Raw genomic sequence first — 71065 nt, 5'->3', positions numbered from 1 at the left:
AACTTATATTTTTTTAAAAATAACAAAATATTGTCAAAAGAAATTAAAGACCTAAAATTTGGAAAAAATATCCCAAGATATTTTGAAAAATATCAGGAGACCTAATATTGTTTAGATGACAGTACTCCCTGTTATGGACTGAATGTGTCCTCCTGTCCTCCAATCCATATGTTGAAGCCCTAACCCTCAATGTGATAGCAATGGAGATAAGGCTTTTGGCAGTTCATTGAGGTTGGATGAGGTTATGAGGGTGGGGCCTGGTCTGGTGGGATTAGTGCCCTTATAAGAAGAGACGCCAAAGAGCTTGCTCTCTCTTGGTGAACACATGAAGAAGTCATGTGTGCACACAGAAACGGCAACCTTCTACAAACCAAGAGAAGAGGTCTCAGAATGAAACCTACCTTGACAGCACCTTAATCTTGGACTTCCCATCCTCCAGGACTATGAGAAATAAATTTCTGGTTTTTAAGCCACACAATCTATGATATCTTGTTATGGTAGCCTGAGCAGACTACTATACTCCCCAAACTGATCTACAGATTCAATGCAATCCCTATCAAAATCACAGTTGACTTCTTGGAAGAAGTTGAGAAGTTAATCCTAAAATTCATCTGGGAATTCCAATGAAAACAATCTTGAAAAAAAGAATAAAGTTGGAAGACTAACAAACTTCCTACTTTTTGTGCTATTACTGTTGTACATATTACATCTACTTTTACAGACTTCAAAACTGACTGTAGAACTAAATGAATTGAGATGGTGTGGTACTAGTATAAGGATAGACCTATAGATCAGTGGACTACAATGGGAGTCCAGATACAAACCCTTACATTTGTGGTAAATTGACTTTTGACAAGGCTGCCAATTCAATGTGGGGAAAGAATAGTCTTTTCAGAAAATGGTTCTGGAAATCATGCAAAAGAATGAAGTTTGATCTCTACTTCACACCATATATAAAAATTAACTCAAAATGAATCAAATACCTACACGTGAAAGCTAAAATTATAAAATTCTTAGAAGAGAGCAAAGGAGTGTATCTTTATGACCTTGGATTAGGCCGATTGTTCCTTATCTATGACACCAAATAAGCATCAGAAGAAAAAACAAATAAATTAGACATTATGAAAATGGAAAACTCTTATACCTCACAGGACACCACCAAGAAAGTGAAAAAACAACTCACAGAATAAGATAAAAATTATCCAGAATATATAAAGAACTCTTGCAACTCAATAATAAAAAGACAAATAGCCAAATCTAAAAATGAGCAAACAATATGAGTAGACATTTCTCCAACAAAAATATACAAATGGCTGATAAGTACATGATAAGGATATATTTTCCATATGAATAACCAGCTCTCCCAGCAACAAGTGAGGAATGGTAAGTAAGGTCTTTCTACTGATTTGCAAGCCATCTCTCTCATATACCAGTTTCCTTCCAGGCATGGATTTGTTCCTGGGCTGTTTGTTCTGTTGTATTTGGTCAATTTGTCTCTCTTTGTGCTAACATTTCCTTAATTAGTCATCAGGGGAATGTAGAGCAAAACCACAATGAGATACCACTTCAAACCACTAGGATGGCTATAATTAAACAAACAAACAAACAAAAAAACAAAAACCAGCCAATAACAGGTGTTGGTGGGATGTAGAGAAACTAGAACCCTTATATACTTCTGGTGGGAATGTAGAACAGTGCAGCCACTTTGGAAAACTGCCTGATAGTTCCTCAAAGGTAAATATAGAATTACCATAATTCCACTTCTAGGTCTCAAGATTAAAATATATGTCCACACAAAAACTTGTACATGAATTTACTTGTTCATAGCAGTAGTATTCATAATAGCCAAAAGTCAAAACTAAAAATTAGCCTGCTATCTTTGGTCAAACATTTAATTAACTCATCCCTAATGCTGTGGCAGGATCAGATCAAATTATTTCGAGGGCCTAATACGGCCTTCGAACCAGACATCCCCCTCCCCCGCCCCCTGATAAATGGAAAAAGACTCACAACTGAAAGGCTTTTAGAGGATTACGCTGACAAATGCAAATGAAGACTACATATAATCAAAACATAAAAATAAAAAAAAAGACTACATCATTTCTCTCCTATCCGATGGGCAAGCATTCTAAAGTTTGACTACACACTCTGCTGACTCTCATATACTGCTGGTGGGAGTGCAGAAGGGCACTACCTCTGTGGAATGGCGTTTGGTCCTACCTAACACAATTATAAATGCATTTGCCTCTTAACCCAACAATTTCATTTTTAGGAATTTATCCTGCACACTCTCATCAGCATATGAAAATAATATGCCTCTGACGACTCATTCTGGAATATTTTGTAAGTGCAAAATACCAGTGATAATCTGAACGTACACAGGTGGGGTGAAGACAAGAGACATCTCAGAGGTAAAATGGACAGCTGATTGGTTTGGGGAGTGTGGGAGAGGAGAAATACAAGAGGGTTCTGAGGTTCCTCTCTGAGTATTTAAAGTTTCATGATGTCACTGCAGATACAGGAGCCACTGGTTTTATGGGCAAGATACTGGATTTGGGTTTGGCATGCTGGCAGGTTGGAGGCTCACATGTGGCCAGAAATACTTCTTTAAACTGGAGAGAGGGTCGCAGATGGAGCTATGGATTCAGAATCCAACCAAGGGAAAGAGTATGGGAAAGAATGAGACAGGTCCACCTCGTGAAATATCTCCACCTCAGAGGTAGTGGGGAAAAGAAAATATGCTAATGGGGGGAGGTGGGGAAGAAGATGCTGCCAAGGATGTTGGCAAAGAATTAGAAGTGTGAATGACAGGGAAGGGGCCAGAATCCACAGGAGGTTGTGTTCAACAGCCAAGAGTGAGAACGGAATGAGAGCTGCCATCATTAAGATGCCACTGGACATGCCCTAGCCAGTTTGGCTCAATGGATAGAGCATTGGCCCATGGACTGAAAGGTCCTGGGTTCAATTCTGGTTAAGTGCATGTACCTCGGATGTAGGTTGTGGGAAGCAACCTATCAATGTGTCACTTTCACATCCATGTTTCTCTCTCTTTGTCTCTCCCCCTCCCTTCCACTCTCTCCAAAATTAATGGAAAAAATATCCTTGGATGAGGATTAACAAACAAACAAACAAACAAACAACACACAAAAAACAACCAAACAAAAAAGATGCTGGTGGATATACTCACATCTAGTATGCACTGGGGCCAACTCAGGTCTGCAGCAGGGGAGCAGAGAGGCCCCACCTCTCTACAAGGCCCCAAGACTCCATGGCTCCAGCTTTCCTTGCTCCCTTTCCATCTTTGATCTGGGGAGTGAGCGTGGGAACATGGAGGTGGGTGGTGTGTATGGAACCTGGTGGACAGGGAGAAAAACTCCAGCCACAAGCACCAACTGTGTCCTAGAAATTGTGCAGATGTCCCAAAAGATTGGATGGGATCCTGACCCCCAAGCAAATACCCTGGGATTGTTAGAGCCATTTATACCAATTCCAAATGTATATATTCCCTCTGCTCTCTGCACTTGGCACCATTGCAGTTTGGAAAGTTTTGTTTTTAGTGTGTTGTTTTTTTAATGAATACAAATACTCTCCAGCTTCACATGCTGTTTTTTCCTTTCCCTTTGTGGGGGGCATATGGATGGTTTCGTCTCTTTCCTTGGTGTCCCTGCTCAGGAGAGCGTGGGTACTTGGCCAAGATGAAGGCAATGAAGGTCACCCTCTGCACTGCAGTTTGGTTTCTATCATCAAGCACTGAGGAGTTTCTCAATGATCCCCAACCATTCACGCCCATCCTACCTGTCTAGACGCACCGCGCCCAGCAGATTTGTTCAAATGTTATTCCACTCACCTGTGAATGGCTCAGACCCAGTGGTAGCAAGGCCAACTTATGATTCAGAACCCCAAAGCAAGTTATTGTCCTCGTATATGATTGGCCCCTTTGCCCTGATTGCTTTATCTGAAATGGACTTCTAGATTCAGTTGTGAGCAGCTGGTCTCCACCAGACCCAGCAACTAGGCATTGGGTGATAAGCTGGCACTGAGGGAGGGCTGGGGCCAGGGACACCTGTCTTTCCATCCATGGGGCCAGAACAGGTGAACCTGCCTATAACCATATCCATCATCCTGGCCATAGCCATAATATTTCACCACCAGCAACTCCCACTACACTCATGCACAGGGCCAATCAGCTCACGAGGTGCTTTTTTATGGGTTCTCATTTGGGTTACACAACAGCCCTTGAGGCAGCCAGGCCAGGGTTTTTAAATCCCTATTTTACACAGAAAGAAGCCAAATGTTCATTGCAGCACTATTCAAAATAGTCAAAAGATGGAAACAACCCAAATATCTATCAAATTTTGAAGGAATAAAAAAAACGTGCTATATCTGTACAGTGGAATATTATTAAGCCTTCAAAAGGAATAAAATACAACATGGAGGGACCTCCAAAATCATGCTAAGTAAAAGAAAGCAGACACATATGTATGATTCTATTTATATGTATGATTCCATTTATATGAAATATTGGGAATAGGCCAATCCATGGAGACAGAGAGCAGATTACTGGTTACTGGGGCTGGAGTTGGGATGGGGATCAGAAGGGAATGGGGAGTGAGTGCTAATGGTATAGAGTTCCCTTTTGGGTGATAAAAATGTTTTGGGCTCTCTCTCTCTCTCTCTCTCTCACCCCTCCCCCCCAGGTTTTAATGAAAGATATTGCCACTCCCATACCAGCAGAAGAGGTGAAAAAAGTGGTCAGAAAATGTCTGGAGAAAGCCGCCTTGATCAATTACACTAGACTCACAGAATATGCCAAAATAGAAGGTCAGTGCAGTGAGCAATTGCCGAAGTGGCAGCGAGAGCCAACAATGCCTATTAACTGAATTTTCTGTGAGAAGCCCTTTATTTCTTAAAAAAAAAAAAATGTTTTGGTAGAGGTAATGGTTGCACAACATTGGGAATGTACAAAATGCCACTGAGTTGTACATTTCAAAATGATTAAAAGGATACATTTTATGTTATTAAACAAAAAGAAGCTCAGAGCCCTAACCGGTTTTGCTCAGTGGATAGAGCTTCGGCCTGTGGACTGAAGGGTCCTAGGTTCGATTCCGGTCAAGGGCACGTACCTTGGTTGCGGGCACATCCCCAGTAGGGAGTGTGCAGGAGGCAGCTGATCAATGTTTCTCTCTCATCGATGTTTCTAACTCTCCCTCTCCCTTCCTCTCTGTAAAAAATCAATAAAATATTTTTTTTAAAAAAAGAAACTCATAGAGACAGACAACAGAATAATAGTCACCAAAGGGGATGGGATGAGGGGGGCTACTTGGGTAAAGGAGGGTCAAATATACGATAATGGAAGGAAACTAGACTTTTGGTGGTAAGCATGCAATAGAGTATGCAGATATAGAATTATAATGTTGTACACCTGAAATTTATATAATATTACTATTCAATGTTTCCTCAGTAAAAAATAAAAAACTAGATGCTGTGGGACATTTATTCCTTTTAAACATTGAACCATGTGAATGCATTACTTATTCATATTACTTGTTTAATAATTAAACAAAAAAAAATCTTGCCGAAACCGGTTTAGCTCAGTGGATAGAGCGTTGGCCTGCGGACTCAAGGGTCCCAGGTTCGATTCCGGTCAAGGGCATGTACCTTGGTTGCAGGCACATCCCCAGTGGGGGGTGTGCAGGAGGCAGCTGATCGATGTTTCTCTCTCATGGATGTTTCTAACTCTCTATCCCTCTCCCTTCCTCTCTGTGAAAAATCAATAAAATATATATATATATTTAAATCTTGAGGGGAAAAAAAGAAGAGAAGCTGGTGTTCACCAGCTAAAGACACTTGCTAAGTCACCGGGTCAACGTTAGGACCCACAGTAGATTCAGGGCTTCTGACTCAAAAACCAATGCCTCACCACTGATAACCACAAATCTTACCTCTTTTTCTATGAGTTTGGGCATTTTCTTAGATTTCACTTATAAGTGAGATCAAGCAGCCAACAAACAAACAAAAATAAACAATAAATCCAGGGTTTGTCCTACAATGAACGAGGTACATATTCAATGGCACGAAGAAGAAAAAGATACATATTACCTTCAGATTTCCTAATATAGGTAAAGTATTTAGTGTTCAAAAGAGTGTTTAAAATGTAAGCCTATATGTATGTTTTCTGTGTGTGCATGTATGCTTGAGAAGAATTTGTGTTTCTACTTACTGGTATAATCATTAGTAAATATTTGTGTGCTAAGTGCTGGAGATTCAAACTAACACCAGAAACATCTCCTACCCTCAAGCATTTCCAGTCTAGTGAGGGAGTGAGGGTGACAGGACAAGGCACCGTATGCTGAGGGCAATAAATGCGATGTTATAGGCAATAAAAGAATCAGAGAAGACTGAGGTGGCCCTTGAACCTAGGGGTCAGGCCTGCCAGGCAGAGAGATACAAGGATCTTTTCATCGGAAGGAAAGAGGGGTGAGTTTGAAGAGGTAGTTAGGGTCTGCATCCCAGGTTCAATTTGGATCTCATCATTATTGCAGGAGAGAACCTCTGACAGTTTTGAACAGAGTGATGATATATGTTAAATTGAGTTTCAGTTCTTCCATGGTGTTGAAGACAGATGGAAAAAAGTGGAGCTGAAGGAAGAAACATCGTTAGGCCATTGCACTAGTCTAAGCATGAGGGGAACATCTGAATTAGAGAGTAGAATTTGATTTCAACAAATATGTGTTAAGCACTAACTATGTGTCAGAAGCTCTCTTTGCCTTACCAAGATATCAGGATTTATTATAAAGCTACTAGAGGCTCGGTGCACAAATTTGTGCACAGGTGGGGTTCCTTGGCCTGGCCAGCGTTCAGGGCCCATCAGGGCCATCTCACCCAGTCCTGATCATCTGATTGGGGCCGACTGGGGCCAGCTGGCTGGGGGAGGGACCCCGGGAGGTTGGCTATGGGAGTGCACTGACCACCAGGGTGCAGCTTCTGCATTGAGCATCTGCCCCCTGGTGGTCATTGTGCATCATAGCGACTGGTAAACCGGTTGTTTGGTTGACCGGTTGTAACAGTTGCTTAGGCTTTTATATATATAGACTAGAGGCCCGGTGCACGAAATTCATGCAAGGGTAGGTGTGTCCCTCAGCCCAGCCTGCACCCTCTCTAATCTGGGACCCCTCGAGGGATGTCCGATTGCCCATTTAGGCCCGATCCTACCAGGATCGGGCCTAAACGGGCAGTCAGACATCCCTCTCACAATCCAGGACTGCTGGCTCCCAACTGCTCGCCTGCCTGCCTGCCTGATTGCCCCTAACCACGTCTGCCTGCCAGCCTGATCACCCTCTAACCACTCCCCTGCCAGCCTGATTGATGCCTAACTGCTCCCCTGCCAGCCTGTTTGCCCCTAACTGCCCTCCCCTGAAGGCCTGGTCATCCCTAACTGCCCTCCCCTGCAGGCCTGGTCACCCCTTACTGCCCTCCCCTGCAGACCTGGTCCCCCCCCCAACTGCTCTCCCCTGAAGGCCTTGTTCCCCCCCAACTGCTCTTCCCTGCAGGCCTGGTCGCCCCCAACTTCCCTCCTCTGCTGGCCTGGTCACCCCTAACTGCCCTCCCCTGCAGGCTTGATCGCCCCCAACTGCCCTCCCTTGCAAGCCTGGTCCCTCCCAAATGCCCTCCCTTGCTGGCCATCTTGTGGTGGCCATCTTGTGTCCACATGGGGGCAGCCATCTTTGACCACATGGGGGCAGCCATCTTGTGTGTTGGAGTGATGGTCAATTTGCATATTACTCTTTTATTCGATAGGATAATATAAAAACAATGTAGTATTGGCAAAGAGAGAGAAAACCCAATCTTCACAACAGCATAGATGCCCCAAAACTCATATAACTGTACATTTAAAAGGCCAAATTTTACTGTATGTAAATTATCTATATATATAAAAGCCTAAGCAACTATTATGACCAGTCGCTCTGATGACACACTGACCACCAGGGGACAGATGTTCAACGCAGGAGCTGCACCCTTGTGGTCAGTGCACTCCCATAACCAACCTCCCGCAGTCCCTCCCCTAGCCAGCCAACCTCCTGCAGTCCCTTCCCCCAGCCGGCCGGCCTCAATTGGCCCCAATTGGCCCTGATCACTGGCCAGGCTGAGGGACCCCACCCATGCATGAATTTGTGCACCGAGCCTCTAGTATGTCCATAAAAGAACAAAATGACCTTATGTGTGGAGGTCTATTTCTGGACTCTGTTTTGTCCCATTAATCTATTTATTGGGTTTTCTGTGAGTACCACACTGTCTTGAATATGTAGTTTTCTATGTATTAACTTGTGAAGTCAGGAAGTATAAGTCCTGCAACTTTGTTGTTTCTCAATATTTCTTTGGACAGTCTAGGTCCTTTATATTTCCATATAAATGTTAGAAGTCATTCATCAATTTCTTTTCTTTTTGGTGAGAATATTTAAGTCCTATTTTCTTAGTAAATTTCAATTACACAATAGTTTATCAATTTCTTTAAAAACTCTCAACAAACCTAGTGGTATTATAATTGGGATTGTGTTGAATTTGTAGATTAATTGGAAGATTTGTGGTCTTAATATTGAGTCATCTAATCCATGATCTTGGGACTTGATATAGCTATGAACTCCATTTATTTAGATATTCTTTTATTCTCAGTTAGACATCCTGGATGTTTCACATTTATTTTCACATGTTATGCCTTTGACATTATTATAAGTGGAATTTAAAATTTGTCATTTCCTTGCCCTGGCCAGTGTGGCTCAGTTGGTTGAGCGTCATCCCATGCACCAAAGGGTCACTGGTTCAATTCCTGGTCAGGCACAATTCCTGTGGGAGGCAGCTGATCGATGTTTCTTTCTCACATTGATGCCTGCCTCTCTCTCTCTCTCTCTCTCTCTCTCTCTCTCTCTCTCTCTCTCTCTCCTGCTCCCTTCTCTCTCTCTCAAATCAATAAAATACATATTTAAAATAAAATTTTTATTTTCCATTTGTTTGCTGCTAGTAATTAAAATTGGTTTTTGTATTTTGATCTTGGATCCTGTGAACTTGCTACATTCACTTATTAGTTCTAGTTGCTTTCAAATTATTTGAGATTTTTCTATGTAAAGAATCATATAATCTGTAAGTAGAGAATATTTTAAGCCTTTGATTCTTCTCTGTATGCCTTTCATTTCTTTTGTTTTGCCTTGCATCACTGGTAGGACCTCTGACACAATGTTAAATATAAGTGATGAGAATGGGTCTTTGCCTTGTTTCCAGACGTAGGGTTAGGGATGTTCATACATCTTTCATGGGGTGTAAGATAGTACAGCCACTTAGAAGTTGATTTACATTTTTTTTTGTAAATGGGATATTTGCATATCTTATGACCCAACAACTGCATTCCTAGGTATATAATCTATAGAAACTTCTCTTCATATGGGTTAAATTAAAAATAGATTAATTGTTGCACACTATACACACCATTCTTATTGTTTTCCATTTACAATGTTCTGGAGATTTTTCCTATCAGTACACATAAATCGACCTCATTCTTTCTAATGGCTACATAGAATTTAACTGCCTGAATACACCATGTAGTCCTCCCTAATGAGGAATATTTGGGTTGCTTCTAGTCTATAAACAAGATTGCCATTAATGTTATTATGCATACACCTTTATATAGTGTATCTTTTTTAATATACATATATTTTTTATTGATTTCGGAGCGAAAGGGAGATGAAGAGCAAGAGAGAGCGAGAGAGAGAGAGAGAAAGAAAGAAATATCAGTGATGAGAAAGAATCATCAACCAGGGATCAAGCCCACAATCTGGGCATGTGCCTTGACTGGGAATCGAACTGTAACCTCCTGGTTCATAGGTCAATGCTCAACCACTGAGCCATGCCAGCCGGGCTACACTGTGGGAGTTTAAGGCAATGGTGAGAAATCCAAATGGGGGTTTCCCACATATATTATCAGCAGGAAGAACCCGAGGACACCTACAGGTGTGTGTTTGGCTGCTTTTGCACATGCAAGGTATTTGGAACAGAGTAGGTGTGATTTGGTGTAAGGGTGACTATGTATTTGCCATTTGACCTAAGGCTTCCAGGCCTGTTGGGAAGCAGTTCCATAGCAGATGCATAGACTGAGCCCAACTCTTGCCTACTCCCTGAGGGTGAGCCAGGAGAGGCCTGGAAGGGAGAGAAGGAAGAGGCAACTCTCCTGACTCTGGGCATGGTTGATGTGGCCCAAGGCGTCTGGGCCAGACGTCCCCCACAGCACTGGTGGCCCTGAAAATACCTGTTCCTGACAGACTAAGGCCAGCTGGATGGAGCAGCCTCAGTACCAGGGTCCTCTGATCACAAATCGCGAGGTCAAAGGAGATCTCCAATTGCTGGGCAAGTAATGATGTGTGCACGTCTTCCCTCCTATAAGTAAAACTGGAGAGCACCCCGTTTTCCCTTCCCTCTAGCATAACCAGCGGCCTTTTCTCCTTCTGGTCCCTATTTTGCCCTGTGTGATGGAGACAGGATCCTCTGTCCTCTCCTCAAGGGTGAGGCCAGAGTGAGAGGCAAGTGAGGCAGTTCTGGTTACAAAACCCAAGGGCATACCTCCCCCCAACCCCACCCCCAGTAATCAAGATAAAGAATATTTTAATGCAGGATTTTAAAAATTCAAAATTAGTGCAAAAAATAATAATGAACAAAATCCCAAAACTTTATATATTAAAGACAAGATCTCACCCTTCACTTTCACCATCCTGCCTCACTCACCTCACTAGTCCCAAATCCAATAAAAGTTTATTTGCAGAAACAGGTAGCTAACCTGCAGGCTGTGGTTTGCCAATATGATTTTTTTTTTAAAGAAATTATTTGTAACATATATTTTTATTGTGGTAAAATATACATATTGTAAAATGTACCATTTTAATCATTTTAAAATGTATAGTCCAGTGGCATTAAGTACATTCATATTGTTGTGCAACAAGTGATTTTTTAAAAATATTACGTTAAAATGTTATATATCGCCCTGGCGGGTGTGGCTCAGTGGGTTGGAGCTTCCTCCTGTGCACCGACGAGTGGCCTCGGGTTCTCCGTCAGCGTCAGCGCACTTGGCTGGGATGCAGGTTCGACTGCCCGCGGAAGGCAACCAATCCACGTTTCTCTCTGCGTGTGTCTCTGTCTCTCTCTTTCCGTTCCCCTCTCTCTAAAAATCAGTGAAAAAAACATATCCTCGGGTGAGGACTTTTAAAAAGTTATATATTGTCATTACTGCGTGTGGAGGCGTCCTCATAAATTTTGCGCCGGATGCCAGTGCCTCACTCGCCTTCCTCTAGCCTTCGCCCTGACTCCGTCCTCCCCGCCCCCTTCCTGGAGCCTGAGGATGGAAAAACTGCAATTTTCTCCCAGAAAGCAACAGCAGAAGAGTTATTCCAGTGGCGATCCGGCCACCGAGAATGTCCGTCCGGTCCCCGGAGACAGGGAGACTTGCTCCCCCTGCAGATGGCCGCCCTCTTGGCTTTCCTCCTGCGACGGGACACACCTGGCGGGCGCGCCCTCTACCTGCGCAGGGCCGCGGGGCTGGCGGCCGGCAGCGCCAGGCCCGCCCCGCTCGGGTCTAGGCTTCCTGCGGGCCAATGAGGACAGGGGCCCCCCTCTGGCTCGGGCCGTGCCCCACGGCATGGCCAATGGGAGCGCGGCATGCAAATGAGCAGGTGCGGTGGCGGCCGGCCCGTCAGGGCGTCCGCGGCTCAGGGGATGTTAGAGGCGCGCTGGGCGGCCGCCGAGCAGACGCCCGGGCTTCGAGCTGCGAGCTCCGGTCTCCCGCCATGGTCCCCGCTCCGCCCCCCGCCGCCTCCTTCTCACCCGCCGAGGTCCAGCAGCGCCTGGCGGCCGGCGCTTGCTGGGTCCGCTGCGGGGCTCGCCTCTACGACCTCACCGGCTTCTTGCGGCAGCACCCGGGGGGCGAGCAGCTGCTGCGGGCGCGGGCTGGCCAGGATGTTAGCGACGACCTGGACGGGCCTCCGCACCGGCACTCGGCCAACGCGCGCCGCTGGCTCGAGCAGTACTACGTGGGCGAGCTGCAAGGAGACCCGCAGGTACGGCGGGGCCCGGGGGTCACAGATCCCACCCCGCCAATCCGTCCTCCCCCAACTCTCCACTCCCTGCAAGCCCCGTTCACCTGCCCTCTAGGAGGACTCAAGGTGACAACCTCCGCCCTCACCGCTGCGTCTCCTCTCTTCTCTCCAGCAAGCAAGTCAGTGCCCCTGACCTCCTCGCCAGGAGTTTGCCCTTCCTCTCCAGCCCTAACCCTGGCCCTCTTCTATCTGCTACTTCCCCACCACCAATTACCCCCGCCTTCCTATTTGTTCTTCCTGCAGCCTCTGCCATCTGACAATTTGGACCACCTTTTCTCAGCCCCTCATCTGCCCAGTCTTTCCTTCCTGGTACCTTATTGGCCTCTCCCTTTTTGCAGCTGCTCTTTATTTCAGTTTGAATAATAGCTTCCAAGCTTACCTGTTCTCCCTTCCCCATCTCACCCTATTCCTGCTCCTAAAAGGCACAGATTAGCCACCCTTCTCAGCTAGTCGGGATTCCCTGGTCCTGCCCCAGTCTTGCTCTAGGCCTCTTGTGGGTGGATGGAAAGGTCAGGGGCAGGACTGTGTCCTCCCACCCCTCAAACTTCCCTTCATTCCTTGTCTTGCCTACTGGTTTGGGTGTCCAAAAGGGTGAAAGGAAAGGGCTAAGCCAGTTTGCTGGGGGGAAGGGGTTAGGTCTTGCGCTGCATGCTGCTGTGCAGTACAGGTTCGTGATGGTGATGAAGCTTCTAAGTGAGCCTGGGGAAGGTTCTGTTATTCCCATTTTAGGATGTGGAAACTGAGGCTTCAGGTGGCTCTGTAATTTATCCAAGGCCAAATAGCTAGGTATCTGATTCCAAAAAGTGTATCTGATTCCAAAATTGATACTGCCTCCATTCCAGGGCTCCAGGCAGGCTCAGGCCAGAGGTCAAGCTGATTCCCTGGGCCTTCTCCAGGCCTGGCTGTGGGACTAGTGACATCATGCTTGGACCACCATGCTTGGACGTAAAGCAATAGTTGTTCCCTCCTTCTAGCTCTTGCTTTCAAGATGGCCCTAGCAAGTGCTTTTAGATCTTTGGATGAAAGGACTTGCCTCTCGCTGTTCCAGGTGGCTCCTCACGGAGCCATGTTGCCTAACTCTTCAATCATCTAGTCACTCACTCACTTGATCCCTCAATAGTTGGCAGCACTGAGTGAGGCACTCGGGAGGCACCAGTGGGTAAAACCAATACCAGTCTTTGTGGAGCTAACAGGCTAATGAGGAGGGGGAGGGGTGTACTAATTGCACAGTGATTATTTAATTATCCGATGCCAGCAGATAATGGATCTGGAGGGGAGGGGTTCAAGGAGAGCTTTCTTGAGAAAGTGGCATTTACACTGAGAGGCGAAGTGTGATGGGAAAAGCATTCCAGCCGGAGGGAACAGCACATGTGAAGGCTCTGAAGAGTAAAGCCTTGGCATAGTCAAGGGACAGAAATAAAAGTAATCTGACCAAAGCTGATGGGCAAGGAGATGGCAGTGGGAGGAGGCCAGAGGTCAGCCGGGGCCACATTCTCCTAGGCTGTGGTCAGGATTTGGAACTTGATTCTAAGAACAATGAGAAGCCAGGGGAGGGATTCAAGCATGGGTGTGGCATGGTCAGATTTGCATCTTGGGAAGAGCATGGTGGCTGCAGGGCCAGAAGAAACGGAGGGGGCCCAGGCAGGGGGCTGCTGCACAGCCCGAGGTCAGAGGTCATGGCAGCTGCCACTGTGGAGGCTGTGACTGAGGGGAGAGGGGGTTTGAATTTGGGAGATTTCATAGGTACGGTGCCAGGAGTTGGCATTCTGCGGCAGGAGCCCGATTTCATCTTGGAAGTTGATGTTTAGTGCCAGGTCATGGTGAAGGGGCAGAAGGTTTAACCACAGACACCACTAAACCTGAGTGCAGGAAATGAGAGGTTGGAACCAGAACACTAGAGGCTTCCAGGCTTGTGATGGCACATGGGAGCCACCCTACGTTGTAACTGAGTCTACAAACAGGCGCCTCAGGGTGTGGCTTCCCCTCCCTGTACCATCGTGAGCATCACTCCTGGCCAGCTGCCCTAGACGGCTCCACCTCCCAGCTCTGCTGACTTGATTTTGCTTTGCTTTGCAACCCTCAGGGGTTGCACTCAGAGAATACTGAAACCAAATTTACTTCCTACCCCTGCACTTGCCTCAAGAGCCCCCACTATAACCATGTTGCAGGCATCCGTACATCCGCCCCAACCTGAGGATGTGGGAAGGAAGCTAAAACACTAACAACACACAGACCTGTGGCCCAAACTTGACCTACTCACCCAGTGCTCCAGTTGCTGTCAGCTTCTGTTACAGATGTCTATTCTAGAAACTAGTATAGGGTTGTCTTTAAACTGAGGGAGAGGGGTAAATTCGAGGAGAAATCTTCCAGGGAGAAGCCCTCTTCTCAAGGCCTGAGTGGAGACAAGACATTTCTGTTCTGTCTAGCTAAGCCCTTCTAGCAACCTCCTTGCCTTCTCCACCTCCCTTCTCTCCTTCTGCTGGACCAGGAGGTGAGAGCCCAGCTCCTGTAATGTGAGGACCAAGAGGGGTGATGATGGGGAAGGGGAGCATCATGCACCCACTCTGTGGTTTGGGGGCTCATTTCCGATTGCTGCCCCTCGAGGGGTCTTTGGAGGGAAGCCTCCCGGAGCTCTATGAAATCTCCAGGGAGAAGGCCTGGCCCCATTGGCTTCCCCTGTTCCCTACTTCGCCACACCCCTCTGTGTACACACTTACACACACATTCACACTCACACGAAGGCACACACACACACACAAAACAAGTCAAACTCGTTTGAGCCAGCATACTGTGGGGATGAGACAAGGTCTGCTGTTGCCTTGACCTTGGACTTGAGAAAGCGAAGCTGCCCACCTTGAGCCAGTGAGAGAGCAATGACTATGTAGGGAAGCGAGGCCCTCTCCTCACCTTGGCTTTCAAGGGCCAGGAGGGTGTTTTCCCAACTGAAGCTCACATTGTTAGTGGGTCACGAAGTTCATTTATGGAGCCGAAACCGGCATTTCAAAAAAAAAAAAAGAAAGAAAGAGGAAAGGAAAAAACTTTAGGTCCAAACCTCCCAAGACCATATGCACTGTTTCCCAGATTTGAGTCATCCATGAATCACTGTTCCCGTTTTTTTCTGAATTGGCATACCACTTGAACTATTCTGTTTAGCATTTATCAGTAACTAGACTCACCTTTTAGCTTACCATTTCGTCATTGTAGGCAATACCACCAGTGAAATCACAGTTTTTACAAGCACTTTAAAATAAATATTGACCTATTAAAATAAGAAATGCTTGTCCTCATACCCCTCTAAAATCATCTTGGGCACCATCAGTGGAGTATATATCATACTTTGGAAAATGTGGAGCAGAGCTTCTTTTTTAAAAAAAAAATATGTTTTTTATTAATTTCAGAGAGGAAGGAAGAGGGAGAGCAAGATAGAAACATCCATGATGAGAGAGAATCATTGATTGGCTGCCTCCTGCACACTCACCACTGGGGAGCGAGCCCACAACCCGGGCATGTGCCCTTGACCGGAATAAAACCTGGGACCCTTTAGTCCACAGGTCGACGCTCTATCCACTGAGCCAAACTGGCTAGGGCTGGAGCAGAGCTTCTTAACCCTGATGTTTGTGGATCATTTCCTGAAATTGATGAAAGAGATGAAGTTGTGTTTAAGAAGGCACAGGTTGTGCATTTTTCTGGTGAGAGAGCTACAGCTTCCATCACAGTCCATCCAGAATCCTTCCCTCCCCAGAAGCTGGCCACCAAGGGGAAAGTGCCTGGGAAAGGGCGTCTCATACTTCCCCATCTCACACACACCTCGAGCGGTCTTCCCAGGGGCAACCCTCTGACCACACCGCAGACAAAGCCCTCTGTTTGAGAAGACCCTGGAGGGAGGCCAGCCTCAGCTCCCCACTGCTGTTGGCTTCCCCGTGATGTCTCTCAGTGCCATGTCCTAAGGCCACAGGGTGCATCCGGCTCTGAGTGGCTGAGAAGTCCACAGGTTCTGCCAGGCTTTCGGGTCTGGCCATCCAGAGCTTCAGGGCTGGAGTGACTAATCGAGAATGGATGAAAGGGAGGGGATCTAAGTGCAGGAAGACTCGGGGTTCCCACCCCACCCCAGGCTCCAGAACATCTTGAGCACAGCCCAACTTGGAAAGCTTGTCTGAGCTGAGAATTCAGTTTTCAAAAAATGATGCTTGGGGAACTTGCCAAACTGCCCCCCCCCCCTCCCCGCTGTAGAGTGCCGAGGACGTGAGAAGTCTGCTAATGGAAGGGGGTTGAGATTTGCTTCACCTATAAGAGGGCTTCTCAATGGAGGCTGCCTGGCCAATCAGCAGTCACCACCCTTTGGTACCTGCCGGGGACTTCCAAGCTCTGGCCTGCTGTAGAATGAGCCTCAGGCCAACAGGCAGAGTATCCAGGGACCCAGGTAAACACAGGCTTCCAGCGTGCTTCCTGGTGTCACCTCAGAATTCAGTGAGAAGGGGGCTTCGAGACCCAAATTGCGGGGAAGATCAGAAATTAGGATTCTCTGAGGGAAATAAAAAGAAACAAACAGGAATCCCAGAAATACCCACGAGTCGTTATCTTTTGGAACATTCCAAGGAGAAAAAAACCCCAAACTGATACCTGAGCAGCATCCCTCATCTTCCCTTTCTGTACTTATTTTTCTTAAGGCACACACTCATCGTTGGCCCACCTGCGGTCCTCATTCATTTAGACCAGTGGTCGGCAAACTCCTTAGTCACCCGAGCCAAGTATCAACAGTACAACGATTGAAATTTCTTTTGTGAGCCCAATTTTTTAAACTTAAACTTCTTCCAACGCCACTTCTTCAAAACAGACTCGCCCAAGCTGTGGTATTTTGTGGAAGAGCCACACTCAAGGGGCCCAAGAGCCGCCTGTGGCTCGCGAGCCGCAGTTTGCCGACCACGGATTTAGACCAATGGGTAACAAGCACCCTGTCCCTCTGAAATCTACTCTGGTGCTGAAAGCGCCCTGGGCAGGGTCGTCAGGACCTTCACCTCACTGAACCTGGTAGTCAGTTCTCACCTTATCTCACCTGGCCTGGCAGCAGCTCTTGGCGTGGTGGTCACTCCTTGATACACTTGCCTCACTTGGCTCCTGGACACCACACCCTTTTGGTTTTGCGCCGGCACTAGTTTTCTATCGCTGCTCTGACAAATGACCACAAACTCAGTGACTTAACCCAAATGTATTGTCTTACAGTTCTGGAGGCCAGAAGTCAAAAATGAGTTGGCAGGGCAGCCTTCCTTCTGGAGACTCTAGGGAAGAATCTGTGTTCTTGCCTTTTCCAGCTTTGAGAGGCTGCCCATTTTCCTTGGCTCATGGCCCCAGCCAGCAATCACATCACTCGGACCTCTGCTCTCCGACTCTGACTGTCCTGCCTCCATCTTTCCGTTTTAAGGACTTTTGTGGGTACATTGAGCCCACCCAGATAATCCAGGATAATCTCAAGGTCCTTAATTTAAACATGCCTGCAAAGTCTCTTTTGCTATCTATGTAAAAGGGAACATATTCCCAGGTTCCAGGGATTGAGACACAGACTTGGGAGGGGTGCGTCATTCCACCTACCTCACGACCTGCTCATTACTATACTCCTGCTCATTACTCCTCAGTCTCCATCACTACTTTCTCTTGCTCTTCATTTCTAAGAAAAGTGCCCAAAGCTAAGATGGAAGCACATGGTGTTTGCTCTGCCGTACAGCTACTTTCGCTTGATACTATGGGAGATTCTGTGTTTTCTTTACTCTTGACAGAAGCAGTCTCCATTGCCTGTTCTGTCCTAGATAATTCACAGGCTATAGAAGGGGGAAATGGGGATAACTGGAAAGAGCGGAGCCCATGGATTGGACAGACCACATGGTGACCTTCGTGAGCCTTCTTAGTCTTCCCTCCAGGACATGTCTCCATTCCTACCCTACTTTGGCCAGAGCACCTTATGCTCATTATGGCAGCAATCTCTTAGGTAGGTCTCTTCCTGCCAATGCCTCCTGCACCCCGTTGCCTGTGAACTTTTCTAGAGAATTTGGTTATGTTACCGCGGTACTCCTAAGTCTTCAATGGCTCCCCATTGCCACATCCTTTAAGTTGAGTTCAAATGCTATTTCTTCCACAGATCCTTGCCTTACCTCTCCATCTAGAACTGGTTTTTCTCCTCCCAAATTCTCATAGCACTTTACCTGTACCTACAATTATAGCATTCATAATGTTCTTCCTCATTTATTGTATTTTCACTACGTGTCTTATCTTCTCTACTAACATAAATTCTCGAAAGACTAGAATTGTCTGATTCATCTGGGGTTCTCTAGGACACACCAGCACACTGGTACGTGCCAACAGGAACTAATAAATGTTTGAATAAAAGAATTAATGGGCTGCTTGGAAAACTGAGATGTGTGCATAACTGAAAAGGAAAGTGGTAATATTAGCACACACAAGATACTTTAAGAGGTAAAATGTAAAAAAAATATCTAGTCCCTTCTTCGTTAAAAGGGTTGGGAGTTGATGAAAAGGATGGGAAGCCGTCAATAGAGTCCCTCATTTCTGCCTTTGCCCTCAGTTATTTGCCATCAGAGAGAGAGAGAGAGTTGGCAAAACATCTTCCATGCCAGGCTACTGCAGTTTACTCCTGCCCACGGAGAAGGGTAGAAGTGAAGTTAACTAAAGAAAATACCAATCGAGAGCCCTCATTGCTCTCAGAGCTGTGACCAGTCCCCTTGTGGCTGTCCTTGGCTGGATGCCTGACTTCCTGCTCTCTTTACTCTTTCCTGTGTCTTTTCATGCGAATCTCTCTACAGCATGTAGTCTTAGAACTGACCAACCTTCTCCAATTGCCACTCATCTAAGATGGGCAGAAGGCTTCTTTTAAAAAAAAATATTTTTATTGATTTCAGAGAGGAAGGGAGAGGAAGAGAGAGATAGACACATCAATGATGAGAGAGAATCATCGATTGGCTGCCTCCTGCATGTTGGACTGAGCCCACAACCCAGGCATGTGCCCTTGACCGGAATCGAACCCGGGACCCTCTGGTCTGCAGGCCAATGCTCTATCCACCTAGCCAAACCGACTAGGGCTGGCAGAAGGCTTCTAATGTCCATTCTCCCCACCTGCTCTTGCTCACCAATGGAAAAAGAGCTTGGTCAGAAAAGTAAAATTGGAGAACAACAAACTTGATGCTAGCAATACTTATAAAGTTTAGCATTGAGAAGTAGAAACCTCAGACTCGGGATTTTTTTGTCGTAAAGCATTGCCCCAAAATATAATTATCCAAATACTTTGTTTTCTTACCTTGATAGTATATTGCCAGGTATTTAAGTAGCAGTATCAGATAAGCAAATTTGGGGGGATTCATTTTAATATATCTGAACTCCAATGCATACAGAATGTCTTAAAGTCCTGTTATAGGAAAACTAATAGCCAGAAATTCTGTTGATGCTAATCCATGTGACTACACACTTGGAGTGAATCACACAATCTATACAAACTTGATTGATAATTGCCTAAGTGAATTAGTCATAATTTCTTGAAAAGGAATAGAATTTAAAAGAAATAGAATTCTAGTTCTCTACATTTTTCTGTGCAGAGTAGAACCTTATTTTAAACTAGAAAGTTGTTTTATTAATGTTTAACATGTATACATTCCCTATTATTGCATGATGTTCAGATTTCCCATTGGAAAATAGAATCAGAGAATGTAGGGATCTCTAGGAGTGGCTAGTTTTAGTTTTATAGATTCCGAATGTTAATACTCCGTAATAACCTACGTAGTCACTAATAAATAGTCTTATGTAATAATCAAAGTCTATGAAACGGGCATCATTTATCCACAGAGATTAAAGGAAGACCTCAAACTTTAAAGTCAATTCAAGGCCCAACTTTGAGACTGGCTCCTTCAGAGGAATGGGCTGATTAAATACAGCTTCCATGATCCTGTATCCATCACTGTGAACTAGGGAAAAGGCCACACCAACTTGATTTAGTGGTTGCTTTCTCTTGTTCCAGGCAAGACCCTTTGGAGCACGTAATGACTTGTGCGGGTTGGAGACAGGGTGCCATAAAATATTCAGTTGTTCCTTGAACCTAAGTAGTAAAGTCCTTGACTCTCAAGATAAAAGGTCACTTAAAGGGAATCTGCTTTAAATAAAGACCAACATGTTATAGAAAATGGGGCAGGGGGTTGGAAGAAGGACATTGTTATCTTTAAAAAGGAAACGAAAACTTTTTTTTGTTTATTTTATTATGGCAGCAAAATTCAGATTGCAATTGCACGCCAATTCATAAGTTGAGCAAATAATGAATCAAGTAGTGTTTTTGTGCATATGTGTGGTTTTTCTGGTAAAATTGTATAAAGCATAATGTGACATTCTCAATTTCTCACTGGCTATTCATAGCCTGATCATAAAGATTAGCAAGCGTAATCCAGCCGGCATGGCTCAGTGGTTGAGTGTCTACCTATGAACCAGGAGGTCACAGTTCAATTCCCGGTCAGGACACACGCCCCGGTTGCGGGCTCAATCCCCAATAGGGGGCGTGCAGGAGGCAGCTGATCAATGATTCTCTCTCATCATTGATGTTTCTATCTCTCTCTCTCTCTCTCTCTCTCTCTCTCTCTCTCTCTCTCGATTCTTTTCTGAAATCAATAAAAAATATTTTTTTAAAAAGATGAGCAAGGGTAATTAAGGGCTAATGGTCTCTCTTGATCCTTTGATAAACAGGTCATTGTCTTTGAAGGCTCTCCTTATTACTGCCTGTATTTCTGTTTTAACTTTGCCAGATCCTTATTTGGCAATGGAGTTATGAGTAAAACAGTTTTCTATTGCTCTCACTGACTTAATAAAATTTTCTGTATTTTTGCATTGATTTTTTAATTTTACTTTACAGTCCATTTGCATTTTGTTGCATTGATAGCAGCCCCAAACATCACTTTGCCGAGGTGGACTGAGGGGACTTATTTGAGTAGGAATGGACAGTGGCATGTGAAGGTGATTTTTGCTGTCCTTTGCAACTCAAATCTTAAGGAACTTAGATCCAAGAACACTTGGATAGCAATAAGCCCCGGACAACTAGTAGTAACACACCTAAGTTTGTATAGCCATTAACATTTTACAAGTATTTTCCCATATATTTCTATTTTGAACCCTTAAAGTAGGTGGGGTAGATGCCAGTTCTTCCATTTAATAGATGAGAAAACAGTAGCTTTGGGAGATCCTGGAATGTGAGTCTCCATTGCATACCCATTAAGAATGAATTTAGGCATGAGATTAAATCATGGGGTCTTTTGCTTCTTGATTTATAATCACTCTTTATATATAAAGGATGTTTTTATATCCTTTTCCCCATCATATGTATCACTATCTGTCCTCCAGTTTTCATTTATCTTTTGACTTCTTTAATGTGTTTTCCTCCATTTAAACCTTTAAATTTTCCATGTAGAAAAAGATACCAAGTTTTATCATTCTTATAAAGACCACCTCTATTTTAAGAATTTTATACATTAAAAACAAAATATTTTAGTATACTAATAGTTTTTTTAATATATTTTATTGATTTTTTTTTTTTATAGAGAGGAAGGGAGAGAGATAGAGAGTTAGAAACATCGATGAGAGAGAAACATCGATCAGCTGCCTCCTGCACACCCCCCACTGGGGATGTGCCCACAACCAAGGTACATGCCCTTGACCGGAATCGAACCTGGGACCTTTCAGTCTGCAGGCTGATGCTCTATCCTCTGAGCCAAACCGGTCTCGGCAGTATACTAATAGTTTTATGCTTAATGTTTTATTCTTTGTTTTTGCTTAAATGTTTTGCCTACCTATGATTTTTTTTGGTATAAGGAACAAAATAGATACCATTTTAGGTTTATATTTTTCCAAATGACCAACTGGTTATCCCAGTAGATTTATGAAATATTCTATTTTCCCCACTGATTTAAAAAAACACACACACCCCAAAACACTTTCTCACACATCAATTGTTCACAGATATATTTTGGTCTATTTTTGGACTCTATTCTTTCCGAATGAAATATTCTTTTTTTTTTTTAATTAGGTTTTGGCCATTAGGTTTTTCTCCTGTTCCATTCCAGCCAGGATTCTGCTCCCATCTGCTCCATGAGAGCAAGTAAAGGGCGCAACAGGAGCTGAGTGTCATTTCTGGGCCATGGTGCTGGCCTTGGGGAAACAGAGAGTGACTTTCAGGGCGGAGGCTGCCTGCATGCCATGACCCTGTGGTCCTGTGGCTGGAACTGGGCGGAAGCAGCTCAGGGAAGCCCACGCAGGCGACAGGCCCCAGTCAGCAAGCTCACGGGAGGGTCCGAAGTGGGTGTCCAAGCGGTCATGGAATGGTAGGGATTTCAGCAGGGAATGCAGGGATGGGGAGGGGTGCGGAGGGAGCATCTGGAGGCAGCCTTGCCGCTGGCACTCAGCGTGCAGCGGGTCCTGTGTGCCTTTTCCTGCACTGTGTCCACAGCCTGTGGTTGGAGGAGGGGCCTGCAGGTCAAGTTCTCTGTGTGTGTGTGAACAGCCGGAGGCGAAGAGAGCAGGGAAGCAGCCGTGTTTGCTAACAGGGAACCTGCCACCCTCTTGCAAAGCCCTGCAAATCTCAAACTTCTTGTTCCTCTGGCCAAGGGAATGGCAAACGTATCCCCTCAGTTTCCTTTCATCGTCATTGCATGAGCAGCTTATTAAAACAGATTCTGGAGACCTGCTGGCATGATGAAAATGTTCTGCATCTTGATTTGGACATTGGCTATCAGGAAGCTTATAATTGTCAAAACTTATCAAGCCATATACACTTAAGACAAGTACTTTTCTCCCTCATCACCATTATCCCCTCGATGCCCAGATCCACTCCCAAACCCCCTCCACCCATGAAGACTGTAATTTTTATGATACGAAAATTATACCCATTTTTTAAATGAAAGCAAACACATTTAATACATATTAGTAATCACTCTTAAGGATATGACCTCATGACTACTAGAGTTAGATGTTGGTATACACAAATCTTTAAAGATTTCTTTGAAAAAGGAGGAGAATGTGAATGTCAGAATGTGATATTGGGGATACAGGTATTCAAGGCGAGATTCTTTCAGCTTGACTGTATGTTTAAACTTTTTCATAATAAAATGTGGGCAAGAATACCAAGTCGTTACATTGTGGACATCGCTCACAGATACGTTCTCCAAGTTTGAGTGGACAAGGAAAGTAAAGCACAGCCAGCGCACTGTGAATGGGTATGTGCAACAAGGCATCACATTTCCTGTGATACTGATTTGTTTCCTAGAGCAGCTGAAACCAAGTACCAGGAACTGGGTGGCTTAAAGCAACAGAACTCTGTTCTCTCACAGGTCTAGAGTCTAGAAGTCTGGACTCAAGCTGACAGTAGGGTTGGTTGCTCCTGGAGGCTCTGAGGGGGAATCTGTTCCTTCAACAGGGCCAGCAATCCTTGGCTTAGAGATACAGCACTTCAGTCTCTGCCTCCGGCTTCACGAGGGTGCCCTGGAGAGCTGTGTTATGTTTCAACAAAATGACTCTAATAGCCGCATAGATTCCAATATTGGAGACGGTGTGAAACGTTTGATGTTTCACTTGAGTGGGGAAAAACCACATGTAACTAAATTGAAGAATGAATTAGAATAAGGATTTATATATTATATATGTATCAATAGATTCTTGGGAACCTCCCCAAACCGATAAGATCAGAATCTCGGGAAGCAAGACCCCAGGAATCTGTGTTTTTAACAAGCACTCTGTGGGACTCAGCAGCACACAGAGTTTACAATCCATTGTTCTAGAGGCTAAGGGCAGAGGGAAGCTGAGATGGAAAACTGGAGGCACCAAAAGTGGCTTGGTGGTCAGGTCTCTCGGGATTTCTAAAGATCGGAGTCCCAGTGTGAGGCTTGGGGGCAGAGCAGGTGTGCCATGGACACTGAACGGGTACCCCTTTTGTCCATCTCCCCCCCCCACACACACACACCTGTGAGAGGAGGAGCCTGGGATCTGCAGCCGAGACAGTGTTCTGGGTCTAGCTCTGGGTCTAGCTCTGTCTCATTGGCTGTGTGACCTTGCATGAGCCATTTAACCTCTCCCAGTCTTGGTTTCCTTCTGCAGCGTTTTGTGTGGCTACAGTGAGATCTGTAAAACAGAACATGTAGCTTAAACTGAAACAGGACAATTACAATGCCCTTCAGCCCTAGCTCCTGCTAAGAAAAGGTAGACTCCTGTGAGGTGGCGAGGATGGATGTTTTCAGAACATCCATGTGCTCAGACCCTCTTGGACACAGTGGTGACATTCCAGTTCCTCAGAGTTGCCCCGCCCACCAGCCTGGGCAGGCAGAGTCTGCATCGACCTGCTGCCCTCATTCCATCTTCACCTGGATAAATGCAGCCCTGGGGACACTCACCCTGGTCAGGGACAGACAGTCTCCAACAATGAGGCTGGCAGAGACCCAAGTGGTGCCAGAAGCATGCAGGGCTGCCACCTTCTCCCCACTGTTCCTCTCTCTATTCAGCCACATCTATTTGGATGCCTCATCATGCCCAAACTGCTATTGGTGCTGGAGATAAAGTGACAATTGGTCACTGCCCTCGTGGGGCACACCTGTCAGCAGAGAGAGGGAGACCCATGGGACAACTGCAGGTGGTGTATATACATATATATAGTCTGTGTGCATATATTATAAACTAGAGGCCCATTGCAGGAAGATTCCTGCAAGAATATGGCTTCCTGCAGCCAGAGCTTGCTTCCCTCCTGTCTCTGCTGCCCCGCTTGCTTTCCTCCCATCTCCACCGCCCCGCTTGCTTCTCCGCAGCTTCGCTCCCTTCTGCAGTGCTTGGCTTCCTTCTATGCTGTCTTCAGTCTTCGCTCCACACCTACGTATGCAAATTAACCACCATCTTTGTTGGGTTAATTTGCATGCTCACTCTGATTGGCTGGTGGGCATAGCGGAGGGATGGTCAATTTGCATGTTTCTCTTTTATTAGTGTAGGTAACAGAATAGATCATATATATTAGAACAGGGGGCTGTGACAGAGTGGCTTAATCTAATGGATGAAAAAGAGCTATCATAAGAACTGGGTAAAAAACATTCCAGTTAGAGGGAACAGCAAATGCAAAGGCTCTGGATATGGCATCAGGAATCCCAAAGGAGGCCCTGGTATTATTGGAGGGTTGTGAGTTAGGGGAGCATGGCATGGACGAAGTGTGGTGGCAAGCAGGAGCCCTGCCTCAGTAGGGCTCATGGGTCATTGCAGGGGGGTTTGGATTTTATTCTGAGGATGGGTTGGAGGATTTTAAGGGGAAGGCTGGCAAAGTTAATCTACATTTTTCGTTCATCCTGGCTGCCATGTGGAGGGTACATTGAAGGGGGTCAAGGGTGGAAGTAGGAAGAGAACGAAGAGGCCATTACTCTTGTCTAGGTAGGAGGTAGCCTGGATGTGTGGCCATAGGGCAGGAAAGAAGTGGATTGAAGTTGGAAATGTCTTGAAGGCAGATCCAACTTGCCGATGGATTACATGTTGGGAGTAAGGGAAAGAGATATTGACTGGGATGCCAGGGTTTTGACCTGAGCAACCTGATTTATGGACATGATGAATACTGCGCTGGGAGCCCAGGTTTGGAATGGGGCAGAGTTCGCTGTGGCCACATTGGGTTTGAGATACAAGGAAACACCCAGGTAGAGATTTCAAATAGTGGCTGAATATATGAGTCCAGAGCTATGCTTTCCAATATGGTAGCCTCTCCTCTATTCAGATAACTAGAAACATGCAGCTATTTACATTTAATTAAGGTTAAATAAAGTAAAGTTCAGTTCCTCAGTCATACTAGCCACATTCCCAGTGCTCGGTAGACACACGTGGCAAGTAACTACTCTATTGGGCAGCACAGCTAAGAACATGCCCATCATTGCAGCGAGTTCTGTTGCACAGTGATGGTCTAGAGCTGGGACCCAGAGTCACAGAGCATTTCTCTCCGGGATAACGGCATCCTCATTGGGTGGCTCTGGTCCCGGAGGCTGGTGTCCCCACGTCATTCACGTCATTCACAATGGCTCCTTCTTTTCCTCTCTGCTTGACCACACCAGATCGTGTGCCCAGTGATGACCCTGACCTGTGGCCATGTCAGAGAGGCTCTGACCACCCAGAAGGACACTTGCCCTGGGTTTGTTCAAGGACGTCATCCCCTGGAGCTGATGCTTATTCTAGTGACAAGTATAAGCATGGGGTTTAATGAGGATCAAACATGAGGATAGGCCAGGGGTGGTCAGGGACCATTTGGATATTTATAACACCATTCGCTTAATATAATTCACTTAATATAAATTTATGTTGCTATGGAAAGAAAGCTCCTAGATTTATTGAATTTTGAGTCCCGCCTGCAGTTGCCTTGGCAGGGCCAGACCAAATGATTTTGTGGGCCTTATATGGCCCACGGATCGGATATTCCCAACCCCTGCTCTTGGCAATTAACTCACAGGAGACACCAGTTTTAGGGCTAACTGTAGACTTAGCTAGTTTAAGAAATGTGCAATGGGTGTGGAAGTTTGTCGGGTTAAATAAGAGTGGGAAAAAATGCACAGGCTTAGAGTCTAGCCATCTTGACTTCTCGAACTAACCATGCTACTGAGACCAGCCAGTCAACCACTATGAGCAGAAATATCCCCAACTATTTCTTTTTCAATCCTCACCTGATGATTTTTAAATTTTTATTGCTTTGATAGAGAGAGAGAAGAGACAGAGAGTGAGGAAGAGAGAGAGAGAGAAACATCAATGTGAGAGAGAAACCTTGATCAGTTGCCTCCCGTACATGCCTCGACTGGGGATTGAACCCACAACCTAGGTATGTGCCCTGACTGGGAATCAACCTTGCCACATTTTGGTGTACAGACAACACTCCAACCAACTGAGCCATCCAGCCAGGGCTCCATCCTCAACTATTAATGGGAGAAAATTCCATGTAGGGGGAGGGGGAATTGATTGAATCCATATTTCTGAATCAGTACAAAGAATTAGTAGGTGTAGGACAGGTTGTCTTTGTTGTTATTATTGTTTTTGTTATTATTGTCCAGTGACTTATATTGTTTTTGACTATATAGTCATTTGCCATTTTGTAAACAATGATGAGAACAATTAGTTTTCTTTTTTAAGTTATTAGAGTATAAAAGGAAAATTTAGGAATATTGTTTCTGGAATAGTGGCATATGAGGTCATTTGTAAATCAATGGTCTTGTTTTTCCTTTAAAGAACAGCAAAATACAGTATTTTGAGGGTAATTCTTCCAAATTGGAGTGTTACATCATCGATCTGAAATTTGTTTTATTATGAAGGTTGGGCCAGGGAAGAGACAATCTATTGTAGGTGGCTTACGTGTATTTTCCTGTGGATAGCACATTCCATAAGCCTACCTGTGGTGCCTTGAGGTCTAAGTCCTGAGAGACCACCACCTAGAAATGCCCCATCAACTCTACAAAAGGATCAATCCTGAGGAACTCGTCTCCTGCATGCTGCGGGTGCTGCTCATCAGAATTGAAACTCTGGTCCCACCCCTCCTACCACGGTATTGCCAGGTGGGGCTGTAAGGCAGGACCCAGGAGGTGAGCCCCAGAGAGCTCCCCTTGTCCACCAGACCAAGCCCAGGTCACGCCCCAACCCAGGGCTCCCAGATGGGATTGACCCCTCAGGCTGCTCCAAATCCCAGAGTCAGGCATTCATGGGGAAAACACCATGTATCCCCTTGGCCCTCCGTGGCCTCCTGGAAATGGTGCCCTCATGTGAGGTTAGAGGCTGGAGCAGAAAGGATCGGTGTGGATGCAAATGGCCGGTCCACGGCAAGGATCCGAGAGAGAATCACCATGTGGGCGCACTCTGGCGAGTTTTGAGTAATAATGTAGTATCTTCAATCCACCGGCCCCCTTTTCTGGTGTCCGGGATCTCCCACCTCTGCTGGCTTCTACTTCCCGTGACAAGGTTGCCGGTGATGTCATCCAGGGGGCCTCATTTCATGAGTCGAAGCAACGTCAGTTCCAAGGCAAACCGGAGCCAGGGCCCCAGGAGGCTGGGACCGAGCGTCTTGTCCCGTCCTGCTCCCGCATCTCCCGAGTGGGAGAAGTTGGTCACGCCTTGGGCACAAGTGTGCTACCCATTTTCTCTTTGCCTTTCTTCTTCCTCCCGTGAGCACTGGGATGGTGGCTGGCAGAGCTAGCCGCCTTGCAGCGACGGTGGGCAGGCGAGGAGTGGCTGTGCTTTGGGGACTCTGTGGCTTGTCAGTTGCTGCGTATGGCTTTTGTCTTTCTGTTTGTTTTGTTTTGCGCACAGGGTTTATTTAAAATGTTTTAAGGATAGGATAGGCCACAGGACCTGGCTGGGCCTGGCTTCTGATTTGGACCTCATCATCAGACAGAGGGCGGCTTATTGGAAACGGAAGCAAGTGAAAGCTGTCTTCATTTAATCCCAAATTTCTGGCTACTGAAAACAGCCAGCTCTGAGGAGCCTGCTCCATGGGGGCCTCAGAGGTGGGCTTTACACACAGGCTTCTGGCCAAGGAAGATTCTAGGGGCAGCTATGGCTCCAGCACCATCCTCTTCCTGCTCCTTCCCACCTGCCCAGGTCCTGTGCTACCCAGGTGTCCGGGACACCCAGAGTCCCCACCTTCCTCTGGGCCACCATGGGCTGCGGGCAGCTGGACACGGGGCCTGGGGCACCATCTCATTTCAGAAAAGGGGTTTTCAGGCCAAACCCAGGCTTCGGCATAAAAGGCCATCTGTCCATCCCTCGGTGCCCAGCCCTGGCTTTCCCAAACAACATTCCTTTATGCTGGCTCCCCCGCCCCCCGCAGCCCCCGCCCCCCAGCACACTGCCTCCTTTCACCGCCTCTGTGGCCCGCTTGTTTGTTTGCCTTGCAGAGTGCAGGCTCTCTGTTGTTCTTCTCTTTTCTCTCCCCCTCATGTACCCTCCAAGCAAACCCTCTCTGGGGACACAGGGTGTGGGCACTGGAGGAGGGCTGGGGTCTAAGGCAGAGTCCAGGCCTGGAGCTTGGAGTACCCGGTGGTCCTCCAGAGGGGGCGGCACAGGGTGCAGGAAGTCTCAGCAGGGTCAGCCCTGGGAGGCGCTTCCTGTCTGGCTCTCCCAGCAATCATCTGAGAGTCCTTGAATTAGTGACTTGGGGCCCCGTGCCTCAGTTTCCCCATCTGTGGAACACCTCCTGCCGGTCTCTCGGGGAGAATTGTGTTGATATCAATGAGATGCCAGCGTGGTCATGACCCCGGGGAGGTGGCACTTATGTCCCAGGAGCCACGTGGCTGGGGCCAGGGGGTACAAAGTAGGCCAAGAGGCTAACGAAGGCTGCGGTTTGCCTGACCCCCCCCCCCCCAGTTCCGCCTGCCTCCCACGCACAAGGGGAAAACTGGGGAGGGTCTTCTCAGGCCCTGAAGAAGGGGAGCAAGGCCACCTTGGCTCCAGGACAGGAGACAGTGGGCTGGGGAGTGGGGTCCTGGGTGCTCCCCTTCAGGAGCTGTCCGGGTGGGCTGCCACTGCGGGCCTGGTAGGATGGCTGTGCTGATGAGCAGGCCCCCGTTTCTGACACCCCTCAGCATCCGAGGAGAGGGAATCCGGTCTCCACGTCTCCCTGGGCGCCTCCCTTGGCTGAAGTCCTTCTCCCTCTGCGGCCCTGTCTCAGTCCGCGGGGAGGCTGGGTCAGGCCTGGGTTCGTTTGTAGGGCTGCCGTAACAAAGAGCCCCACACTGGGTAGCTTAGGCATCAGAAATGTGTGTCACCGTCTGGAGGCGAGACGTCTGAGATGAAGGTGTGGACAGGGTTGGTTCCTCCGGGCTGCAAACCAGGATCTCTTCCAGGCCTCCCCCTGCCCTCCCCGCACCCCCAACCCTTGCCGCCTCCCCACTGCTCTGCTAGAAATCCTTGGCATTTCTTGGCTTGTAGCTGCATCGCCCGACCTCTGCCTTCCTCTTCACATGCCTTCTCTGTGTGTCTGTGTCCAAATTTCCCCTCTTTATACAGACACCAGTCACATTGGATTAGGGCCCACCCTCATGACCTCATCTAACTAATTTCATCTGCAGTGACCCTATTTCCAAATGAGGTCACGGCGTGAGGTACGGGGTTGGGACTTCACAGATGGATTTGGAGGGGAGGCCTCTATACTGGGAAGTGAGACCCTGGAGGTAACGTCTTTGGAGCATGGCCGGCATCTCCACTGCGATTCCTTCCCCTGCATGGATTTTGTCTCCTTTCCGGACACCCCAAGGGGACGAGAACCAGTAAAACCAGCAGCCACCACCCACTTCTGCTCCCTGACTTCCCTGCTTATCTTGAAGCCAATCCTCTCCGCTAGACTGGAGGGAGGAGGAGGCCTGGGGTCCCCCTTTACTGGACCTTGCTGGGGCTCTGGTCCCCCTGGTACCGGCCTGTCACCCCACCCCCCACCCCCCAAGAGTCTTGGTATAGATGACCCTGCAGCCTGGCTGGCCCATGTGGGTGCAGTTTGGGATTCCATCTTTGTTTCTCTGTACCAACATCTCTAGAGAAAAGTGCTTTATGGTTTTGCTTGTTTTGGTATGGGTACCTTATGGTTTTGTTTGTTTTTATTTCTTGGTGCCTCCTGCTTTAAGGAAAATGAATGTGAGTGTCTTTCCTTGTGGAGATGAAGAATATGCCTACACTAGGGGTCCGGTGCACGAAATTTGTGTACTGGGGAGGGGTCCCTCAGCCCAGCCTGCCCCCTCTCACATACTGGGAGCCCTCAGGGGATGTCCTACTGATGGCTTAGGCCCGCTCCCAGTTGGGAGCAGACCTAAGCCGCAGTCTGGCTTCCCTTTGTGGGAGGTGACCAGGCTGATCAGGGGAAGGTGCCAGCCCCATCACCCTGCTGCTGCAGCTACCAAGGTGTTTTCATCAACACGGACTCTAGTCCCTTCACCATGAAAAAATGACAACTTTCTTTAGGCATTTTCAAGATGTGTCTTTCATAGGATATGACATTTCTTTCTTTCTTTTTCTTTTTATCTCACCTGAGAATATGTTTCCATTGATATTTTCCCTTCCCTCCAATCGCAGGCTCAGCCCCTGCCCAAGCCTAAAGCCTCCGCCCCAGGCTTTAGGCTTGGGAAGGGGTTCACCCCTCACCCTGGTACCTCCGATCACAGGCTCGGCCCCTGCCTAAGCCTAAAGCCTCCGCTCCAGGCTTTAGGCTTGGGAAGGGGTTCCCCCCTAGCACCTCCAATTGCAGGCTCGGCCCCTGCCCAAGCCTAAAGCCTCCGCCCCAGGCTTTAGGCTTGGGAAGGGGGACCCCCTGCCCCTCCAATCGCAGGCTTGGCCCCTTCTTCCCCCACCCCTCCAATAGCCAGCTGGGAGTGACCTGGGTGCCGAGGAGGTTCCCAGGACCCAGGTATGTATGCAAATTAACCTCCATCTTTGTTGGGTTAATTTGCATACTTCACTCTGATTGGCTGTGGGTGTAGCAGAGGTACGGTCAATTTACATGTTTCTCTATTATGCAGTAAGATCTTTATTATGCAAACAAAATGGGTCCATAATAGGCACCACCCCCCACCTGCCTCACCCATTGGTGTCACCCGCCCAACCTCTGGGGACAGAGCAGGAACTTGGGGTGCCCCTGTCAGAGAGAAGCGACTTCTCGTTCTAAGAGGAAGATCCTCAGGGCATGGCAGCATGCTGGTAATGGAGCTTGGATGGAAGCTTTGTCCTGAATTGCAGCGTCTAGGACTAGACCCTGACCTTGGACTCTTCCCCTGACTCAGGCGGCTCTTGAGTGACAGGAATGTTCCATGGACTGGCTGGACCTCAGGGAGCTGGCAGGGAGCAGCTCCTGGGTGCTCTGAGTTTGGGTCTGAGGGTGCTGAGCTCAGTGTGAGAGAGGCGTGCAGGGGATGGAGCCCAGGAGAAGGCGCGGTGGTGTTAGCAGAGCCATCTCCACAAGAGGAGAGCCGTGGCTCAGCTGATCTGAGAGGAAGTAAGACCACGTGACCAGCCAGGAGCTGGTATTGTGCTGGGAGAAGCCACAGTTGGCGTTCCTGTCTCTCTGGCTTGTGTCCCTGCGGCGTGGGCCGTGGCTGGGGTACCTAAGGAGATCAACAGGCCTTCCTTGCCGCCCCCACCTCGTGGCCCAGCATGTCTAGTGGTTCTCAGTGCAGAATGGGCAGTGCCTGCTTCCCAACCTCCCTCTCTCTCCTGGTACACGCAGGCATCCGGCAGGTCTCCTCCTGCCTGTCCTGCCCACACTTTGGGGGCCTCTCCAGGCCTGGGTCCCCAGAGGTTAAACAGGCCACCATCTACTCATTAACGATAATTCAGCAAGTATTTGAGTGCTGATCTTGTGCAGCTACTGGGGGAACTCACAGCGGGGCCTCTACCCTCATGGAGCTGCTATTCCAGCTTGGGAGACACTCCCAGGGAAATGTGTAAGATGCTTTCAGCCTGAGCGCTGTCCTCCTAGACTCACCACAGTCCTCCCAAACAGCTGCAGGCCAGACCACCCAAAGGCTCCTAGCCAAGTCCCAGCCTTCCTTCCCAGAGTGGAGGGGCCAGGGGGGGGTCAGGGCCAGGAGGGGTCTTCATCTCTGTTGGGTTTGTGTGTATGTGTGTGTGTTTTGGGGGGGGGGGGGTTGCCCCAGGACAGGCTTCTGTCCCTCATGTGGACCCTCTTAAGAAAACTGCCACCTGACACAGGTGGGTTGGACACCCCACCTGCAGCCACACCCATGAACACTTGGGCTGACCATTCTTGGGAAAGCCAGTGTGTCTGACTACAGAATTATTCACTTCCCTTACCATGTGAGACTTATTAATCTGAAGGCATCGCCCAGATTGATTATCAAATACTGGAAAAGAGCACACGTCGCCTTCGTTTTCTGATGCTTTTTGGCTTTCAAAGCTCCCTGTGGCTGGCTTCCAGGGCCAGGAGAGTCTTTTAAATAATGCATTGTGGAAGTTTCCAAGAAACTTTTTCCCAAAGTCTTTTAAAGTTGTAGTACCCTGGTTCCCAGGAATGACCTTTACACACGTCTGATTCATGCATGGTGTTTGCTTGTGGAATTCAAGGGTGAGCCTGGCTCAACTATAAAATAAACACTGGGGTGTAGAAGTCTGGAAAACGTGGCCCAGACCCTGCGACTCCCAGGAGGACTTGGTTCCTGAGACCCCTGGCCCCAACCTCCAGGTTTAGAGATGAGCAGCCCCTGAGTGGGAATGGGAGACCTTCAGGAGGGTCTTTGTCCCGTCTGCATGTGGGAAGGTGGTTTGGTCTTTTGAAAGCTCACGACTAGACTCGAGAAAAATAGACAATGAAAGATGCGTCTGAGGACACTTCCTGGTACTTGAGGGCAGTTCTGCTACTGGCAGTGCCAGGGTGCTGCTTGCTCTAGCTCTCCTTGAAGTCTCCTCCTGCATTGGAGGTGTGTGCAATCTTGTGACTAACAACCTGGGCTTCTGCCAGGGAGGGGTGTAGTCCCCATGAGGCCACCCAAAAAACACCTTGTTTATATGGTCAGCCTGGGGATTTATTTGCCAAAAGCCTGTCACCCATGACATTACTGCCTGGTGGCTCCAGGACTTTCAAATTGTGACTAAACCAGGGCAGCAGAAGGAGGGAGGAGAAGGACGGGAGAAAGTGACCCCTACTTGCCTCTCTCCCTCCCCTCTGTTCCTCATCCTCTGTGGGCAGCGCCCCAATGGTGGTGGTCCACAAATACCCAAAAACGCTTGCGTGAGAATGTTTACCTTCACGTGGTTAATTACAGAGGGGACATGAAACAGCCTCAGTGTTCATCAGCAGGGGATTGGTGTCCAGTCGGCATGGCTCAGTGGTCAGCCTATGAACCAGGAGGTCACGGTTTGGTTCCCAGGCCGGGCACATGCCCAGGTTTCAGGCTCGGTCCCCAGTTGGGGGCGTGCAGGAGGCAGCCGATTAATGACTCTCTCTCATCATTGATGTTTCTCTCTCTCTCCCCCTCTCCCTTCCTCTCTGAATTAAATGAACATGTATTTTTAAAAAATTGATTTTTAAAAAGAAAGTGACAACTGCCTTGAGAGCGTCCCTGACTGCTCTGTGCCGGGGATGGCAGCCTGCGAGCCGCTCCCTGTCCTCCCCGCCCCTCACGTCACCCGGAAACTTTCCCGTTGAAGGGAAAAAACCTCAAAAGTACTGTTTCCATTTTTTTTTTTTTTTTAGCCAACATCTCTCTGCAAAACTGGATTTTTAGTAATTTTTAAAGTCAAACCTTAGAACCGGAACAAAGTGAACGTTTGCTCTACTTCCTGGTACCCGTAGATTAGAGATGAAAGATGCGCCAGAGGACTCCAACCACCTGGAACCAAAAATAAGCAATTATGCACAGTTCATAGTCACAAAAGAAAATGTCAGGGTGTAATTCTTTCACATTTATATTTTTAAATAGAATATATATATATTTTTAAATGTCAATGTTGAGTTGCCAACTGCCCTTCCTTGGGAAAGATTGACTTACTATGAAAGTATGTGTTTCCTACCTATTTGGTATTAAAATTTCCTTTCTTTCTTTTTTTTTTTTTAATCCTCACCCTAAGACATTTTTCATTAATGTTGAGAGAGAGAGAGAGAGAGAGAGAGAGAGAGAGAGAGAGAGAGAGAGATATCAACCGGTTGCTTCCTGTACACCCCCCAACCAGGGATCGAACCCAAAACCCAGGTGTGTGCCCTGAAATCAAACCCACAAACCTTTCATTGTACAGGACAACACTCCAACCAAATGAGCCACACTGGCCAGGGTGAAATTTCCATTCATTTATGGAATGCTGCTGATGGTAATTAGGAAATCTTTTTATTTGGCAAAATAAAATGCCTGCAATCGCGTATCCGTCTAATGTACTTTTCGTCCTGCTCATGCCTATTCTGGGTACTCGGCCAAAGGGCACTGAGAATATACGGCCCAAATTACTGGAATTCTGTCCCTTGTTCCTGGACACTGTCCTCTCCAGCCCAGAGAGATGTTCTAAGACGGCGTATTCGGTATCCTGGGCCACCACTCTCCTCTGAGCAAACGCGCCCACCCACTTGTTTTCTATTTCCAAGAAGCGCGTGCCCTGTGAGCTTCAGGGCTTGTCCCCAGCAGCCCAGCCCACAGCACTGCAGGAGTCGCTGGCTCTCTTGCAAAGGTCTAGCACTGAAACGTGGTCCACCCGGGAAATAGGAACGGAGCATTTCATAGCATCAGGAGCCCCTTCTAGGCACCTGGGAAAAGGACACCGTAGTTTCCCACCCTGTTGGGATCCGTAATACCATTGGACAAACGAGATAACTACCCAAACGTCCAAAGACGACAAGAGGCAGGAAATGATAAACACCAACTGTCGCCATGAGACACACGGAAAGTATGGTTTTCCGAAAGTTGGAAAATAAAGCGATGTGTCTGGCTGGCATGGTTAGGGAAGAAGCGCACAGTGGTCAAGAGAATATTCTGGAGTCTAACCTCTCACTAGCTATGGCACTGCCCCAGGCGTAGGTCTCCTCAGTCTCTCCAGGGTAATCATCTTGCCTCCTTCAGACAGTTGTTCTGAAGATTAAAGGGCTAGACACGGAGTAAGCATCCGTGAATATTTGGGATGTGCCCAAAACTGCTGTCATCATCCTGGACAGGGTGACATTTGAGAAGGAAAATGCAAGGCATGTGTAGAAAGTGGAAAATCCTTGCTGCTGGCTAGAGGGAAACGTTGCGGTTAATCCAAAGGCTTAGCAGGAGAGGCGTTTGTAAATGCAGGGGAAAGACTTTACAGAGAGGGAGGCTGACGGGGAGCCGGGCTTCCTGTCCCTGCAAACCCCCCTTGCTGATCCCATTTCTCAGGCTTCCTCTGCTTCCCAGGGCCCTCTGCTTCCCGTTCATCACCACTCCGGGTGTCCCAGTCTTCCTCGCACATCTTTTGTGGCCCTCCAGGGAGCAGGCCCTCCTGGGGCACACCGCTCTCCACAGCATGCCAGCAGCAGCCGTCCATGAAATAAGCTTCAGCTGGCCATATGCTAAGAGAATGAGCCGTGTGGTGTGGCCGCCAGAGGGCCAATGGGAGCTCAGGTCCCATGACCCGAAATGTGGCCTTCCATCTAGCACTGGTCCCATCACACCCGCTGGTCCCATCACACCCACTTTGGAAGAGGAACGTGGACCACCCACTATGCTGAGAGACCCTGTTATGTCCTAACAGGGTCTTGGGGAAAAGCAGATGGCAGAGGGTGGGGGTCCCGGCTGCCCGCAAATATGTAAAGTCCTGCAGATGAAGAAGAAAGCGCGCGTGTGGTCCTAGAGGGAAAGAACCAGGGGTGGTCCCTGGAAACCCGAGGCTGCCAGCTGAGCCAAGGACTGGCGCTCTCAGAAAACAGTCCAGACTGGAGGGAGCAGATGAGTGGGCTGCATGGATGGATGCTGTGCCCCGTGCCAGAGGCGACCACCTTTTCTGCTGCCTCCAGGGATTGTTTAGGTGGAGGTACCCCAAACAGCTCTGTGTCTGCCACTCAGGGGTGTCTGGAAAATGTAGCACAGACAAAACCATCCTATCTAATAAAAGGGCAATATGCAAATGAACTGTCACTCCATCACAACGATGGCGGCGCCCAGTCCTCTCAGCCCCGCTGGATTCCCCTAGTCCTGGGGGGCGGCCCCTGAGAGCAGGCAGCATGAGCGGCCTGGCAGAATGCTTGCTTCGTCGCCCCAGTGATGAGGCAAGCGTTCCGTGCCCGGCTGCGGATGGGCCTCTGGGCCATGGAGAGCCTCTGGGCAGCGGGCGCAGAGCGGCCAGACCCCACAGAGAGCTACTGGCACACGGATTCGTGCGCAGGCTACTAGTGAAAAGATAAGGCACGTGAGAACCCCTTCCCTGCAGGCCCCAAGGTGAGCCTTCTGTCTTGTTGAGAGAGATGATGGAGTTGCAGTAGTGGGGTTGTGGGCACAGAAGGGTTGGATCACCCAACTTAAGAAAGGGGAAAATAACTATTCAGGAGGGAAGGAGAATCAAGAACTCAGTGACTGGGAGCACACTGGGGTATTCTGAGGGTGGAACAGAATTAGAAATGGCAAGATTACTATATGACATTTATTTTGGGTACTTAGGGAGTTTCATTGTATGATATGCCATAAAGTTCACTCTTCTTTGTCCTTAAGAGATCATCAGAGATGCTTTTTTAAAAGAATACAGGTAGTAGCATGGTGACACAGACTAAAAATACTGAGATAGCCCTGGCCAGTGTTGCAAAGTGGTTAGAGCGTCATCCCAAGAACTGAAGGGTCTCGCTTTGATTCCTGGTCAAGGGCACATACCTGGGTTGCAGGTTCGCTCCCTGCCCCTGATTGGGGCATGTTCAGGAGGCAACCAGTCGATGTGTCTTTCTCACATTGATGTTTCTCTCTCTCTCTCTCTCTCTCTCTCTCTCTCTCTCTCTCTCTCTCTCTCTCTCTCTCCCCCTTCCTCCCTCCCTCCCTCCCTCCCTCCCTCCCTCCCTCCCTCCCTCCCTCCTTCTCTCTGAAAACAATGAAAAAAATATTCTCAGGTGAGGATTAAAAAAAAAAAAATCAGACCAAGGCAAGACCATGCAAGCTGCCTTTATTTGGGTTACTGATGAGTTTTCCCAGAAAATGCCAGTATCACTGTCACCATCAGGTTCTCTTGGTTCATCTGGAAGCAAAAATGTCAGAATCGTGACAATAGACACCCCAACTGGCTGCTCAGACAGCTTTGCCGATATCCAGCTTCCAAGGCCTCGTCTGTGGCCACCAGCATCAAGGTGTCCTTCAGTCACAGGGACTCCGAGGGCAGGCCCCCGGCAAACGGTCTGCCCACCCTTCCCGCGAGGAAGCCTGAGTTTTCGCTACGTGCCAGCCTGCCCTCTCCAGCCTCACCCGGTGACATCAGGGCCAGCTGGGACCATGTGATTTTCCTAGCGCATTCTGTTTCCTTCTGACTTTGCCTCTTGGCCGCTGTGATTTAACCTTGAGCCCATTTGGGCACTCCTCTGCCAGTTTCACCGTGTGTGGCTACTGACCCACACATGGGAGTTCCTGGAGGGACTGTCTCCCTCGCTCTCTGCCGCCTCTCTTTCTTGTGGGCACAGGGACCTAGCCGGCCCAGCCTGTGACCCATGGGCTCTGCGGAATTACCAGGGAGGGTAGTCATTGGGTGTGGCACAGTGAGCCCGCCAGGTGACTTCCTGTGACTCCCTCTGCCTGACACCTGCCACGGACCAGGAGGGAGGCTGGCAGGGACCTCCTTGCCCACAACACTCCCACTAATAGCTCATTTTCCTACAGTCTCTCTGCTGCTGCTCCCCCTGCCCGCCCCACCCCCCCCAGCCACCCCGATCTTTCTGCCTCTTGTTTTTGCAGAAATTATTTTTTTAAAGGAGAAGAAACATGCAGAGAATAATACCATGCACATCATTGTCTATCTGTCCTCAATATCCTTGATCTCCGCCCACCCTGCCCCACCATAGGCTCTCACCACTCCTGGCTGCCTGAACGTGGGGCGGCTGAGCTCTCTGCCCTCACCCGCTGTGCGTAATCACCGCATCCCTCCTCTCTCCAGGGTTCCATGGAGAACGGGGCTGCAGTCTCTGCGGACACTCAGAAGACAGACCCAGCGATGGAGCCGAAGCTCAAAGCGGTAGACTGGGACAAGGTAACTGGCACAAGATGGGGTGGAATGATGATCGGGGGCTCCCATGGCCGAGGAGAGGGTGTGTGGAGCCAAAGGCTGGAGTTATTTGTGACGTTTGCCCAGGAAGATGAGGAGGTTGGGAAGCAGATGCCCACTGCGTACAAGCATCACCTGGGCAGCACGCGTGACCATGGCTGTGATGGGAGCAGAGCGAACTACCTGCAGTGTTTGTCTGCAGAGCCCAACACCAAACCGCTCTTGGTGCTCAGAGGCCAGCATCTCGGGGGGTTAGGCAGGCCCCCTTTGTTGGTCCCAGGTGGAAATGGAACCTCTCCGCGTGGGGCGCGGGAGGAGAAGCAGCGTGGCCTGGGGGCCCTGGAGGGAACCAGATGTAGGAGCCATTTCCCTCCAGCCTAGGTCCTAGGACTGTCCCAATGTCATTTTGCCATTTCTTCCTGGAAAAGACACAAGTGGGTCATCCTTACGTGTCCCTGCCTGTGCTGGACACCAGGTAAGAGACAAGCAGGACAGGCCTCTGAGCCAGGCAGCTCACAATCTGGTGGGAGGACAGACCCTTCCCCACCCTGTCAACAGTTAGTACCACCTGGGGAGAAGCATGCCCAAGGGACACAGGTGAGCAGAGGAAGGTGAGCAGAGGAAAGGCGGGGTCTCTGGAAAGCTTCCTGTTTGCCAGGCCCCTTTGGCCAGGACTCCTGAGGCCCTGACTCCAGGAACTCGGGGATGGTGTCTGTCACAGGGGAATTGCACCGCCTTTGAGGGAGCGGTCAGCCCACAACAAGGACATGCGTGTGTGCTCTTCGGGAAAGGCTGGGACAGGTTGTTCCACACCCATCCCCTCCCAGAGGCGTGTAACCAAAAGGGAAAGAGAAGACCGGGGAGGAGAAGGCTAGCCGGACCCCACAGCAGGCCACCAGGGTGCTCCCCGGAACCTGATGTGCTGGCTCTGAGCCCCAGGTTGGCCACGAGTGCTCAGTGCCCAGGCCAGGGCTGAGGCTGGGGGGTCTTGCTACAAATGGCTGACTTCTCTGGAAGTTTGGGGACTTGGGCTTGTTCTGCATGCGGGCAGGACGGAGGGGGAGACAGCCAGCTTGAATGGTACAAGGGCCCCAAAGCTGTGGAGTCAGGACCTCGCCCTGGGATAGGAGGAGCTTCAGAGGGAGATGAGGAGGGTGGGGCTGAGGGCAGGACAGAGAAGGCGCTGCTGCACTCAGCTCAGGGCTCAAGGCCAGGGGGCGGGACTAAAAGGAGCCATGAAGAGGGATCCTTGGCACCAGCATCTGTGGGCTTGGCTTAGGGGTTGGATGTTGGAAAGAAAATACTTTACCGAGGGAACTGACCAGGGTTGGATAAGTATCCTGCTTCAGGGAAGGATCCTCCCGGTCTACCTGGGCTGCAGGTCCCCAGCCCCGTCACTGCATGGGGATTTGGGTGGGTAGGGATCAAGGCCACCCAGGCCTGTCCCACCATCACCTGTGCCCCCCATCTGAGGGGATGAGGGGCCTTCCCTCCCCCTCCTCCCCCAGGGCCTGCTCCTGGCTCCTTGCCAGCAGGTTCAGACAGGTCAGGCCTGACTCACCTTCCCCGCCTCTGTCATTCTTTCACACAACCTTCTGTCTTCCTCCCATCGGGGCTGAGAGAGAGGGGCAAGGACTGGACCAAGAGAGGGTAAGGAGAACCACCCTAGCAAGGAGCTCCCAGCACCCCCAGGAGACCCAGCCTGCAGAGCTGGGCTTCCCAGGAAGAGGGAACAGTGCTTTCTTTGCCCCCGCCCCCCCCCCCTTTTTTTTTTAAATTCACCTACCTCTAGGGCAAAGGGACTTGCCAAAGCTAACCCTTCATGTTTTGCATTCAAGGGGAGCTCCTCTGGGCACGGCTGAGGTAGGGAGCCTTGGGCTCCCGTGGCCACGCCTCCCCTAGGAGGTGGGGCAGAGTGGGCCATGCTGGAAAGAGCCAGGGGACCTGGGGAGCTGGGGCACGGGGAGGAGGGACAGCAGAAGGGCCAGGAAACCAGCCCAGGGGCCCCACCCTGCTTAGAGGTGAGGTATAGTCTGATCTTCAGGTCCTGCCTGGAAGCTTATGGGAACCATTTCATTTTTAAAATATATATTTTTATTGATTTCAGAGAGGAAGGGAGAGGGAGAGGGAGAGAAAAAAATCAATAATGAAAATCCTTGATCGACTGCCTCCTGCACACCCCCTTACTGGGGATCAAGCCCACAACCTGGGTATGTGCCCTGATGGGGAATTGAACCATGATCTCCTGGTTCATGGGTTGAAGCTGAACCACTGAGCCACATCAGCTGGGCTATTAGAACCATTTCTTTTCTTTTTTCTTTTTTAAATATATTTTATTGATTTTTTACAGAGAGGAAGAGAGAGGGATAGAGAGTTAGAAACATCGATGAGAGAGAAACATCAATCAGCTGCCTCTTGCACACTCCCTACTGGGGATGTGCCTGCAACCAAGGCACATGCCCTTGACCGGAATCGAACCTGGGACCCTTGAGTCTGAAGGCTGACGCTCTATCCACTGAGCCAAACCGGTTAGGGCTACTAGAGCCATTTCTAAGTCATCCCTCCGATCACCCAGTCAGGCAGGATCCAGGCTTCCTTGTGGGATGAGAATCCAGGTTCCAGCCCCTCACCCTGCACTAAACCCTACACATCTCCCTATTTTCTGGAGCCCAGCCTGCCTGGGGCTTGCCCAGTACAGGTGGCAGGAGCTTCCCACTGTTCCCGGCTCCGGGCACACCTGTCCCATTTGTCCCACCTGCTCTCTTCACTGCTTCACTGTGTGGGTTCAGAGCCCTCCCCTGGCAGCCTCCTCCATCTATCTGCCCACTTTTCAGGCCAGCTTTCTGATACCAGATGAAACTGGTGTGATTTAAAGTGTTTGCAGAAGTCCCTGCCCAAATCCCTCGGGGCAGCAGAGTTAGGGCCGAATTAACATTTCTTTTATTGAGCTCTTACCCAGACACTGCAAGCCAAGCACTTTAAATTTATGATCCAATTATCTAACTTAATACTCTCACAACAGAATAGATAAGATTTTCAGATCCCGATTTAACAATGAGGAAGAGCTTCAGTGTCCTGCCCAAAGTCACTCTGCGGGTTCGCTTAGCACAGCCAGTGCTTACTGCTGAGCCCCTCCCCTGTGGGTGCCCTTCCCTGTGTCCTGCCCACCCTTGAGGCCTGTGCCTGGGAGAGGGGGTGGCAGAGGGAGGGAGGAGGCTGAGCAGGTCCCTGGAGGGAGGTGTCTCCAAAGCTTAGCACATCCTCTTCCCCATCCCGCCCCTCAGGCTAAGCCAGACTCCAGCAGAACCCGCTCTCCCTCCACTGGGCGGAAGCCACTCTCTTCCCTTAAGAGACGGGTAGACTCCTCCAGCCAGGTGTGTCACAAAGCAAAAGGCAGCGGTGGGCTCTCCAAGTCCCCTTGCCACACACACACAAACACGCACATGCACACGCACACGCACACACTCCTTAGCATCAGGGGCTGCTCCAGGGGTCCCCGGGGCCTGGCAGATGTTGATATTGGCCACTCGGGCGAACCTTTTAGAATCCTCAGTGAAGTCACTTCTCAGGAAAATAGCCCCTGGATCTGAACAAGGGCCCTCTTGGCCTGCCCACCTCTGGGCGGCCCTGGCTCACCTCCCAGCATTCTGCATCGCCCCTCCATGTCACCTTGGGCTCCTTTCTCCCCTTGACCTGCCCCAGAGGGATGCCCGCCCGTCTACCTGGCTGCCCAGAGGGATCCACAGCGACATCCCCAAGACTGTCCTTGCTGGGCCAGAGTCTTGAGTTTGCTCCCTGTTTGCTCCCTGGCCTAGAGACCATGGCCCCTCTTCCAAAGAGCTCAGGAGTGCTCAAAAACACCCACCCACCTCCCCCAGGGAGAAACCAGGGAGCAGGGCTGGGCACCGCCCTCTGTGTCCTGTGCGGGCAGTGGACGGGGCAGGCTTGAGAGGGAGATGCCGCTGGGTGACCATAGGCAGCATGTTCTGTTTCTCCCTCAGCTAGTGGAAGTGATTCCCATCCCTACAGTGTGGGGTTGTCAGGAGGACCCGGAAGAGGGTACACAGGGCTATCAGAAAGCGAGCGGCCAGTGCAAGACCAGCCCACTTCTCTTTAGGATGGGGCGGAGGGGGCAGAGCCACTTTGCTGTTCTGTCCCAAACACTGAGGTCACATGGCATTCTGCATGATACATGGCGATCCTCCCTCCCTCGAAGGGGCTTTGACCCCTTTACCCCCTGCCCCCGGCCACTCTCAGCTCCCTGAACCCTCACAGGGGGAGCCTGAGGCCACCTCCCAGCTACCCCATCACCTGGGTACAGGGCGGAGGACCCTGGTCCAGAACCGCCGCTGTGGACTTGAACATAGGAGCTTCCAGTTAGAGGAGCCACCGCTGCAAGGCCACCAAGGACCCCCATGGACCCCCACACTGAACACCCCTGCTGGGTCCCTCACAGCCTCTGTGCTGGCTGACTCTCACCATGGGGTCCTGAGCCAGCTGACAGGCCTGCTGGTTCTGGGTTAAGATGGACTGAGGTGCAGGTCCCACCTCCAGCATCTGCGGCTGAGCGGCTGACCTGTCTCCTCATCTGTAAAGCGGGGTCACTGCAGGCCCGAGTTATCCACATCACGGCTCACAAAGGAGAATGGCCGTGAAGTCTGAGCCCAGGGGGCTGTGACCAGGACGCAGGACACTATGTCCTGGGATTCCTGTCTGGCTCCTTGTCCTCACTCCCCTCCCCACCAACCCCCACAGGTTGGAAGCCCATCGCAGCCTTCCTGGCTCAGAAAGCTGCCCCAGAGCTGTGAGCTCTGGGGTCTGGGCGGGCATTTCCCTAAACAATTGCCTCAGCCTGCGACTGTGGTCGCGGGAGGAGCTGCTGGCACAGAGCCGCTGCCCCCTCTCCAGGCATGTGCCCCTTCTGCAGAGCAGCAGGTCCCAGCTCCTGCTCCTGCGCTGCGGCTGCCCCGGGAAAGAGCTCTGTGCCACCTGGCTCCGCGCTGCCCAGGAGGAGGGGCACCTGGGAAAGGGGGAGAGCGAAGGAGGCCCCCTCCCCAGCCTGGCAGCACGCGTGCCCTTCCACCCACCCTCTGGGCGGCAGGCTGCCCTTTCCCCCCGCCTGGCCCTGCTGCGGCTGCATTCCTGGCATAGCAGGGAGAGGCCGTGGCCCTCCCCCTCCCTTTGGGGCAGGGGCAGAGCTGCGTGGGGGAGGGGAATGGGACACACACACAGTTGGCACTAGGTGCTTTAACCAAACTCTCCCTGGACTTGCATGTGTTTTGGGGGGTCCCAGCCTGTTGCTTGGGATCTTGCAGTTCACCAAAAGACCCCTCACCCTCACCTATGCAGTCCCGCTTTAGCTGGGCAACCCTGAGTGAATTGCTTGCCCTCTCTGAGCAACAGGTTCCACAGCTGTGTAAAAGAAGATTTGCTCTTTGTGAGGGTTGCTATGGAAGCCCCCAAATGGCTGAGAACCAGAGGTATGACCTACTCAGAACTCACACCCCCCCCCCCCACCTGACCTCCTACAGAGGCTGTCAGACCTTTGCGGATGCTTTTGATGCCTCCCCAGCCCCCCAAGCCTTAGGAAGTAGGGGTGGGAAGAGGGCAGGACCCGGCATCAGCTTGGGAGGAAGAGAGCCATCTGTGGGAGGGTTAGCCAAGGGGTCCTCTGCCAGGTAGGGTAGGAAGTGAAATTTATCCCGGACCCTCCCCACTCACGGGATCCGAGCTGTCGTTTTTTTGCATCCTCCCTTCCCATGATGACTTTCCAGCCAGCCGCCACGTTGGAAATGACCAGCAAGTGAGAGATGTTGAACATATTCGCACCCAGCTGAGACTTCCCCTTCAATCATCAGGACTGGAAGAGAATTGAGAAAAGACACCCTGTCAGTACTTGTGCAGTCTAAAGCAGGTTGAGCACACAGTGAATGTCCCAACTCCTGGGAGACTGTGTGGAAGGGGAGGGGAGAAAGGAGGCTCCCGCTTCAGGGCCAACCAACCCCCTCCCAAGAATCACGTAAGCCCCCTGGGCCTCAGTGTCCTCATCCATAAAATGGGGAAGAGTCAGTAGGTGGACGTCTCTACTTACATGGAAGCTCATTTTACTTCCCCTGGGATAGCGGGCTGAGGCTACCGTGGTAGAAGTACAGGTGTTGGCCTTTGGGGGCTGAGGGAGCTGTTTGCAGAGTAAGAGTGAGCCTTCCTGGGAGTCCTCCAGCGTGGTGCTTTAGCCCCCGGAGTGAAGTAGCCCTTCCTGGGCACCAAGGAGTGCTAGCTCACAGAAATGCACTGGGGGCTAGACACAGAGCCTGGGTTTGAGGCCCTCCAGGGCCAGCGAGCTGGTCAGAGGCAGCCTCGGGACCAACGCTAGACAGCGAGTCCGCCATTTGTATGGTGCTGCCTACTGGTCTGTTCCGGGAGGATCCGAAGTCGTGTACAAAGGTCAGATGGGCAACAGGGCATCACTGAAAGACTCTGTGTTCCAAGGGGCTGGGGACCTGGGGGTGGTGCTGGCTCCGTTCCAACCACCCCTGTATACAAACGCTTCTTCAGCAATCTAGCTTCAGCTCTCCACACCTGCTCTGTCCTCCTGTTCTGTTTCCCTCACAGTAGGGTGGAAGTTCCAGGCCGGAGTCCCTGTTTGCTGCCTGCCTAGACATTTTTTTCTGGGTCTCAACGGAAGCAAGCTTGTGAATCCTATGCTGTTTCTACTCTCTATAAAATAAGGGCAAAATGCATCAACAGGTGAAAATTTGCCCAAACCACAGCAAGACTCAGAGAGAGGCCTGACTGGCCGCACGCACCCCTGTGAATAGCTGGAAGCATTCATTGTCTAAGGCAGTTAATTCGAATTAAGTACCCAAATGAAAAACAGGCATGGAGTGCCATGTGCAACATAGAAAAGTAGAACATATGAACACCTGGGTTTTCATTTGAGAAAGATGGTAATAAGTTAAGGATGCATATTAACATCAGTAGAGTAACAATGCGGGGGCGGGGGGCACAAAAGGGCATCGCTAAAAAGTCAATAGAGGAGAAAATCTATACTAATAATAGAGGAATATGCAAGTTTTCCAGGGCTCCGTCACAGTAACGACCCAAATGCAGGCTGCGTGGGGCGACAAAGCTGGCAGGGGGGTTAGTAAGGGACAACCCAACGACTGAACAGCAGGCTGCACAGGGGGCAGTAAGGGGCGACCAGGTCAGCAGGGGGGCAGTTGGGGGTGACCAGGCCAGTGGGGGGGGGGGGGGCAGTTAGGGGTGATCAGGCCAGCAGGCACAGGCGGTTAGGGGTGATCAGGATGGCAGGGGGAGCAGTTAGGGACGATCAGGCAGTCAGGCAGGCGAGTAGTTAGGAGCCAGCGGTCCTGGATTGTGAGAGGGATGTCCGACTGCCGGTTTAGGCCCGATCCCTGGGAGTCCATCCCCTGAGGGGTCCCAGATTGGAGATAGTGCAGGCTGGGCTGAGGGGACCCCCACCCCCCGTGCACAAATTTCGTGCACCGGGCCTCTAGTATAGAATATTTTTAAACACGTCATTAATACAAACAAGGCAAAAAAAGAATAGAGGAGACAAACAGAAAACAAATAGCAAGATGGTGGGACTACCGCAACATTAAATAAAAATGGATTAAACACTTCAAATAAAAGGCAGAGATTGGCCGAAACCGGTTTGGCTCAGTGGATAGAGCGTCGGTCTGCGGACTGGAGGGTCCCAGGTTCGATTCCAGTCAGGGGCATGTGCATTGGTTGCGGGCGCATCCCCCGGTGGGGGGTGTGCAGGAGGCGGCTGGTCGATGTCTCTCTCTCATCGATGTTTCTGGCTCTCTGTCCCTCTCCCTTCCTCTCTGTGAAAAATCAATAAAGTATATTTGAAAAAAATAAAAATAAAAGGCAGAGATTGACTACATTTAAAAACAAAAAAGCAAGATCCAAGAGATGCACTTGAAATGTAAAGATGTACACAGTTTGAAAGTAAAAGGATGGTGGGGGGATAAGGACACACATGTAATACCTTAACCAATAATTAAAAAAAAAAAGTAAAAGGATGGGGAAAGATAGACCATGCCAACCAAGCATAAGGAAGCCTGGTGTGGCTCTATTAAGATTCAGGACAAGGAGTATTACCAGGGACCAAGTTGGCTATTTCCCAATGATTACGGGGCCAATTCATCAAAGAGACATACCTGGGTGACCTTGGGCAAGTTCTTCTGCTTCAGTTTCCCTATCTGCAAGATGACAGTAATAACAGTACTTGCCTAGTGAGGGGTATGTTGAAGATCAAATGATTAAGTGTTTAGAGCCATGCCTGCATATAACAATTGCTCTGAGTGTGAGCGCTCCATGGTGTTGCAATTGGGGCAAAACCTCAAGGTCTCCCCATGACCCTGGCCTCCCTTCTTTTGAGGTGGGGCTCTGTAGGCTGCCTAAGATACAGTGTAAACACAGAGCAATAGCTGGTTCTTCCAGTTTTGTTGATTTTTCCTGGTGGTGGTGGTGGTGGTGGTGCTGGGTATGTGTGTGTAGAGACCTGAGGCAGAGCAATGGAAGGAATGAGATAGTAGGCACCCAGTGAATCCATTTCCTCCTAGACCCAGGGGGAAAAGTCAAGGAGATGTGGGGACTGGAGAAAGTCAAGAGACTCAGTGGGGTTTGGACGGCTGCCTTGTTGAGTGGGTGCTGGATGGGATGCTTCTGGGCTGGCCAGAGTCCTCTTCCAGCCTGGGAAGCAGGAAGACAGCCAGCACCCTGGAACTGCCAAGTTCACATAACTGGAAACCACAACCATCTTTGGGCCTTTCCCTCTAGTTGCAGGCCCAGAGAGACTGCTCAGTGACCTGCCCTGTTTGCCCAAGAGCCCTACGCCCCTGCTCCAAGGCTGTGATGGCAGGCCTAGCTTCGCCTCCAGCGGGGCTGAAAGCTTTGGTGGGGAGGCCTGTGCAAGGAGGAGAGTCCAGCCACGGATGAGGAAGGCGGGTTGCAGAATCACTGTTGACTCTTTCTCCCAGGCTCGAGGGCTCTTCTTCCACGTATCTCTTTCTCCTCTCCTTTTCTTTCCTGACACCACCCCCCTGCTCACCTGCAGTAGCCACCAAACTCCCTTGTATTGGAGATCTATTGACACCCACTATGTGCCAAACACAGAACATATTCTGCCCTCTCTCTTATGGGTGGTGGGCACATCGGCTTTAGGACAAGAGAGCTGAGAGGCTCTGAGAAGCAAAGGCACTTGCCCGGGACCCCACAGCTGATAAGTGATAGAGCCAGGCTTTGAAAGTGACCCCTCACTACAACTTCATTGTCCTTTACTGGTTTTGGTTTCCTGTTTTTGGTTCAGATTAATCTATAATATATAGACTCATCATGAAAATATTTAAGGGCTTCCCATTGCCTAGAACTGCAGCTTCCAAACTTTTTGATCTTATATTTCTACTAGCGGCGAGGTGCACGAAGTTCATGCACGGGGAGGGGGGGGTCCCCTCAGCCCAGCCTGCACCCTCTCCAATCTGGGACCCCTCAGGGATGTCCGGCAGTCGGACATCCCTCTCACAACCCAGGACCGTTGGCTCCTAACTGCTCACCTGCCTGACTGCCTGATAGCCCCTAACTGCTCCCCCTGCCATCCTGATCACTCCTAACCACCTCCGCCTGCTGGCCTGATCACCCCTAACTGCCCTCCCTGCCGGCCTGATCACCCCCAACTGCCCCCCCTGCTGACCTGGTCGCCCCTTACTGTCCCCCCGTGCAGCCTGCTGTTCAGTTGTTTGGTTGTCCCTCAATAACCCCCCTGCCAGCTTTGTCACCCCACGCAGCCTGCAGTTGGTCGTTACTGTGATGGAGCCCTGGACAATTTGCATATTCCTCTATTTTTAGTATAGATAAATAAAACATTTAGGGCACATTTTCCATTATATTTCCATTTTAATTATTTGCACATGCTAATGTACTATTAAATTATGTGCATTGCCCAGGCCAACACCAAGAAGAAAGCCTCTGGTAGAGCAGAAAGGGCCTGTTTCATTCCTAGAACAGAATGTATTGGCTCCTATACTTACAGTGTCCTGGGCAGGCCTTCAAGCTTCAGGCATGGATGAATCTGGGTGCTCAGGTTTCATCACCTGGATTTGGTGTTGTTAGATCCTGGATTGTCCACCTCTGTATTAACTGAGTCCTCAGGCTCATGCCCGCCAACTTAGCCACTCCAGCAGGAAGAGAGAGTGTCTGATGGCTTATTGCACCAGCTTAGGTCATGAGCCTGTCCTGGATCTCATTTCTGTGGCCGGGAGCTGAGATGAGTGGCATGGTCAAGTCCTGAATCACTAAAGCGAGAGGGCAGGTAGCCCTATACCGACTACATGAGATAAAGGATGGTGACTGTGACACTATAACTAGGAGACGGGAGAATGAATGTGTGCAGGTGTGAATATCAAGTGTCCACTGACTTTTTCTCTTGCAGGACCTGGTAGACTGGCGGAAGCCCCTACTGTGGCAGGTAGGCCACTTGGGAGAGAAGTACGATGAGTGGGTCCACCAGCCAGTGACCAGGCCCATCCGCCTCTTCTACTCAGACTTCATCGAGGCCCTCACCAAGACTGTCTGGTGAGCCCCGCGCTGAGTCCATGGTGGGCTGTCCCTCTCTCCTGATGGTATCAGGCAGATACAATAGGGGAAGCGGCACTTGGGTTCTCCCCCAATCCCAGCCCAGAGCTATACTGTGAAGCTCTCAGGCATAGTGGAACATGCCATAGGATAATCCATCCCTATGCATGGTTTGTTCACTTGAGTGAGTGACACACCAACATATAGCCAGAAACCACTCTGAATGCCACCCCTGTTCTATTCCAGATTCCTCTGAAGGGTTTTCCAGCCTCTAATGCCCATGGGAACAATTTTGCCTGCAATTAGCTCCTTTGCCACAAGAGGTCAGCATCTGTTCAGCTGCACAGAATCTGTAGCCACGGGACACAGTTCTTTTCTGCCAATAACTCCTTTCAGGGACTCACACATATAGACTCACGGCAGATAGACTCACGGCCTTCCTTCTGTTTTCTCCTCCCCACCCGCCCAGCAGTGCCCCTTTGACCCCAGGTCTCCACATGCTCTCTACACGTGCTTTGGTATCATGTCATCCCCCCCTCTAGTCAAGAGTGTGTTGGGAAAGCTGGCCCTGGCGAGCCCCTGAGCATGTATATCTCTCACCCTGGTGGCCCTCCTGCAGGTACAGCGTCCCCGTCATCTGGATGCCCCTGATGCTGTACCTCAGTTGGTCCCACTATCGAACCTTCGCCCAGGGCGATGTCCGACTCTTCGCTTCCTTCACCACAGGTAATGTTGGTCACTTCCTGATCTGCTCCCATGGCTCCTGGAGGTGGGAGACCTTGGTGTTCTTTTTGGCACTAGGTTTCTGCAAAGACAGAACCCAAAACCGTATCACAAACATTGCGAAGTGAGACCTTTCTGTAGAAATAGTCTTCCAAAGAAAAATGTTGTCAGACTCCCTCAGCCCCAATCCTGAATGGATTATAAGAAGAAAAAAGAGGAGGAAGAGGAGGAAGAGGAGGAGGAAGAGGAGGAGGAGAAAGAGGAGGAGGAGGAGGAGGAGGAGGAGGAGGAGGAGGAGGAGGAGAGCAACGCATTAACAGAAACTAAATAAAATCATTTGTCAGGAGACAGCAATAAAGAAAGAGGTTTATCACTGAGTCTAATACTAGAAAAGGTATGATCTGGGATTGTCAAAAAACTAAATGAAATCATTCCCCACGTGGCACAGCTGAGAGCTAGACTCAGAATGACCCATAAACACAGCACAGATTAGAACCTGGAAGAGAAAGATCTGGGAGTGTCCTGCAGTGTCTCCTGGGCAAAGGTCCAGGCAGCAGAACCCCAGACTCGGGAGTCACAGCCCCACTAACCTCTAATGAGCACTTGCTACGTGCCAAGCCTGGTGCCTTCCAGGGACCATCTTGGTTAATCCTCCCAACAGCCTCATGAGAAAGGTACTATCATCATGCCCTTTCGAGATGAGGAAATGGAACCTCAGAGAAGTCATACAAGCGATTCAGGGTCATGTGGCTAGGATGTAGATGCCAGGCGCCCTCCAGCCTCAGGGATCAGAGGACAGAGGGAAGGGCTGCCAGTGAGCCTAGGGGACTGAGTCTCTCAGGGCAGCCATGGGTTTGGGTGCGGCCACTTCTGTCAGCCCACCTCCCAAGCTTACCGCCTCCCTTGGGCCTCCTGGTCCATGGCACCTGCCCTGGGAGTCTGATCTCATAGCACAGGCTGCCTCAGGGCGGTGGCAGGAGGCTCAGATGGAGGCCAGGGGAGGGGACAGGCAGGAGAAGGTACTGGGGTAGCTCAGGTGGGCTTTCCTTTCCCAACCACGTGTAATGTTCCTAACTGTGAGCCCTTGGAGCGCCCCCTCTCTGCTAGATGCAGGCTCCTTCTGCCCCCACTCTGAGGCTTCTCTCCTGCTCACGGCTCCTGGGAGTGGCAAGCAGAGGACCTGAATGGTGTAGATGAGCGGGGCCACAGCCACAGTGATGGGAGCCTCCGATTTCCTGCGTGGACCAGGATGTGGTAGGGGATGAACAAGATGCAGGAAGTTCCCCAGAGCCCAGAACTCCACCCGGTCACCAAGGGTTAACATGCACACCCCGAGAGCCAAGGTTACCCTTTTCTGCCCACGCTGAATAGCTCAGGCACAGCACAGGGCTTGTTGCTCAGAAAGCCTGCTCACTGAATCGCCCACTGTCCACCCAGGGCTCCCCTAACAATCAGCAACAGAGGCAGTGCCGCCAGGGCTGGCGGCCGGAGGGGGAAGGGGCTGCCGGAGCTTTGGCCCGGGTCCCTCTGCAGGATTCCTCTAGAGATGCCACTCGGTACCAGCTCCGGGGCAGATGCGCCAACAGGGATGATGCTGGGGTGAGGCAGTGGGCGGAGACTTGACCTATAGGAGGGGGCTCTTCTGCATGACAGGGAGGGTGATCTGAGGGCTTGGTCAGAACTGCAGGCCTCTGCAGAGAGCTGAGATGTGCTGGTTAATAAAGGTCCAGTGTAGAGCCTGTGACCATGATGCTAGCAATGGCCACGTAAGACATGTGTCCACAGGCCTCCCTCACCTCCCTGCTCGTCAGACAAGGCAGAGAACGTAAGAGCCACAGAGCTAGGCAAGGGGCGGCTGACAGGTCCCCACACAGCTGCTGGACGAAGGGAGCACTAGCATCCATGCAGAAGAGTCAGGGAGCCGAGAAGCAGTGGAGGCTGAGCAGAGACACCAGCTCATGGCTGAAATTCCTAGATGTGTGCATGAATGTGTTTGGAAAAGCAGAGGGGTTCTGCAGTTCAGGATGTCCCCAAGTGCAGTGCCTGGGAGCAGGTTAAGTGAGGGCTAGGCCAGAACCACATGGCATGCTGGGTGGGGATGGGGGCCTCCATGAGGATTGTGTGGTGGGAGCCCAAATAAGGTCAAGACAGAAGTCTGTGGCCAGTTGATGTGTTTCTCACATCGATGTTCCTCTCTCTCTCTCTCTCCTTCCCTTCCTTCCACTCTCTCTAAAAGTCAATGGGGAAAATATCCTGGGTTGAGGATTAACAACAACAAACAAGAAATGAACAAAATGGAGAAAAGAAATAAGAGCCTCAAGGACTGCAGGCTGGCATGAGAGGGTGGGTGTTGGGAACCTCACACTTGACAATTACATCTCCAGTCTTCTCGCCTCCATGCTAATCATCTTCAGGTTGTTGTTTTTTTTCAGATCTTCCTCATATGCTGTGATTTCGAGTCTTGTCCATTGAGATTTCTCTGTGTGTTTTCCTGTCCCTCTTGCTCTCCAGTCCCAGGTGGTTCACATTTTCCATCAATGACGGCCCAGCTCTCCTGGCTTAATTGGAATCATCCTTCCCTCTCCCCCATGCCACCAAGGGGTCTTCTCAGGGGTCTTAGCCATCTGGACTGCTACAGCAAAACGTCACAGACTGGGTGACTTATCAACAACAGAAATGTATTGCTCCCAGGTCTAGAAGCTGGAAGTTCAGATCAGGGTGCCAGCCTGGTCAGGCAAAGGTCCTCTTCCAGGTCACAGACTTCCTGTGTCTTCACATGGACAAAAGCAACAGGGAGCTCTGTGGGCACTCTTTTTTACTTCTTTATTTCTCTTTATCCTCAACCAGGATGTGCTGAGAGAGAGAGAGAGAGAGAAAGAGAGAGAGAGAGAGAGAGAGAGAGAGAGAGAAGCATTGATGTGAGAGAGAGACATTGATTGGTTGCCTCCCAAACATGCCCTGACCATGTCGAACCCCCACAACCCAGGTATGTGCCCTGACTGGGAATTGAACGGGCAATATACCTTTCAGCACACAGGATGATGCTCAACCAACTGAGCCACTCCAGCCGGGCAAGGTGATGGGGGGTGGGGGTGAGATGGACGTCTGGAGCCACCAGGCATTGTTGCCTGCTGGGGCCATCTGCCCTGACCTTCCTCTCTCTTGCCGCCCTGCAGAGTACTCGGTAGCCATGCCTAAGTCCGTGTTCCCGGGCCTCTTCGTGCTGGGGATGCTCCTCTGGAGCCTAACAGAGTACCTCCTCCACCGCTTCCTGTTCCACATGAAGCCCCCCAGCAACAGCTATTACCTCATCACGCTGCACTTCATCTTGCACGGCCAGCACCACAAGGTGAGCAGGGCGGGCTCCCCCCGGGGCCTTGCAGCTCTACCCGATTCACAGGAGCCGCCCATCTCTCTGGGAGTCAGGCTGGGAACAAGGGAAATCAGGGCATTTGCTGTTGCTCGGAGGAAGGACTGGGGCCTAACCTGAACCGGGCGTGGACAGAGTGAGCATGTGTGTCTGTGTGCCATCGTTACTGACACCGGGCACTCCGCAGGTTCCTTCTGTGGACCATCTTTGATCCTCACAGCAACTCGTTCATTCACTCAACGAATGTTCACCGAGTGCTCACTCTGCGCCAGGCACCATTCTAGACACCACTGAGCAAAAGAGTCAACAACCACTGCCCGTGTGGAGCTTCCTTCTTCCCGTTCCACAGAGCAGCCAACGGGCTTAGGGAAATTAAACCAGGAACTCGCCCAAGGTCACACCTGTCACTGCCAGGATCTTGTGCCTCCTTCTGTGGATGCCAGAGTCTGTGCTCTCGACCACCCACCACCCTGGGGCTCTTTATGGCCAATGTGATGGCCCCCGTGGCAGGGACGGGAAGCCAGGTCTGCCCAGAGGAAGTTGCATCCCACTGTCCCCACACCATGCTGTTCTCAGCCTGTCCCAGGGTGCCCATCTCTTCCTCCTTCTCTCCCTCCTTCCTTCCCTCCCTCCCTCCCAGAGCTGGCTCTCCAGCATACCCCTGGTCCTGCTGCTCCCGGTCTGAGGGAGAGAGACCCTCATCGGCATATCCCTGTATGACTATTGCCTGCTTTCTGTCTTTTCTTCCTGCCCAGAGAGGGTCTGTCTTTCTCAGAATCCTCACCATCAGTCACTAAAATCTTACCTCTATGCTAGGCCTTTGGCTTTTAAAGCTCCAGAACCTAAGGCCTAGTTCTCTTGTTGTTTAATGTGACAGCACCCCCTTGGAACAAAGAAGAGCCCCTGTTAGGACGACGGGTGGGGAGAAAGTATGCTAACACTTCCGGCATCACCCCACCATGTGAATCCACATTAACCTCCCAGACAGCATCAGGCCCTGGTCTAGGTGCCCCACCTGGTCATCGGAGATGGGGCTCCTCGCTAGCATCCAACAAATTCCAGAGCCCAAGTGGCCTCTTGAGCATAAAGCGGGACTCGAAACCTGCCCACATCACATCCACCCCCGTGTTCCTGCACAGCGTTCCAGGTCCTATCCTGGCTTGGAAACCGGGAACAGCACAGTCTCTCGAGGACTTTCCGGCAGAGTGGCCTGCCCTCCCCAAAGCCACTGCGAGTGCCAAGTCTACCCATGACAATCACTGCCCCTCCCTGGAACAGCTGGGCTGCTCTGCCCCATGCTCCGTGGGGAAGTCTCTGTTGTGGCTACAAGCAGGCCCCCAGCTGCGTTCTGACACGTGAGCCTCTCCATCCACAGGCACCCTTCGATGAGTCCCGCCTGGTCTTCCCCCCTGCGCCAGCTTCACTGGTGATTGCCTTCTTCTACACAGCCCTGCAGCTCCTCCTGCCCGAGGCGGTGGGGGGCACGGTGTTTGCGGGCGGCCTTCTGGGCTACGTCCTCTACGACATGACCCATTACTACTTGCACTTCGGCTCCCCGCACAAGGGCTCCTACCTGTACAGCATGAAGGCCCACCACGTCAAGCATCACTTTGCACATCAGAAGTCAGGTAAGGCTCAGCCAACACCTCCCAGTCTCACTCATTTCATCACCTATTTGTTTGACAGCTACCACTAAGCCCCTACCAGGGCCAGGCACTGTTCTGGGTTCTGGGGACCCACAGACAGCAAGGCGAGCCTGCGGCTCCCATCCTACTCTCTGGTGTGGGGGGCAGTGCAGAGACAAACAAGGAAATCGCTCAATAGTAAAAGGTCACTTCAGACAATGATAAGTGCCACAAAGAAAGTAAAGCAAGAGGATGTTAAAGCAGTGGTCGGCAAACTCATTAGTTAACCCAGCCAAATATCAACAGTACAACGATTGAAATTTCTTTTGAGAGCCAAATTTTTTAAACTTAGACTTCTTCTAATGCCATTTCTTCAAAATAGACTCGCCCAGGCCGTGATATTTTGTGGAAGAGCCACACTCAAGGGGCCAAAGAGCCACATGTGGCTCACGAGCCGCAGTTTGCCAACCACTGTGTTAGAGGAACCATATAAGTTAGGGGAGGGCTCCAGCTCTGTCTAGTAAAATATGCAAGTCACAGATGTGATTTTTAAATTTCTAGTGGCCACATGAGCCAGTAAAAATACATGGATGAAATTAATTTTAATAGCATATTTTATGAAGCCAAATACAACCACATTATCATGTCAACATATAATCAATGTAAAATATTGTGTTTTTTTGTTTTTTTAAATATATTTTATTTATTTCTTACAGAGAGGAAGGGAGAGGGATAGAGAGCTAGAAACATCTATGAGAGAGAAACATCGATTAGCTGCCTCCTGCACACCCCCTACCGGGGATGTGCCCACAACCAAGGTACATGCCCTTGACCGGAATCGAACCTGGGACCTTTCAGTCTGCAGGCCGACGCTCTATCCACTGAGCCAAACCGGTTTCGGCAATGTAAAATATTGTTAATGAAATATTTTACTTTTTTTTCCTTATGTTAAGTCTTCTGTGTCCAGTGTGTATCTTGCACTTACAGCACATCTCAATCCAGGTGCTAAATTTTCATTGGAAATATTTAATCTGTGTTTAGAGTTTATAAAATTTACATTTTTTTAAAAAAGTAGATTCACATACCCGAATTGCTCTGATATGCTTGAAAGATTTCCAGTAATTGAATTGAGTATACGTTTTTGTTTTTGTTTTTAAATACATTTTTATTGATTTCAGAGAGGAAGGAGAGGGAGAGATAGAAACATCAATGATGACAGAGAATCATTGATCGGCTGCCTCCCGCACGCCCCCTGCTGGGGATCGAGCCTGCAACCCAGGCATGTGCCCTTGACCAGAATCAAACCCGGGTCCCTTCAGTCCACAGGCCACTGCTCTATCCACTGAGCCAAACCGGCTAGGGCCACTGCTCTATCCACTGAGCCAAACTGCGGCTCTCGAGCCGCATGCGGCTCTTTGGCCCCTTGAGTGTGGCTCTTCCACAAAATACCACGGCCTGGGCAAGTCTATTTTGAAGAAGTGGTGTTAGAAGAAGTTTAAGTTTAAAAAATTGAGTTCTCAAAAGAAATTTCAGTCGTTGTACTGTTGATATTTGGCTCTGTTGACTAATGAGTTTGCCGACCACTGGGCTAGGGCGAGTATACATTTTTAAATTGAAATGTAAGTTAATTAAAATTAAATAAAATTGGAAATTTAGTCCCTTTGTAGCTCTAGCCACATTTTCAGTGCTGAGCAGTCACGTGGGCTAGTGGCCACCATGTTAGATGGCAGAGCACTAGGTCAAAGTGGTCCAGGAAGATGTCACTGCGGAGATGTCGTTAGAGCTGAGACCTAAGTCAAAAGGAGCCAGCACCCAACATCTGGGGAAAGAGCATCTCAGGAGCAGCAGGTGCAAAGCCCTGAAGCAGGAACGGACTTGGCATCTTCAAAGAGAAGGAAGAGGCTGAGGCAGGCAGGGGCCAGGCTCTCCCAGGAAGTCCTGCCAAATAAAGGATTTGGGTTTACTCCAAAGGCATCCTTGGGAAACTGGTACCCTGCTCCTGACGTCTGCCAAGATGGCCCTGAGAGCTGGGAAGGCCAGCAGGGACAGATGTGAAAATCTTCCCGAGGGCTGGCCCTCCCCTGGCTCCCTTTCCAAGCAGATTTCTCCCCCTCCTTGGACAGTGCCTCACCTTCTCCCTGTTCGTCTCCCTCTCTAGGATTTGGCATCAGCACTAAATTTTGGGACTACATTTTCCACACTCTTATGCCGGAAGAACCCCACCTGAAGATCCAGTGACAACTCCCTGCCCCACTGTGGCCCCTCTCCCACCCCCGCCCCATCCAGACCCTGCAAGAAGGTTTGCCTGGCCAGGCAGGATGGGCTTTGTCCAGCTCTTGGGCTTGGTGAAGGGTGCTGGGGAGACCCTAAAGACTGAGACTTCCCTCCCGACCCGCCACAGGAGGGTCACGTCCACTTGGTGGCCACATGGTCCTCAGGAACTAGCTCTTTCCTGCAGCATCCCAGCCTTCCCACCAGCACTTCTGCCCAGAATCAGCCCACAGGACTGCTTTAGGACCTGGCCAAGGGGAATGAAGGAAACGGACCCCTGTGACTTCCTGGCCGGTCTGTGATCCACCTGTGTCTTAGCACCTCGGGCTCCCTGGGAGCCACCCCCACAGCAAAGAGTGGGGTCTGCAGGGCCTCTGCCCTAGTCTCCCTACCCTCCCTTCCCGGGGGCAGATTGATGGCTCTGGCTTTCTCCCGATGAGTGGAGAACACTGAGGTGGATGAAGGGCTCTCACAGGAAGAGACAGCATGATGCCTCCCACAGGCCATCCCAGATCCCAGGGCAGTGCCTCCATCCACTGCCAATCACAGATGCCAGCTGTACCGCCAGGTACCTCAGGCCGAGACACAGGCCCAGCCCTCACCTGCCTGTGCAGACGGGCCGAGGCTAGCTGGCATTGGCCTCAAGGCTGGCGGGAGCCCAGGCCCCTTTCTTTAGGAACCACCAGCTGCTCTAGCCATCTCCCTGCCTCCAGAATCACAAAGCTTTGCTCCAAGGTCGGCTAAAGAGGCCTCTCTATGGGTGGGAGCCCCACCCCATTCCCAGCCATTCTTGACCTCCACCTGGCACAGGTGGGCCCCTGCCCCCCACTCAGGACCCTTCCAGCCAGTGCCTCCATAGGCCACGAAGGAGCCTTTATTCGGTGCCTTATCTCCCTCCCCATTGGCTTCCCTGTCCCCCTGCCCCCCCCGCCCCCCGCCCCCCGACCCGACCCCAGCAGATGAGGTTCCAGCCCCTTTTTCCTCATAACCAAAACCCTCACTGCTCATAAGAGGGTCTTATTTATAAACTATATAAATGCTCAAGTAGCTGCTCAGATTGCCCTTTCTAATTCTATGTGTTGAGCTTATGTAAATCTTTGGTCCTATTTTTGTTCCCTTCTTACCCACAAACCATTACTACTTGAAACTTAAAAAAAAAAAAAAACTCGATGAGCATAAAGGCTAAAGAGAAGCAGTTTGACCGCTCCTGTGATTTGTACTGTTTACTGCGGAGTTATTTAAAGATTTTGGAATAAATATACAAACTACAGTTGTGAAATAAAGGTGTAAATAAATTGTATATTTTGAAAAATAAAGACATTTAAAAAGAAACCAACAAAGAGCGGTTGCTACTTCTTGGTGTTGATTCGCCAGACTTCATCTTGGAAGGTGGGGGGTGGGTACGGTCCATCCAGCAGGGAGGGGTGTTTATCCCTGACCAGGTTGTGTAGACTTGCTGGGCCATGGTGATAATAAAAAGCTGAGCAACTCGTATTTTCTGACTTGGTTTTATTACTGTTTTAAAATTATCTGCAAAAAGATTTTAAAAAATAATAATAAAAAAAATAAAATAAAATAATCTGCAGACAGCCTTCCCGCTTACTGCCTGCACATGGGGTGGGCATTTGGGGAGTATGTGTGTGGGGGGGTGTCACTCCTATCAACCGCCTTGGCACACCACCGGGGAGACGTTTCCTCTGGAACTTATCAGACCCCAACTGAGATTCCAGTTGGCTTTCCTAAAGCAAAGGAGGAAGACTCTAGCAACAAGCGCCCACAGTGGGAACTAGAACATCAGGCCGGCTCAGTCTAGGTGAAACAGATGCTCAGGATGTCTTCCCAGCCAGCACACCAGAACCACCTGAGGAATCTGTTAGCACACAGATCCAAGGTTGCCACACTCAGAGTCTGGTTCAGCGGGCCCGGTGGAGGTGGGCTCTGGATTTTCCTCCCCAAGGATGGGGAAGCGGAAGTGGAAGCAGATGCAAAGGCAGATGCAGATGTGAACTGATGTTGGCGAGGTTCTGGCAACATGGAGGGAGCCCCCGGCCTCGCTGCCTCTCCCTGCTCCGGCAGCCACATGGTGGCTTCGTCCCTGCAGCTCCCAGCCTGGAGATGAAGGCCACTGGTCTGAGCCAGCCATCGCTCAAACTCCTGGAATCTATCCCTGGAACCAGGCTGCTCAAGGAGCAGAAGTCACAACCCCCATTTCCAGGCACTGGAAACTTGACTGTGGAGCATCACACTTAGGGGGAGGGAAGGAAGAAAAAGGAGGAGCAAAGGAAGAGATGGGCAAGTTGTAAATATGCAACTCCACCAGAGAAAAGTCTTAAGTTGAGCAAAAATTTAATTGGGAAAAAAAATTATTTTAAAAAAAAAACTAGTAAGAAATGAGAAAAATCTAAGTGAGTTTGTAACTTGGCAATGAGAAGATTTGGGAGGGGGAGTAGTATGAAACCTCCTACATACACACACACACACACACACACACACACACACACACACACACACACAAAACTAAGCCAACCTAAATGAAAAGATCCACTCAGTGCACATTGGACGGGTTCCCCCAGAGCTTCCCGTTGAGCCCACAATAACTTTCCAGGGGGGTTCCACAGGCCTATGGAAGAGAGTGAACTCCACCTTACAGAAGCGAGGAAGATAGGAAGTGCCACAAAGACCTTCATCTCAAGCCAGTTGGCAACCATAGTGCGGCCCGTACTCTGTGGCCACCTGGTAGAGCTGGAGAATTTTGTCAGCAAGTGCAAGAGGCATAAGAATCAAAGATTAGATGCTAAAGCAAGCATGAGATATTATCAAAATGCCAACTAGCATGATGGGAAAGCCTGAAACTTATGGCACATGATTATGTTTATTTCTGTGGTGGGAGAAGACACAAAAACCATCAAGAAAGTTGAATGCTCACTCAGGCAAAGGCCATTTAAATTCTGATAAATGTAAAGTGACTCTCAATGATCCTAGCAATTTGCCTTACCTGACTCCCCAGCAACTACCCAGCTGCCCTGGCAGAGGACAGGCCCACAGCCATTACACACATTCATTTCTAGCATTGTACTTCCAGACATGCTTGCCAGTCTTCGAGCATTTCCTGGCTGACCGGAAGAACTGCCCTCTTAACTGGACTTTGGTCCGCTTCTCCATTGGCTCTGGCCTCCGATCTCTGCCTTCGAACTTTGTACGATTTCTTATTGTGCCAGCACAATGCCCAACTTGTAACAGGCGCCAATAAATATGAGTCTTGCCCCTATCAGATCTCTGGCAGTTTTATATTATTCGGTCTTTGCTTCTCCACCTGTTCCCTGGCCTCTGCTGCCCTCTGGTGATAGCAGGAGGCTCTGCCCGCTGTGACGGCCCTCATAGTGACTGTTTTGGGATCAGACGGCTGTGATTGCAAAATTCCAGCGCTTTTCCACCTTACCTGTCTCTTACTGTTTTGTCTCATCTACAGTTTAGGCTTCTGAGACGAAGCTGAAACTGTGTATATGAACTTTCCAGTTCTAACTCTCTATGAAAATATGATGGCTGCCAAAAATTGACTGGATCTTCTTTACAGTGAGGTGATAACAGCACATTGAGTAAAATGTATCTATTAAAGATGATACAGGATGGATGTGAAATTTGGAAAATGCTAGGACTCTCATCTTCACTGCATCTCAGACACCTTATAAGCTTGTAGTAGGGAAAAAAAGAAGAAATGATAAGAAAAAGAAGAAAAGAATCTTGTTTTGGCAAAAGTATAAAGTGGGGATCATGTCTTCATTTGGGTTCCCTAAAAAGCAAAACCTAAAATGGGAATGTGAATGCGGGTAGTTTATTTGGGAGGCAACTGCAGAAATAAGGGGTGTGTGATTGGGAAGGATTAGAAAGGAAAGCAGGGCAGCCGTATAAGAATGAGGGTGTCAGTTTCCCCTACGGACTCTGCAGGGGCATCCTGAGGAGCCGACAGAGACCTGCCAGAATGGTCCACCCAAAGGCCAAGAGCCTGGAACGTTTGTCCACCAGCTTCCTCTCCTGTGAGTTGAGGATTGTCTTCATGGGTGTCAACTGCCTCCTCCCTTACGGGCTGCCCTGGCACGAAAGCCAACCGGATTCCTTGGCTTTGACAAAGGTCCTGGAGCAAGAGCAGAAAGATGGGGGTGTGCCCCTGGAGTGGATGCAGTCAGCACAAGCTGCACGTGAACCCACCTTCCAGGGCACTGCAAGTAAACTTGCCTGCAGGGAGCAGAGAAAGGCTCTTTTGAGGACGTAGAACCACCATAGCCCTCATGGAGGTCTAAGGCCCGAATTCACGCAAACTGGTTAGTCTGAAACACCTTGAGTCAAAAATTTGCTATCGCCTGGCTGGCATGCCTCAGTGACCAGCTGCTTCCTGCATGCCCCACACTGGGGATCGAGCCCACAACCCAGGCATGTGCCCTTGACCGGAATCAAACTTGGGATCCTTCAGTCCACAGGCCGATGCTCTATCCACTGAGCCAAACCAGATAGGGATATATATATATATATTAGAGGGGGGGTGTCCCTCAGTCCAGCCTGCACGCTCTCCAACCTGGGACCCCTCGAGGGATGTCCGACTGCCCGTTTAGGCCCGATCCCACTGGGATCGGGCCTAAACGGGCAGTCAGACATTCCTCTCACAATCCAGGACTGCTGGCTCCCAACTGCTCGCCTGCCTGCCAGCCTGATCACCCCCTAACCACTCCCATGCCAGCCTGATTGATGTCTAACTGCTCCCCTGCCAGCCTGTTTGCCCCCAACTTCCCTCCTCTGCCGGTCTGGTCACCACAAACTGCCCTCCCCTGCAAGGTTGATTGCCTCCAACTGCCCTCCCTTGCCGGCCTGGTGCCTCCCAACTGCCCTCCCATGCTGGCCATCTTGTGGTGGCCATCTTGTGTCCACATGGGGGCAGGATCTTTGACCACATGGGGGCAGCTATATAGTGTGTTGGAGTGATGGTCAATCTGCATATTACTCTTTTATTAGATAGGAGATTTTATATATATATATATATATGTATATATATATATATATATATATATATATATATATATATATATATTTAATTTGGTGTAAGATGTCCCTGGCTGGTAAAGTCACAAGGCTCTCCGAAGCATTTACAAATTTCTGTGGAGAAATGCAACTTCAATCCAGCCCTCAAAATATTCCCATAGATAAGATTCCAAGGACTATAGGCTTACAATAAAAATAAAACAAAACACAAGGAAAGAAGGCACCATGAGTAAAAGCTGATGGAAACAACATGCAACAGAAAAGCACCCACAAAGACATCAGATATTGAAATTATGAGATGTGCTAGATATCTTCCATCTGCTCTCCAGATTCATTCTCCATCTTTCCCCATCCTACTCAGTGCTCTGTGAGGCCGATCTGTGTGTTCTTTGGCTCATTGGCTGCCAGTTCTACAAATACGGGCACTGGCAAGAGATTGGCAGGATGGAGGAGAGTGGGGTCCAGGTGTTTATTCCCAGAGCTGTTTTTTTTATTATTATTTCTTTCAGTAATGTTTTCTGTGCAGGTCTTTTCACCTACTCATTTTAATTCCTGAGTGTTTTATTCTTTTGGCTGCTACTGTAAATGGAATTGTTTTCTTAATTTCCTTTTTGTATTTTTCATTGCTAGTGTATAGAAATATTACTCATTTTTGTGTGTTAATTGTGTATCTTGCAACTCTGCTGAATTCATTTATTAACTACAATGAAAACTTTTAGGGTTTGTTTATTGCATTTTCCTCATACAAAATTATGGCATTCGCTAACAGAGATATTTTAATTTCTTATCCAATTTGGATGTCTTTCTTTTTTCCTTGACTAATTGCTCTGGCTAGAACTTCCAGTGAATGTTGAGTAGTAAGTGGTGACCATGTGCAAGCATCCTGTCTTGTTCCTGATTTTAGGGGAAAGCTTTTGGTCTTTCACCATTAGGTATAATGTTCGTTGAGGGTGTTTCATAAATGTCCTTTATCATTTGGAAAAGTTCCTTTCTATTCTGGTTTTCTGCATGTTTCATCATGAAAGGGAATTGAATTTCGTCAGATGTTTTTTCCTACATCAACTGAGATGATCATATGGGTTTTTTCTTAGTTCTATTAATGTAACTTATTACATTGATTTCACATGTTGAGCCACCCTTGCATTCCTGGAAAAAAAAATGCCATTTGGTCATGGTGTATAAGTGTTTTAGGATTCAGTTTTCTAGTATTTTGTTGAGGACTTTTGCATCTATATTTGTCACTGATACTGGTTTGTGGTTTTCCTTCTTGTGGCATCTTTGTCTGGCTTTGGTATCAGGGTAATGCTGGCCTGATAAAATGGATTAGGAAGCTTCTCTCCTTTTCTCTTTTTTTGGAAGAGTTTGAAAGGATTGGTGTCAATTGATTTTAAAATGTTTGGTAAAATTCACTGTGAAGCCATCTGGCCTGGACTTCTCTTTGTTAGGAGGGTTTTGATTACTGGTTCAATGTCTTTACTTGTTATGGATCTGTTCAGATTTTCTATTTCTTCTTGAGTCAGTTAGGTAATTTGTGTCTAGAAATTTGTCTATCTCATTTAGGTTGGCATAAGATTGTTCACGTTATTCTCTTATAATCCTTTTTATTTCTTTTTTATTGTGGAAAGAATACTTAACATGAGATCTACCTTCTTGACAAGTCTTTTATATATATATATATATATATATATATATATATATATATATATTTTTTATTGATTTCAGAGAGGAAGGGAGAGGGAGAGAGAGAAAGAAACATGATGAGAAACATTCATTGGCTGCCTCCTGCACGCCCCCTGCTGGGGACAGAGCCCACAACCCTGTTGGTCACTTGTATGTCTCCTTGGAAAAAGTGTTCATTCAAGTTCTTAATCCATTTTTTTAAATCTGGTTATTAGCTCTAGCCGGTTTGGTTCAGTGGTTAGAATGTCAGCCCTCAGACTAAAGGGTCGTGGGTTCAATTCTGGTCAAGGGCATGTACCTCGGTTGTAGGCTCCATGCCGGGCCCCCAGTTGGGGCACTTGCAGGAGGCAACCAGTCGATGTTTCGCTCCGCCAGCCACCTTTCACTCTCTCTAAAAAAATAAATGGGAAAAATATCCACAGGTGAGGATTATTTTTAAAAATAATTTTTAAAATTTATTTTTAAGTTATTACATTTTTGGGGTGTGTGTGTTTTCCTGTTGAGTTGTAGGAGCTTCTTATATATTTTGGAGATTAACCCCTAATCAAATATGTAGTTTGAAAATATTTTCTTCCATTTCATAGGTTGCCTTTTCACTCGATTGATTGTTTCTTTCGCTGTGCCAAAGCTTTTTAGTTTGACATAATCCTACTTGTTTGTTTTTGTTAACTGTGCTCTTGGTGACATAATTCATGAGATCATGGTCAGGACCAGTGTCCCAAAGCTTCAAAAGTCTTATAGTTTCAGGTCTCTTGTTTAAATCTTTACTCCATTTTTAGTTGATTTTTTTTAAAAATATTTTTTTATTGATTTCAGAGAGGAAAGTAGATGGAGAGAGAGATAGAAACATCAGTGATGAGAGAGAATCATTGATTGGTTGCCTCTTACACGACCCCACACTGGGGATGGAGCCCACAACCTGGGCATGTGCCCTGACCAGGAAGTGATCTGTGACCTCCTGGAGGAAACTGACAGGAGGAAGGGAGGGGACTCGCTCTGAACTGCCTGGAAAGGGGCTCTAGGACCCAGGGCACCTGAACCGCGGGCAGCAGGAACCACTTGAAAAGCTCCCGGGCTTTTAAGACTTCACTGTCCACGTGCCAGCCCTGGGGCAGTGGCCTCTGGAGGGCGCAGGACCGAACGGTTCAGGCACAACCCCAACCCGGGCTTTACGACAGACAGTCCCGGTGCGGGAAGAGAGAGCCGGAGCGCAGAGCAGGAGCGCGGAGCGCGGACCCCTGGAGGGAACGGGGCACAGGGACTCGGGACTCCCCTGTGGCCTCACGTCTACAGACTTCTGCGCTGGGCATAGGCAGCCTCGGCTTGGCTGGAGCGGGCCTCCGGGACTGTGCACCGGACAGATTGGACGCCTTCGGGAGGGACAAGGGTGAGTCTGGTGGTGGTCTCCGGGCGCGGTCCGCCTCGCGGGGCCAGCGGGCTGCAGTGGGGTCCCTGGGCCGGCAGGGGAGATGGGGGAGTAACGGAGGGTTGGGGGCGGGGGGCCCCACTGTTCGAGTTCCTGGAACTCATGACCGAGTTAGTTTCATTTCCTCCAACTCTGATGGTAGAGCTGCCCGCGCGCGGGTCTCTGACTGCCAAAGGAGCCGTAGGATGGGGTGGGGTTGGGGTGGGGTTGGGGTGGGGGTCGGAGGGGCCTCGGAACCCGCTCAGAGGAGCCGTCCAAGAAGCCCTAGACAGGCGAACTCCAGGCTGTCAGTGGGGTAAATTGCCTAAGTAGCCTACTGAGTGATAATGCCCTCATCAGGAAAGGGTGTCTGATACCTCTTATTTTATTTTTTATTTTATTTTATTTTGAGGAGAAAAGGAAATGCCATTAGATTACTTACGGATTTATATTGTTATATCATTTAAATATTTTTTCACTTTTAAAAATAGTAAATTTTCCCTCTCCTTGTTAGCAGCTTTACATTTTATAAATAGCACCGCAAGGAACACCTTAGTATATATCTTTCTATACACATACAAACTTTTCTACAGCATAAGTTCCTAGAAATTCACAATGATGAGTCAAAAAATGTGAATATACTTATATTCCCTCTTATCCTTTTGATATCTTTATCAATGACCAGTAAGCCCTAAGCAGTTTCAGTTATTATTGCATTTTATAACAGATTTGCATCTTATTGGTAAGCCCTCTTCTTTATTTGTTTTCAAAAATCTGGTTATCCCCACTAATTTCCTCTTTGAAATTAACTTTAGGATCATTTAGTTTCAATACCAAACTATACCATTGGGAGTTTTATTGGAATTGCTTTAAATTGGGTTTAAATTGGGGAAGGATTGTCTGGTATGTCATTTTTAATCTTCACAGCCAGAGAGATAACAGTTCTCTCCATTTTTTTTTTTAAAGCTTTGTTTTGTGTGATTTTCTTCATACCACGTCATCACTTCTGTAAAATGTATTGTTTTAAATTGTCACTTTCATGAGTGGGGTATTTCCCCATTATCTTTTCTGATTAATTATTGTGGAGATGTGGCTTTTTAATGAAACTGGTAACAGGATAATCGGAGCTTGAAGCTATGAAACTGAAACCTGCAAGCTTCCTTGAGCAACACTTCCACATCTGGTTCTGTCTCCAGTGGACCAGAGGAAAGTGTAAAGCCCATTGCCCTCATGGGTGCCAAGAAATGGCTTTGAAGGCATTTGCTTCGCAACTGGGAGTAACTGGGTAGTATGAAACCCATTGAGTCTTTTTAGACATGCCTTAGACATGTTACTTCCCTTGCCAGGTCCATATAACTTTAAGGCAAGAAAAACCAGAGTGTACCAACTGGTTGCTCAGTTGGTTTCACTTCCGCTAGTTTTTGACTCATCCCTTTAAAGCCAGGTTTGGGTGTCAAGCCAACGCAATTCTCCAAACTGTTATCTGATCTTTAAAATGGTGAAAATAGGTGTCCCGCCTATTTCATGGAGCTGCTGAGATGAACTGTTTAAAAGTACTTTGGAAACCGTTACCATGGTTTTGTACCTATTTAGATGCAACTTCCCTGAGCCTACGTATCTCCAACTATAAAACAGTGAACTCATGGTTCCAAAGTTCGTAGCAGATACTAACTGAATAGAGAGATTTGTGATCATGGTTATTATCATCACTCATTACTGAAACCAGTTGCCTTTAGTTACAAGTACAGCAGACATGATTCAAACTGGCTTAAATAATAAGGAAGGTCATTGGTTCATGAAACATGTAGTTGAGAAATGGGGGTAGACTTCAGGGTCAGTTCAAACCAGTGACTCAATGCTGTCATGAAGGACTCGGGTTCTTTCCTTTTCTTTGCATTCTGTCATTTGTAGGTTGCTCATCCCAAGGCTTTAGGATTGGGGCTTCATGCTTTCTCACTCATTCACCCATATTCAGATGAAAGGGGGTGGGGGAGAGAAATTACGAGTTAGAAGCTGGCTTCCTGGGCTGTCTTAGGGGATCCGGGAATCTCCCCGGCAACCATTCCCTGCCACTCAAGTTAGCCCACGTGCCCAATTTTGAATCAATCACAGTGATAGGCTATTAGGAATTATCTGATGGCTTAGATCAAGTTTTCTCAGACCCAGCACTTTTGACCTTTTGGGCTGGATAATCCTTTGTTGTGGAGTGGTTGCCCTATGCATTATAGAACCCCAACATCTACCCACTAGATGTAAGGAACAATCAGATTGCCAGAAGTCCTCTGGAGACAAAATCACCTTTAGTTGAGAACCACTGGCTGAGATACATCAGGTTTCACTTCTAGAACCAGAAGTGGGGCCAGCTCCCCACAAACTCATTGCTGAATGGGGGAGAAGCAGATAGCCACTTAAAATCTGGGCAGTAATAAGAAGTAGGGAAATGGGTGCTGTGAAGGCAACACAGATGTTCACTACGATTCCTTTGGGCCTGGAAAACCCCTGCGTCTTTAGTGCAAATGCCTCTGAGGGGAGCAGCACTTATATAATGAAGTCTTACTGGTGCATAGACATTGGGTAGGCTATAACAAATGCACAGCTTTCTAAAAACACAGCAGAGAGAGCTTGGGGACAAGCACTAGGGAGACAGGGATGCTCCAGCATTGGGAGAGATAGAAAGGAAAAGGTGAGCTTGACAGAAGCCAACTTCTGTTACAATCCTGAGTATCCTTGGCCAGCTGTGGCCCAGGTTGCAAATTGGGGCTTTCTGGGCAATATCCAGTTGGCAGACATGTTTTATTTGACCCACACAGTTGGACCACACAGTTTGCAAAACATTTTTTTACTTGGTTGCAAGATTTTATATTTTTAAAAATTGATGAGAGAGAGAGAGAGAGAGAGAGAGAGAGAGAGAGAGAGAGAGAGAGAGAGAGAAACATCTATTTGTTGTTCCACTTATTTATGCATTCATTGGTTGCTTCTTGTATGTGCCCTGCCTAGAGATCGAACCTGCAACTTGATGTATTGGGACGACACTCTAACCAATTGAGCTACCTGGCCAGGGTTCGCTGCAAGATTTCAAATTAAGAGATTTAACATAAAAAATCCAGATTTCTGACTGCTCTTTCAAAACTGGAAGATCGTCCACCACTGGACCATTTATCCTTGCTGGCTAACCCTTGCCTTCTTTAGACAGGGCCTGAGCTTTCCAACCCACCATCGTATCGTCACCCCTATACTTTGGCAGGACATTTTTGTTAGAATAGGCTCAACTGATATAATGACCAGATCCCAAAATACAATGGCTCAGACACAATAGAAGTTTATTCCTCATTCACTTAACAGTCTGTGGCAGATGGTCCAGGTCTGTGAGCAGCCCTCCTCCAAGCGATGAATCAGGGATCCAGGATTCTTCCTTCTTGAGACTCCACCTTCCTTCTTGGGACTCCAACACCCCTAGGGCTGTGTCGTCCTATGCATCCAGCTGATAGTGTGTAGAGGAGACAAACCTGCCTCAGCCCAAAGTAGCACATATCGTATCCACTCACACCCCATTGGGGAGAACTAGTCAGATGGCCACATCAAGCCTCAAGGAAGGCTGGGAGATACAGTCCTAGGTGAGCCGACACTTCCCAGCCACAGCTCTGTTATTGTGGAAGGGCAGAACAGATTTTGGTGGGCATCAAGCCATCTCTACCTTATATGAAATTGTGGGGAGAATTCTCCAGCCATTTAAATCACAGACACCCCTGAGGTTCCTGAGCCCAGTAGTAAATATGCAGGAAATTCTGGGACTTTAACAAATTTCATCAGTTTCTTCCAGGTATGGATAAATTGGGGACCGTCATCTCCTTAGGCCTGTGGGTGTACGAACAATGTGAAATGATGCAGCACTGCGAGGGACAGTGCAAGCGTCTAAGGAGCCGCATCCACGGCCTGCTGCAGCCTCTGAAAGAGCTCCAGGCCCAGAGAGAGGGGAACCTGCCCCCTGGGATCGTCACTGCCCTGGACAATTTCCAGGCTGCCCTAGAGGAAGCTAAGAAGAAGATAGATAAGTTCAGTGATAAGTCCAGTCTCCGTAAGTTTCTAACATCAGGGAAGAACAAAGAACTCTTCAAAGATGTGAACAGTCGGCTGAACGATGTCTACCAGGAGCTCTCACTGACGCTTCAGGTGTATCAGAGGGTGTCTATTTCAACCATCAGCAAAGAAGCCTGGGAACAAGAAGATCAGCAGGATGCAGAGGAAGACTGGCGAGCCTTCCAAACCGGTAAGGCTTATTTTGTCATGGGGAGTAAATGGGGGCATTTTAGTCTCGTTTTGATTTACCAGAGGAGCAGGAAGGCTGAAGAGGTTTGAGCAGGTGTTATTCATGTGACTCAGAACTCCTCACATCCATGGGCCCAGATATGGTGGGGGCTGGTGAAATTTGGGCAAGCCGGAGTAGGAGAGAGGGTGGGGGTGTTGGTACTAATGTCTTCTTTGCCTCTTCATTCTCTCTTTGATGTGATACCTAGAATTCCAGAATCTAATTCCTTCCAGCCTTAGTTTTTCCAGGATCTTCTGTTCATATGTAAATTACCAGGAGGGAGAATTAACTAATTAACTAAGCAAACATGAATTGAGTATAGTCATGTGCCACTTAATGGCAGGGATACATTCTAAGAAATGTGTCATTCGGCGATTTCAACAATATGGGAACATCAGAGTGCACTTACACAAACCTAGATTGTCTAGCCTACTATACACCTGGGCTATATGGTATAGCCTATTACTCCTAGGCCACAAGCCTGTACAACATTCGACTGTACAAACCAATGAAATATTAAGTCAAGAGAATATGATGCAATCAGGAGACATTGTAAACATGAGATATAAGGTTGCTGCTGGCATAATATGGCATAAAATTTTACAGTAAACGTTTTCTTATAAGTAGAAAGAGCACACTCTAAAATGACAATAAAAAGTATAGTATAATAAATACATAAACCAGTCACTTATTATCAAGTATTATGTACTGTACATAATTGTATGTGCTATACTTTTATATGACTGGCAAGGTAGAAGGTTTGCTTAGACTAGCATCACCACAAACATATAAGTAACCACTGTGGTACATCACTAGGTGATAGGAATTTTTCAGCTCCATTATAATATTATGGCCCACCATCATATATGCAGTCCATTGTTGACCTCAACGTCATTATGAGGCACACGACTGTACCTACTGTATGCCAGCTAGTGTTCTAAGTGTTTGAGACATGACACAGATAAAAATAGACAAAATCTCTGCCCTCTTGGAACATAGAGTCTGCAGATAGAGGACTAAGTCATTTTATCTAAAAGCAATGACAGCCGTAAGCAGGGCAATGAAATAGAAAGTGACAGCGGTGCAGACTGCGTGTTCAGGGAAAGCCTCTCTGACTGGTGGCACTGGAAGGGTCACCTTGAATAATGAGAAGGAGCAAGCCATATGAAGATGAGGGAGAGGAGCATTCCCAGAAGAGAAAACAGGAGATGTGAAGGCCCTGAG

At 49.0% G+C, this 71065-nt stretch overlaps 2 protein-coding genes across 4 annotated transcripts in view; both read left to right on the top strand.

The window, feature by feature from the left end:
* Nucleotides 1-11763: 11763 nt before the first annotated feature.
* On the top strand, nt 11764-58647 carry FA2H (fatty acid 2-hydroxylase). Its single transcript, XM_079759424.1, has 7 exons — nt 11764-12092; nt 38721-38813; nt 49288-49430; nt 50050-50156; nt 53330-53502; nt 54899-55151; nt 57307-58647. Exons 1-7 carry the CDS (start codon nt 11823-11825, stop codon nt 57384-57386), a joined length of 1119 nt encoding a protein of 372 aa, XP_079615550.1. The 5' UTR covers nt 11764-11822; the 3' UTR covers nt 57387-58647.
* Nucleotides 58648-65111: 6464 nt separating this feature from the next.
* Nucleotides 65112-71065, top strand: part of MLKL (mixed lineage kinase domain like pseudokinase) — a 20514-nt gene continuing 14560 nt past the window's right edge. Inside the window, exons 1-2 of one of the 3 annotated variants that reach the window (XM_079800420.1) lie at nt 65112-65517; nt 69356-69802. In XM_079800420.1, the coding sequence (XP_079656546.1) occupies nt 69358-69802 (445 nt within the window). In that variant the 5' untranslated portion in view covers nt 65112-65517; nt 69356-69357. Of the gene's footprint in view, nt 65518-69345; nt 69803-71065 lie in introns of all 3 variants that reach the window. The other 2 variants (XM_079800419.1, XM_079800418.1) reach the window with 2 other exon arrangements.

The sequence above is a fragment of the Cnephaeus nilssonii genome, assembly GCF_951640355.1.
Source record: "Cnephaeus nilssonii genome assembly, chromosome: 20".
NCBI classification, from domain to species: domain Eukaryota; kingdom Metazoa; phylum Chordata; class Mammalia; order Chiroptera; family Vespertilionidae; genus Cnephaeus; species Cnephaeus nilssonii.
The sequence above is the reverse complement of the archived record's forward strand: the minus strand, read 5'-3'. Positions and strand labels throughout refer to the sequence as shown.

Coding starts and splice junctions, on each gene's coding strand:
- FA2H (XM_079759424.1), top strand. CDS start 11,823: ATGGTCCCCGCTCCGCCCCCCGCCGCCTCCTTCTCACCCGCCGAGGTC. Junction 49,431..50,049: donor GCCCTCACCAAGACTGTCTG/GTGAGCCCCGCG, acceptor GCCCTCCTGCAG/GTACAGCGTCCCCGTCATCT. Junction 55,152..57,306: donor CTTTGCACATCAGAAGTCAG/GTAAGGCTCAGC, acceptor CTCCCTCTCTAG/GATTTGGCATCAGCACTAAA.